A 72,089-nucleotide genomic window follows, 5' to 3' on the forward strand; every position below is an offset into this window, starting at 1 on the left:
TCATAATCATTACAACTGTTATCAATGCATACCAACGTAAAACGTCGTGTGAGTTACACTTCAAGAGCAAAACGCAGTCAGTGTAGATGTACGTCATAGCGGGAAATTGCAGCAAGAAGTGTCAGCCGTGAGCGAAAACTTGATATTGACATTCGCCAATAGGCTGATATAGTACGGGATATTGGCTCCTCCCCGGTAAATAAACATGCTGTGACGATGGGAATTCAATCTCTAACAGCTGATTTAGAGGTGTAAGTCACACGCCCATTGAACTCTTTTGAGCAATGTAGAATGCCATATAAATAGACTCATCTTTGATGTGCTCTATACGTGGGGCGTCCTCATGACCATGACAAGATCGTTGGATTCCGCTGCTGCAATCCGTAGTCGTTGGCGGCGCCCTAACAGATGGGTGTACGTCTTGCATCCGCTCTTCACAAATTTACACCCAGTGACTTCATGTGTATAATTTCCTATTTTTTTTTTTTACTCACATGTACCTCATTGTGTAAGCTGCTAAACCGTTATGTCCTTTGAGTGCTAATTGACACAGTCAACCTCATTGCTTTTATACACACTGTCCAAAGTCATCGGCACAATGAGGTTTTAATGCTAATGTATTATATAGTCGTCCACAATGGTTGATTCCTTTGTCGGTTCTACCCCCCCCCACCCCCCCCCCCCCCATCTCTTCGTTTCATTTTTCTCAGATAATTATAATAATCATCAATTGTTAAACATATCTTAAGGCATAATTTACCATTTGCAGATGAAACAAAAACCCAGCATAAGTGCTTTAAAATAGCGCTTAAATGTGAGTTAGGGATAGAAGCAACCACTGTGGAAATTTGAACCAGTATAATCGATGTTACAATGTATAAGTATTGTTGAATATAATACAAAATGTGAACAATAGTTATGATAAAGATGTTTCCAGACTAAACGATCTACAGGTACGGTTTTTTGAGAAAATACAGATATTTCCTTATATTTTAGGATTCATCGTGAAAACTGTATATGATCATGTGGTACAACAGACCTACACATATGCATTAAATGTTATATCTTGATTTTTTTTAATCACTGTTCCCAAAGGTAACAGGACCTTTAATACTTATTATGACTACTAAGACGAATCATTTTCTCCGAGGGGTCTTGAATTTTGAATAAGCACTGCTTTTCACAAGGCTCATTTGGTCCAATTTCCCTCTCAATATCATTATTTCCTGTTCGCCAAATATTTTGAATCAACATGACATTTATGCATCTTAAGTTTTATTGTTTTCTTTCTTTGTTCTTGGTGCACACATCATCATTAATTGTGATATTATGCTCTAGTGTTCATGTTATGTACATTAGAGGGGCTGTACAATTCTGGTTGAGGTGAGGATTTAGCTTTTAACGTTTTGCGAGATATTCAGAAACCACTGTATGAGATGTAAAAGAGCATGCAATTTTAAAGGGTACGAACAGCTTATTTGATGAAAATCGGTTTTGAAATGGCTGAGATATCCAAAAATAAGGTGAAACAAAGAGATCCTAATAAAAAGGCGTGGCTTGTCGCCTTTTATTATTATCACATTTTGGGATATCTCAGCCATTTGAAAACCAATTTTCATCAAATAAACGTTGAATCCTTCTTAAAATTACATGCTCTATCATATTTCTTAGGAGGTTTCTCATTATCTCAGTTAGGAATGTTAAAAACCTGAATTCTCACCTCAACCAGAACTGTACAGCCCCTTTAACATTGCATAAATGAAATGAACATTGAAAATATCAATGAAACGAAAACGGAACATTGTCTGTATATAGATTCCCCGACATGAATATTATTGGACAGTCTGATCACAGAACGGATGGAGCGCCATTTTTGAACATTTTAATGTATTCAAAGTCAATCATCAGATATAGCAAAATAAAACCTTTTCAATGATTCCTTCAATTTTTGTATGCTAACTGTGTTGCATAGCAAGGAATATTTCTCAAGTTGCAATAAAGACATCATATATTTTTTTTTCATTTTCTTTGCTTTTTCTTTTCGCAGGTTTAACCTTACAAATCTTTAATATAACTATCTTTAAGTGATAGAAATGGAGTTACTGCAGTAACTCGCTTTGTGGTAAAATTCTTCATTCCTATGAGTATCTAAAGTGGTCACTGCATGGGTACCTCGTGCTAGATCTGAGATTCCATTTTTCACCGCCTTTACCGAAGCTCTCCACGCATCTGGCCACTGGAAACCAAGTATGGACAAAAGACCAAGAGGACATGCTTCATGAACCATCATCGTTCAATGTGTTTTAAACCAAACGATTAACTTTGTGTGTCATTACTATATCATGTTATACCTATATAGCTAAATACACTGTTGTACAAGTGGTTAGAATGACACGCACCCATTTGACATTGTATTCTTATACGGAAAAGGGGTTGTGTTCGGGTCCTGATCCCCTACCCCCCCCCCCCAACACATTAGAGTAAGAGAAAATAAATATCAAAGAGCCGAAAAGATTCGAGAGGTGATAGTCAGATTGGAGTGCATCTGTCCTGCTCTCGGCAAGGCGTATCTCTGCATTGATACTCGACTTATTTGACGCAAGCAAAACCGCCACGTTCACTAACGAATAAGTGAGAAGTTCGAAACACATGGATTGACCATGATAACCTTTTTACGTAATTCGATGACATCTGGTTTTTGATGTGCGTAAGAAGAAAGTGGGTGGAGCCTCCTATCATTTTCAGCTGTTGCATTCCGCGGAGTCAATACGTTGTCAGATTTTTTTTTTTGCTTTCTCTTGTTTGTTTTTGTTTACCCTGACACTCTCTGCTCCTCTTCGATTACATGGAATATAATATTATTTCATTCTGCCAACAGAGAAACACATTAGAAATTCGTCTCTCTCTTTTCTTACATACCATCCGGTCGATTATATAAAATATATTCATTCTGCCAACAAAGAAACATTAGAAATTCGTCTCTCTCTTTGCTTGCATTCCATCCGGTCGATTATACAAAATATATTTCACTATGCGAGGAGAGAAACACATATAGAATTATATCTCTTTCTCGACTTGTATTATATCCATCCGGTTAACTTTTGAGCGAGTCTTGGCGACAGGTGATAAATCTAGCTGGTAGAAGACAAAGACGTCAGATTCTATACAGATAGAAAAACGAAATATTGGTTTTTCGTTGCCCTACACAATTTATTCTGCTATAGCATATCTAGCAGAAATTCTGCAATCCCTATCTTCCAAGTTCAACTTGGAAAACGCGCTCTGCCACGGATACCTATATACGGTACTCCAGCCACCGCGTGTAAAAATTATAGCTGTTCAGCGTAGTTTCTCATTTTATGGACCATCAGCATGGAATACCTTGCCAAAGGAAGTACTCCCAATATCCTCAGTGTATATATATTTAAAAAGAATCTAAAAAGAAAATCCTTATATTCTTTTTGACCTCGCGTCATTGAGACGATTTTGACCATGCAAAGCGCATCGTTCAGTCTGATTGGAAATATAATGAACTGTACAAAAGACTGTTCCTTCTTCTTCTTCTTCTTCTTGTCCTTATTACTATAATTGTTATCATTATTTTCATTTTCATTATAATTATTATATAAGTGTAGGTATTAGCCTATCATTGTTATCATTCTTCTTCTTCTTCTTTTTTTTATATCATTATTATTATTATTATTATTATTATTATTATTATTGTTATTATAATCATAATTATTATTATCATTATTATAATTATAATCATAATTATTATTATTATTATTATTATTATCATTATTATTATTATTATTACTATCATTATTATTATCATCATCATCACCATTATCATTACTCATTATTGTCAGGTTTCAGTCTCGTGAATCCATAAACCTTTCTTTTAGGCCATTTTTTTCTGCTTCAAATAAAGGAGAGATGGAGGGAAATTCTCTATCTAGTCAAATCCTCTTATCGGCGTTAAACCTCTGCGTGCCAAATCAATTACTGTATAGTACCTGTTCATAGTTTTGTGTGTATAATTTGAGCATATTAGACTCTTTGACACAGATGGGGTTAAGATATACCCAACTCTAGTGATTACCAGACTGAAATAAAATTTAATGTATAGGCCTCCAAGAAAAACACTCGATGACAATAGAGAGTTTATAATTGTAATTGTTATCGTAATTAACACCATTATTGTTATTACTCTAATTATCATTGTAGTCATTATTATTATGATATAGCTTTATTATCATGACCCTTTGATGATAATGACAATATCAATTTCAACATACATTTTTAATCAAGGTTACATCGGCAATGGCGATCACACACTCACATGCACAGAACGCAGATGGATAATAATCTTTTATCAATCACTATACTACAACAACTACTACTACTACTACTACTACTACTACTACTATATACTACTACTATAACTACTACTATTACTATCACTATTATCATCATTATTATTATTATCATCACTACTACTATACTACTACTATACTACTACTACTATCATTATCATTATCATTATTAATATTATTATTATTGTTATCATTATCATTAGTACTAGTAATATTACTACTACTATACTACTACCAATATATATACTACTACTATACTACTATTACTACTACTACTACTACTACTACTACTACTACTACTACACTACTACTACTACTACACTACTACTACTAATGCAACAGCAGCAGCAGCAGGTTATAGCGTTATAAAGTGTTACTGGCAGAAGATCGTTTACTGATAGTGATGGGTTATATCAACCTCCTTGGTTATATTGTATATGTATTGTATTATCATGGCAGTCCCTGTACTTCGACGAGCATACATTTTTAATCGAGGTTATCGGCAACAGCGATCACACACTCACATAGACAGAACCATGGATATTTATTTCATTGCATTAATGATGATCGTCAGGTAGTTATATTTCCCACTTTTCCAGAGGAGAGAATCACAACAACGATATCTTCACAACACTATAACAATAACGCTGACAGATATTATTATCAGTATTCATCACAACACAGTTGAATTCCTAGATTAGCATTATCTTTATTATTACTATCATTATCCAGATTCCTTAAGTATATCAGTAGTGATGACAAAAATTGTATGAATGGTATAACATAATGATGATATAATAATGATTATAAATGTAGTTAGTGGTGGACATATAACCATGAAAAAGAATTGTTTGTGGTACATAATTATGGTAGTAATCAAATTCAAATGTTGTTATATATTGTTACTAGACTTAAATTAACCAATTGCCTCCTTCGCTGTGACGCATGTGCTGCATTCAAACATACTACCATGGCTTTAGTATCATGCATCATGAAAGCCTTAACATTTCTCTCTCTTCCCATTCTGTTTCCTGTTTTTCTTCTGATGTATGTCGAATTCGATTGCGTCTAAATGTACTTGAATCCATGCAATTCTTTGCTCATAGAACTGAAGTATGATCTCGCGTATGTACATGATGCTGTTAGCCATACATAGCCTTTTACAATAGCCGTCATCATTAATAGCCAATCGACTGTGCAATGGGGGGAAAAGCCCCCCTCGATTCGAAGCGGGATCTAAACATGCATCATTTCCAGATAAAGTGGTCTATCATGATGTAACGGAAATAGTGTAGCCTCAAGAGCTGTCGCAGGCAAGCTGAATTCGAGATTGGAATTTGTAGTGTTCGTGTGCAGGCATTTCATTTGCAGCCGCTTGTGGCTTCATCAATAATATAGCAGCCCGTTTGGCCATGTCTACAGATGTTCATTGCGTAATGGGAAGCTGTCGCGATGCAGAAGAGCTTTTCAGCCTTGCAGGAATAACGCGCTGCTTCGCTCTCGTGCTATATTCCCCCGTTATTTTACTCATCATTATTACGTTGTCCGGGCACCGACTTGCGTCACACTTCGCACCGTTGCCATGGATACTAATAGGGCGCGCCACGCGAAGCTCCGCCTCTGCCAGGAAAAAGTGAGGAGCTACGAAGAATGACGTCACAAAATTTTGACGTACGCACAATATAGCGAAGCATTAGTTAGTCACACGAAATTGGCGCTGTAGCACGCGCGCGTACATCTATCTCGGGGGAGAATAAGTATGGCACGATATGAAATATACTCACTCCGGAATATATGGATGTATTTCGCTGGGCTGGCCCTAGCGAAGAGTGTTAACTACGTTTTTCTCGTAATTTTGGCATGATTTGGATTTTTTAGGAGCTTTGTAGCTCGAGAGTTGAACACCAAGGTCATTGGATGCTCTCTCCACACTTTACACGCTACGGTAGTTAGTTCGTTTGGACAGTGCATTGTTTTGTTCTCGTCACAGCGAGTTCAGCTGTTTGTAGTTGTGGACTCACGTATGTGTACACATGTGATCATTGACTGTACTGTGTGGTTGTAACGCCTATCTATGGGTTTATCGGTAAAATAAGTGAATTTACAGACTGAACTGGAGGTGCGTCTTTTACGGAAAGCTTGCATGGGACGTATCAACATCGCGGTAGAATGTGCGAAAAATCGAGGTAACAGGAGGGCTTTTTCGTTATTTGCATACGGGGAAATGCTGAGAGCAGCCGCACCACGTCAGCCCATGCAAGCTGAGGCCAGCAGCCAACGTAGCAGAACAGTGGGTGAGTGAGCACCAGTATTTGAAAGAGGAGACCCGCGACCCACCATTTCAGCCAAGCAGCCAGCACCGCTGCATCCTCTTTTTTTACGCTATTTTTTGTTTTATTTCAATCTCAGAAACCCACACGACCGCTTGGCGTGAATGATGAACATCTGCCTATTGAATGTGCCAGGGAATATAACTCGACATCAACTTGGAGCAGGTATTGCCCACCACTCGTCCCTCCCATTGCGAGTAGCCTTGTGTGAAGATGGTCGTAATGGAAACGGTGGAATCCCCGACACAGCATTCGCCGAAGCCTCGTCGAGGCCATATCCGCCGTGTCGGGTTCTACGACATCGATCGCACCATCGGCAAGGGAAACTTTGCCGTCGTGAAGCTGGCTCAGCACCGAATTACTAAATCGCAGGTTCGTATATCCGTGATTACATAATAACCAAAGAACATCAGTATTGATCGGCAATATGAATGCGCCTAAATACAGTCCGGTCTCCCCCTATTGACCCACCGACACACGCACACTTAGTTCACCGAAATTGACGTGCGAGCTAGCTAGAGGTTATTGATAATAATACTTCACCATTTGTATACATTCGGGTGCCAGCAATAGCGTCACGGAAGTGGTTATTCTATCCAGGAAAAGTGTGTATGACCTGTTCATGCATTTCTGATCTCTTCCTCTTCTTCTTCTTCTCCTTTTGAAGGTTTTGATCATCAATAACATTCAACTTTTCATCTTTATATCATGGTGATAAGTACTGATGATACCTTGTTGACTCAGGCAGCTGGGTTAGGGCTTAAGAAATTGTGATATCAAGCTCCAACTTTTATTGCCATGAATCACATTTCCATGTCATGTCTCTTCCTTTGTAGGCCCTACATGTAGATTTCCTACCAAATTAAATAGAAACCCCCCAAACAAACAATTAAGCATCTCAAACAACCAAAGCTCATCCATTGCATCAAATCACTTGTAGAGAGCTATACTTGTTTTGTTTGTTCATTCATAACAGTAGGTTGATAGACCTGCTGGTGTTGGCTTTGTGAATGAATGCCAAATAATTATGTATATTGACATGGCAAAGTCCACTACAATCTATGCTAGTATGATATCATTTCATTTAACACAGAAAATAACATGCACATGTACAACTGTACTTGTACTCGTGTGCTAAATGTCCTCACAAAGGTCAAGGTGCAAATTTGCGTGATGATGACAGGAAGGTTTTGAAATGCTGAGCAAACTTGGAAAGGTAATCAACTTTGATGTGTTCTATGCAGGAAACTATAAATCGTAATTCTCAGATTAATCAGCTACATATATGTAGTACATGAATGTACTTAGGTACACCATGCGTATGTCTGTTATCTTCTGTTTGCTGAATGGATGAATAGTAAACACAAGATGAAACAGTGCTCAAAAAGATTATAGCTTTTATTCTGGAGTATGTAATCAATATGAGCGTTTTCTGCCCTGATCCTGATGACAATATTTGGAATATACTTGTAGTATGAGCCACATGAACACAGTTTCTGTGTCATGTTTAGAGCAATGTCTAATCAGCTCTGTGTAGGGCTCCTTGAGTTTAATCTGCTCCTTACAGAGTAAAGATTGTAATTTTAAACTTCTTTGTGTAATGCTTTACCCCTCTAAAATGAAATGGGCCTCTGGAAGGGAAAGGAATACATGAAAACCATCAGTCATTGGTGTGAACACTGCTCTCTGCAATGAATCCAACAAATGATGGCAAAGTAGTTTTGTTTCTAGGCCTTTAAAAGCATGTACAACTGTATGGAAACCTAAAACATCAGATCCCACCCCTTTCTTCCTTTAGAAAGAATCCAAGTGATCTTTACAACATTGATAGAAATTGTAGAAAACAAGGAAACATTCTTCTCGCAGGTATCATGACTGAAGAGAAATTATGTGACTACAGCATTTTCAGAGTTAGTGATCTGGCATCTTCTCCAAAAGATGGATTAAATGTTATGGATTTTGTGTGTATGCTCCATGGCATTCACTGTACAAAGCAAACATCTCCAATGATTCTATAGCGCAGATCAAGATTGTGCTACACATGTATGTCCCTCCACAGATGACTTTTTGAACTACCTACTGAGGTAATTCACTTGTGAAGTTTTGTGGATTTTCCATGGATACATGTATGCATTTCATGGTGGCAGGTTTGGTTTACATTCAACTACTGGGCCACATATAGGGAAGTGTTGTAGTTTTTATAGAATTGCACTTGTTCTGCATTGACTTTTTTTTTTTTTTACTCCAATGAGCAGAAAGATGAGAGCTATTTGGTCTCACATGAAGTCACAGCATGTTTTAATACAATCTACTAATGGCCACTAATGGACAGTAATCACCATTTTGTGTGTGACAGTACCATAATATGGTCAGGGTCATATGTTTTCCACAAAGCTCTTTTTTTGTGTATCATAAGAGGAATGATATTACCAGGCCCTGGCTTTTAATGGCTACATGCCCAGAATATTTGTTTGTTTCTATATTTAGAGGGAAGATGTAGCATGCAACATATGTCTTTTATGACAGATAGAGATGCCAGCAGACAGTAGATTTGCCATGCATTTCTATTACAGTCAGATAAGACTTGCTCAATTGTGTACATACTAGTGTACATGTACAATGTAAGTGCATTATGTACAATTGTACTACAGTATGTGTACATCGCTATGGTAAAAAGTTGCAAATTACGACACTGTCACCACTCACTGAACAATTTGTATGCTGAGTTGTTGATACCACTATTGTATGCAAAATTGAAAGAAAACTTGTCAGAAATGTACAATAGACTGTTGAAAGGTTAAAAAGTACCTGCAGAAAATGAGATTACCGATACACAAGCTGGGGCCTTGCACGACAGAAATGTTGTCAGAATGCAAGGTTTACTCCTGGATGGACTGTCTCTGCATTAATCCTTTCTTTTGTGACATCATCTTTGTGATGTCTGAATTTGTGCGAAGTTAGAAACTCTGGAGCTTTTCTTGAACTGTACTCGGGGCTTGTCAGTGCAGCAAAGCGAAGCTTGAATGTATTATGACCAGTTTGAAGACGAATTCCAGAACCCCCAAGAGATGAGTCCAAGCAAGCATCAGTATGCTTTAACCCTATGTATGCTATGAGTATCAATTATAGCACAGAAAACCCCAAGACATTGTTCATTCTCTCTGGATAGTTCCTGACAGAAAAATAGTTAAAGGTATTGTTTACCATTGTGAGCAGTGATTTTAAAAATGTTCAAGTTTCTATTAATACCACATGTGCTGTAGGTCAGTTATATTCATCCTACCATATAAAAAAATTGCAACAAAGCCTAAAGTGTAAGGAGCTATCACTATTTTTCTCAATAAACCATACTGTAACTGTAGATGGTTTATTCTAGAAACAATTCTAGTATACACTATTGTTCACATTTTGTATATTAAACAATACTTAACAATGATTATACTGATTAACATTTTTTACATTGGTTGTTTTTATCCCTAGTAACTCACATTTTAGTACTATTTTCAAGCACTAAAGCGGGGTGTTTGTTTAATCTGCAAATGGTAATTATACCTTTAAAGTTCCTCCTCTTCTGTAAACCACCACCACTACCACCACCACCGCCCAGATCACCACCAGTGCCACCAGGACCCCAGACTCTTTTAGGGGCCTGGATCTGTGACCTTTGCCTTCTGAAGGATTCAAGGTCCTCCTGGTAGGAGGGAGGGGGGGGGGGGGGGGGGGGAGGCGGGAGGGGGAGGGCTGGTTGGCGCATGACGTCAAACGAATGAATGTGAGCACCTTCAGGATTGCATTTGGGCATTCATCCAGCATGCGTCCTCCCAATAAGGGTAATGGCTCTGTGTTTGTGTGTGTAATATGTGTGTGTGTACACCATGTTCACTGCCACCACTGATGTTATGGAGCTATGGTGCACTGGCTGACAGCCGCCCATCCTGGCCTAAAGATCAAAGTGTCTCTCACTCAGTCAGTGATTGCTGGATCTTGGAGTCCTGGTTTTGGCATATGTAAATTGTAGAGTATGTTTATTTGCATCTGCATTGTAGCTCCAGGCATTTTGTACCATATAGAATTATCTTATAAACCGAGTCATCATACTGGGATGTAATATGTAGGGACAAATTTTCTTGTCTTTTATGGAATGGACACCAATAGGTGTACAGGGAACAACGTGCTGGTAGTAAAGTTGTTGAACTACAGTTGTATATTAATAAGTGACTTCAGTGATCAGTGCTTTTGTTGTTGTTGTTGTGGCCAATACAACTTGTAGCATACTTTTCAAGAAATCTCTGCTGTATATGGTTGAAGTCAACTCTGTTTTCAGCCGCAACCACCTGTGTATGAAACAGTTTTGGACTGTTTTTATGTTATCAATGCTCACTTGGTTTGAGTTCACGTGATGGTTGGCATACATGTGTGTAGGCCTACATGATATCACATCTTTGCAGTGGGTGCATCCTCAGAATTCTTCCCGTCATTGTAGTAGTGGTAGAACAGAGCAGAGAGGTGGGCAGTATTCTACCTCCCTGCATGGTCACAGTACAGGTACAATATGGCTACATGTAGGTGTAAACACAGACAATATATTGCACTTATAACTTATGAAACTGTTTAGGAATATTAGTTAGCCCTCTAACTGTGCTCTGAACGGACTGCTTTCTACAGTGAAAAAAAGGTCCTTTCTTACAATAAACACAGCAGTGATCAGCTGAAAATGGAATGGCTTGGTCTTGGAGCTAATCCTTAAGATCTTTAATATCAAGCCAATACTTAGGATATATTGCATTGATGACTCTATGCAATATTCTTCTATGACATTCCCCTTGAATTATTTATACCGTATGTCTTTATGTAAAAGGCCTATTCTTCTGAGTAGTTTGTACAACACTAGCATTTACAGCTAAGAAGATGCATCCTGTGAGGAAAAAGTAATGTTTGTCTCGCCGCTAAAGAGGACCGTGGCGAATATAACTGCCCCTCGGTCATGCGATGAGTCATGGCCCCTTAGGCACCTTTTGTTATAGCCCTGGAATCTCCAATAAAGAAAGGATCCGCCTGGAGGTCCCACCCCAGGAGGTCCATACTTAAATGGCGATTAAGAAGTTTAGCGAAGCGGGTCGGTCACAAAAGTGAGGCTGGAGCTCATGGGGATGTCAGTGGGGGAGGCGGATTTAACTCTGCAAGAGTCAATTTCTTGTTCACTCAACAAAAAGAAAGATAAAGTAAAAGACCAACAAGCAAAGTATCCATATGCTTGAACTGTCCCAGTGTTCACCAACTGTTACCCCTGGATCAGGAGAACATTGAAGTGGTTGGTACCAGAGTATCCATAAAATTGTCAAATGTACGTTGTACATGCAGCTCCAACTGCCACTCTTAAAGGGAATGTACAGTTTTGGTTGAGACCTAATTTCAGGTTTCTAACATTTTTGGTGAGATAATGAGAAACCTCTTTAATATGAAATATGAAAGAGCATGTAATTCTATGAGGAATTCAACGTTTATTTGATGAAAATTGGTTTTGAAATGGCTGAGATATCTAAAAAAGAGCGATTCTAATAAAGTGTGGGACCCACACTTTATTACAATCGCTTTGTTTTACTTTGTTTTTGGATGTTTCATTCATTCCAAACCCGATTTTCATCAAATAAACTTTGAATTCCTCTTAAAATGGTATGCTCTGTACTTTATCATAAGTGTTTTCTTGGTATCTCACAAAAAGTTAAAAGCCCAATTCTCATCTCCACCAATACTGTACTATCCCTTTAAAGCTTTAATAGCACTTGAGAAAATGCTGTAGAACAGACCAGATATTTTCTTGATTAATTATAAGGCTCACATTCAAGGATGTTCAATGTACATGGTGTACATGCAAAATGTGCATTGTACATGGATTGAGCCCTACACTTTGTAGTTACATTTTGACATTCGACAAAATTGTGTTGATGTGGCAGTAAAAGAGTTCAGAAAACCTTAATGGTATTTGGGTGATTGGTTTATCATCTTAGGAGTGAGGATAAATCTTGACAAAGTGCAGGAATTTGCTAAACTCTTCTTCATTTGATAACATGTACGTACAATCTGATTGTGTATGTTTCCTGGAATCTCTGAAGGTTTGTTGACAGAAGAGCATATAGGCCTATAGATCTTGAGGGCATACTCCAACTGAGCAAGAAGAATGCAGTTTCTAAGACAGGGCTCTGCTGTGAAAAGGTCGGCTGCACAGTGTGTGTATTATGGGGGGCAACATACAAATGTACTGTAATTCCATTCTCTGTCGGTATAGTGGCTGTGTGTTGAAAGGTTTGGACAGAAACACATAACATCCTGTCTGAGTCTGATACTGGTTTCAGTATGTGTGCTTGTACAGGGTTTGATTAGTAACACCTCACTATCACTTTTAGCAATTACCCAACGAAAGCATACTCTCAATGTCTTGTGGAAAAGGGCTTTTGTCGATTTACAGCGGACAACAGTCTCCTTAAAACTAAAAGCTGTTATAGTTTGCCCAGGACTTTGCAGGAAGGTTTTTAGATGGCAAATACCATGCATCCGCAAATCTAAAATGAATTCTACGCAGAACAGGATTTCATGTGTTTACTGTTTGTATTTTTTCTCTCTTGAAACATCAATGATTAAAGAAAATTTTGTGGGATTTGATCTTGCCTTGTACATTATTGTGTAAGTGTCACCTGCATGATTAAAATGCTGTCTTTTCCTCCTGAATTTATGAGAAAACCATGCTTAAGATTGAAGCACCTGCAGTAGGTCTATATGTATGGTATATTGTCCATAACACAGAATACTCTAATAAGCTGCTACACTTGTACTTTCGCAATGTTTAATTTTCGCAATTTTTTTTTAAATGTTTGTGATCTCCTCTTTCATGAAAATATCTGTGTGCTAAAATAACGGCTTATACACTAGAGGTAATTTATCTTGCATAGGATAAGAGAAATGCACAGTAGATTGAGAGAGAGAGAAAGAGAAAGAGAGAAAGAGAGGGAGAGGGGAAGAATAGAAGGAGAGATTGTGTGTACGTGTGTTAGTGTGTGTGTTGATTGTATGTTTATGAGAGGTACTGATTAGTTAAACAGATAGATAGTAAGATAGGTGAATGGATAGGGGGAGAAAGGAAAACATTGAATGGAGGAAGGTCAGAAAGAGTACAGTGTGTAGGCCTATACTGCAGTTATGTGTTTGTATGTAGACATATACACTGTAGATACTATATTAATGATATAATGAGAAAAGAGAAATAAAGGTGAGTGGGGGAGGGGGTAGAGGGAGGCCGAAGGAGAGAGGAATGTGTGTGTGTGTGTGTGTGTGTGTGTGTGTATGTGTGTGTGTGTATGTGTGTGTGTGTATGTGTGTGATAATTCATATATGTAGTTTGAGAGAGAGAAGAGAGAGACTGACCTAAACATAATTGGGAGATGGTAGGAGGTACAATATGTAGTAGGAGGGGAAAAGAATGCACATACATTTGTAGTGTGTAGGCCTATATGTTGGTATAACAGATAGAAGGATGGATAGATAGATAGGCGAGAAAAGAGAAAGGAAGAAAGGGACAGAGAGGAACATGGTTTTGCCATCATCAGGTTGGAGAGGGGAATGTGTGACGTCAGTCAAACGGCCGATTTATGCCCGGCCAATTCTAGTGGCACCCACACCAGGCCACTGCCAGTGCCCGCGACCTCTAACCTCTGTGCAATGAAATCTGTTACGGGTCTGTGATGATGGTCAGGTAGAATTCTTCCCAGTGTGTGCGTCAGTTCGTTCATCTCCATTTTAGATTCAGGTCCATGGCTTCACGTTGGCATGTGTGTGTCTACAGACTGACCTTAGGACATTTAACCCGTTCAGGACGAGTCCCAAGTATTCTCGGGCAGGTACACCTGTATCTATGGGAAATGCGTGTTGTAGCAAAATCAGTCCGCCCTCAACGAGTTAATGTCAGCCATGTCCAGTTTTCTTGAACAGCTTTAAAAGTGCCGAATATTTGTCCACTGGTCATTGGTCATGGAATGTTAACATCTGTGCAACTACTCGTCCTTGCTGACCGGAATATGAAATATGGATGATGTTGAACTTTGAACCCAATTATTCTCACTCTTAGTGGTGTCCATTGTTGTCATGGAGATGAGGTAGATTAGACTAAAAATACTAATAAGCCTATGGTCTGCTTTTGCTGGTCAATGCACTTCAGTGCATGCTAAAGGTCGACTGATGACACAGAGGCAGCTCAGCTGACAGATAATCCCTTCCATTCCAAGGAGGATAATTTTGTTATTAAAGCTTTAAGAGCATTGTCGTGGAGGTAATGATGAGTCTAGAGGAGGGAGAATGGGGGAGAGATCCATGGTGTTTAACCCTAAAAAGACTGGGGGGGGGGGGGCCTAAAAGCCCCCCCTCGACATTTCGCACGATTACTCTGCAACACGCAATGCTCTCGCCGTGATGCTCTATGACTTTTTTCGTTCGAGTTTCCCGCACATTTTGACGCCAAATTTGTGATGCCCGGGGGTACGGTTCTGAAGTTACATAACTTTTTGTACATGCACGTGAGGCCGAAAATGGCTCAAAAATGTGATTTTGTGTACAAAGTCAATGCAAATTGAGTTTTTTCACATGGTTCATATATGCTTATTTTTACTCTCAATGGCTAAAATTAATTTGTTTTAGGAGTATTATGCTTCAAAAAGTGTCTGCCACAAATTTTGTAAAAAAAAACAATAAAAACAAAAGATCGAAAAAACAGAGAAATACATAAGAAATTCATAAAACAATAAAATAAATAAGAAATTAATTTTGATACCAAATTTTTTTTCAAGTACATTTGCTAAGAATGCCACAAAGAATAATTAGACCAAAAATGAGCACTTTTGGAGCTTTATTTACTGATTTAGGTCAAAGAGTCTGATTTCTCGCATAAATTAGCATAATTAATCAAAATGAAATAAAAAAAGACTATTTTGGAAAATTTAAATATACGATCTTGTAGATTTCATCACACACTACCATTGTGCAAATTTCCGCGGCGATCACGCGATCCACGGCCGAGATCTTAAGGGGGGCCCTTTAGGCCCCCCCCCCCCCCCCAGTCTCTCGAGCTACGAAAATAGCCCAGTCTATTTAGGGTTAAATCACTTGCTTTGATTTTTCATTTGATTTATTCATTCTCTCCATAGAATTGCTGTTCAATTCCTTATTTTCAATATCATGAAACATTATTATAATGTATGAAGTACTGCATAATGTAGCATGTTTATTTCCTTCAATTTCAACAATTGTCATTACACATAGGAATACACATAATACTGTGACATGTGCCACTGACATACAACGTATGTCCGTCTTTGGTATTTTTGTTGTGTTATCTTCAGCCAGGTTGGGATTCTGTTTGAATGTTTTACACAATAGAGTGACTAGTAATGATTATGCAGGTTGCGTGTGTGGAGATTAATTCCTCCCCTTTTTTCAACTCATACCCTCCTCCCCTCTTCCTCCTCCTCCTCTTCCCCCTCCTCCCCCCCAAAAACAACTAAAATCAACAAACTGAGAGGTTGATGGACCCTTAAACTGAACTGTGGTCAGATCTGACAAACATGTTTACAAGCAGACTGTGAGGACGGAGGAGTGAGCGTCATTCATATTTCTAAGGAACGAATGTCCCTGTGAGCTAATGCATTCTGAGCAGCCTTTGCATGATAGTCTTCTTTCCAGACTATTACAGATTTTTTGTTGTTGCCAGTTACTCCCCCCCTAAAAAAAAAAATCCCCATATGTACTGGACATCAGATAGCAAGAGAGAGAGAGAGGGTGAGAGAGCCGAGTGAAAATATAGAAGCTCTCTGTCGTGAGCCCTCTGCTTGGAAGTTATTTAAAAAGGAGGCAATTTGCGTCAGAGCGTGTCAAATTTTAGCTCTAGCTTCCTCCCTGTGTGGCAGTCAGTATCAGGCATTGGTTTGCTTTTATTCTCTGTGGATGCCTATGGCTTCTTCTATGCACCTATAAAAAGGTAGATTTTTTCCCCCATCAGGTAGATGCTATGTCTGCACCTAGAAAGTGGATGTTTTGATGTGACATTGATTGTTTTGAAACATGATCACAACATGGACTGTCATTTATTTATCTTCACTATTGAATCTTTTTCTTTCTTCACATACAGCCAGAGAGATGTCCTTAGTCTAGTGATGTCTTGCTAGAAGGGTTTCTTCTGTGTAAACCTTAGTCTTCATTCCAGGCTATCATCTTTTGGGAAAAGATTTAAATACTGCACCCTTCAGATGAAGAAACTAGTAATCAGACCGTGATATTAATTCATCTGGATCTTAACCCACTAAGGTCTAAGGACAGACTGATTTTGCTACAACACGCATTTCCCATAGACACTTGCCCGAGTATACTCGGGACTTGTCCTCAATGGGTTAATGGTGCATTCATACCCCAGATGTTGATAAACTACACTTTCATGAAAGATTAACCAATTATGCATCTAGGCAGAAAAAAAGGGTATGAAAGAAAATATGAAGGAAGCGACAAGGAATATATGAAATGGAAAAGAAGAAGTTGAGGTGAAAAACGAGAAATAATAGAGATGAAGAAATGAAGCACTGTTTGTAGAATTTATGGTGATGAGAAGAAGCACACACACACACACACAAAATAGTCCAAGCCTGAGACTGAGGCTAGAGCTGCGATGATTATGCCTGTCCATGTATGAACCTATCCAAGGTTTTCAAGACATTGTTCCAAGCGGTATTGTATGATGAGCAATGACGTCAGGCCTGCCACAGGCATGACCCTTCGTGAGGTCAACTTGCTTTGTCCTCCGCTTGCAGAACTTCCTGAGTCCGCAACCCTGCCTGGTTCTTGGCAGATGACGGCAATATATTGACTATGGTGTGTGTGTGTATCCTTTCTGTGATTGAAGATATACTGTACCTTGAATTGCAATGCATTGCAATTGGAAGCGGTTGTAATTTTAGTAGTAAATTTTTACTGCTTTATCTCTGGCTTGCCAAGAACATTTATAAAGTAGGCCTACAATATGCTCCACGCAGGATGTTGAGAATGAGTACTGATGATCTACTTTTCATAATATATAAGAGTAAATGCTTTCACAAGTTTTGAATGGATTGATATGACTTCAGTAGAGACATTTTTATGATGTAGGAATGCTTTCTGAATATTTGGATCTTAGTACAAGCTTCTGATCTTGATCAAAGCTCTGTTCTTGCGAGTCCAAAATATTCATGTGAATTTTTCAGAAATCAGAAGATTGATCTTAAAATTATTAACTTTCATCCTATCATATCAAAATTTTGTTTAAAGGGAAATGGAAGATGGCAAGATAAATGTGTGTGCATGTGTTAGTCTGTGTGTGCATGTGAATAAAATTATTTCTAAACTGGCAATGAAATGATTGACTTGTGAGAGAGAAATTCAGAAAAACAAAATGCATGTTAATCAGACAGGCTAAACATGGTATTGAATGTGAAAAGAAGAAAAAAAAATGGGGAACATAGTGAGGGTGAGGGACAGAGTATGGGAGAGAGAGGTGTTTTTTTTTTGGGGGGGGGGGGTTGAGAGGAAAGTCCAGAAATCAATACATGCTGTAGAGTATAGGCAGTGTTTGACGTACTTTCCTGTGCGAAAGTAAATACTCCAAAATAGATTTTTTCCCCCCTCAAATCTGATGAAAGCTGTGGCGATTGTGAAACATTGAACCAAGAGCAGTGCTTTGTTTTTGTGCATGCCTGCTTTAGAATTCAAGAAAGGGAAAGGGGGGGGGGGGCTAGAATCCAAGAGGATGAAGAAGATGTAGAAGAAAAAGAGAAGGGTCTAAAACAGCGTGGCAAGCTTCTGAGATTATGGTGCAAATCTCAGCAGTAGAGGGCTTGCGATTCAGGGAAGCGTCGCAATGATCGGCGTGATTGGTTGCCGTCCTCACGTCACGGGGGCATACTAATTGATGGTTTCACCGTCAGGACCGAAAGCCCCTAGCCTCCTGCTGCATACAAGGCAGACTTCCTATGACGTCAGCGTGGCGCCTTTCCAACCTGGCTGGAGAAATGCAAGCCCTCCCCCCATCATCCTTTCCTTCTCATCCCTCCTTCCCCACCCCACCCCCCCCCCCCCCCCCCACCCCGTCACTCTGCGTCGTCTCAAACCAAGGCATTCATGCGGGTTCGCCGAAGAGCTCTCCTTGCTTTAAGTGCCGAGTGCCGTTTGTTGCCACACATACATTCACTACTGTAGGCACATAAACGGCAGTAACAATATGAGGTGCCTACATTCTTCATTGTGTTACCACTCATCACACTTTGTATTGAATGCATTGTGTTTTTGTTTGCAGTATTGAAGGTCTATGGTTGTAATTCTATGTTTCATTTCCTAGAAGACCTTGACCTACAATATCAAAACTTTATTCAGTTCATACCATTCACCTTTACATTTCCGTATTAACACTGTTAAATTCCAATGTATTTGAATGATTCATGGTCAATTGCCTATAAAGAAAGACAGAAAGAAAAGACACATTTTGTGTACATTCAGAATGGTAGGCCCCTACATCATAAAAGTGCATCATTGTAAATTATTGTTCTCATGTGGGTGTTCGAGTGTTGGAAACAGATAAAAAGAAGAAGCTTAAGTTCGTTGTGATTTATTATGTGTCCATAGGGATACAGTCTCATATTCCATTTACATTGTTAAGTATCCATAAACCAAGATGCAAAAAATATACATATGAAATAGTAGATTGGGAATGATTAGTAGCCATTGAGGATGTATTCATATTGAACCCTTGGGCCCCTTAGCATAAAGTGTCATGATTTTATGTATGTTGCCATGGTTACTGCCACTTTATTGCCTGGTGTCCACCACGTGGTACAGGGGAGTTGTTTTATACCAACAAAGTTCATGAAACCAGCCAGGGGCTGTCATCCCCAAATATGGGTTGGACGTGTCACACCATGTGTCAAAACATCTGACCAATGTTTTGCTGGTATAGGAGATTTCTCCCTTGTGACATCACGGCAACGGAAGAGACTCGTGATGCATGCATAGATAGAAACATATTGTATATAAAATGGCTGAGATTCCAAATCAGGTAGATCGCAGCAAATATCGGGAGGTATTTTTAGCAGGCGGGCAGGCCACGAATAGACAGGCAGGAATAAAGAGTCTCATCTCTTGGTTGACTCGGGCTTATTTTTAGTGACCATGTACGCACAACACTTGCGCTGACGAGGGGGTAATGCATGGAGACATCTGGTAGCTGCAGTTGCTATGTAGCGAGGCGCTTGCACTCGGCTTACCATTGTATTCAGAGCTGCTTTGAAACTAATTTTGTCTGCCGTTGACGCAAGCCAATGCCACACCGGATAAAGAGAAGTTACTCAAATGTACCTACTTCACATGGATATTTTTGTCTGTTTGTTTGTTTGTTTGTTTGTTTTTTCTTCCTTTAAAATGCTTGTTGTAATCACGAATTGGTGTTTACTTCTTGTTTGTATCCATATTTGGATGGTTAATTGATAAATTAATGTATATTATTCATGTATTTTTATTTTCTTTCTATATATACCTCTATGTTTGTATCAGTATGTAATAACTTTTCAGTGATCCATTCATTGATGAACGTGTTTGTAATCTGCTGACATGCCATCGACTTTTATTGACTTTAATACTGCATTCAAAAGTATTTTAATTTCTCTCCGACAACCAAAATGTAGAGAAAGCCTTGTTTGTGAGTAAAGAGATAGATTAATGTCATCCATTGTGAATGGAGGGATCCTAGGAAGTTTCTAAAGAAATTAAAAACTTTTCAAGAACTCTTTGAAAAAGCAATCCAACAAACAGTTCAATTTTTGTACATTTTACCATCATAATGGTAAACTTTATGTGATTTCCATGATGATGTGGCAAGCCCCTAAAAGAGAGCTTGAGAACCAGAGTACCTATCCATCCAGTCACTTAAAATGCTTTAAAAACAGTGCATCTAAAAAGAATGCAGGAAGAAGCCAAGTCAAAGGTAAAACCACAAGACAATCTTCCACGCACAGTATGTACTCACCTGCTGTCTGGTGTCAATCACCCAAAGTTTGTTTGGCATGTTTTGTTTTGTCTCTAACTAACAGTGTACGTCATTCTCTCCCCTGAAGTACACCGCACATTGCACCTTAGATAATACCATGCAATCATCTCTTTCAGAGTGAACTCTAGACACACTTTTGTTTGATTCATACAACATATTGATGTCATTACTATATCCATGGAGCTACCTACTACTGTACACATGCAAGGGGAAGTAAAGAAGGAATCCTACAGCATTGCCTAGTTCTTTTAAGGAAGTTTTGATTATTACTGTATCTTCCATATATTTAGAATAGATGCATTACTATCAGAAGTGAGTGGGTTAAACTGCAATTGTAGGATTAGTTGCTTGTGAGGTTGCCCATGGAGTAGTTTGAGTTTGGAGCGTTAATCCTCAAACACTCCCAAGGCAAGACTACTATTTTAGAATGTCACCACCGTTTTTAAAAATTCACTCAGCTCACCAGTGGAACTGACTGAGTGAGTGTAGCGTGGGAAAAGGTCACTCTAAGGCCTCTAGTGGGCGATGTTTGTCCATTTCTCAGAAGAGGAACGACAGCAAATGATAATCGCTTTCTGCAGGAGAAAAGACGAGGTTTCGCAGAAAATGATCCAGTTTTGGACACTTGTGAATCTCTAGCCACCAGCTCTCCGTCATTCCCCTGACACACGCAGCCCTCCTCCTCCGCCTCTTCCTCTCTCACAGTTAGCATCAATACCCTGAATGCTGCTCACTATGCTTGCCATCTTTTTAGGTGATCCGAGTATCCTCTCGGATCACCTTCTGTATCTGTACTGATTCTTTGTTTTCCTTCTTCTTCTTCTTTATTTCTGGACAAAATTTGTGTATCGGTTAGCTCAGAAAGTCCTCTTCCTATCAATGCCAAAATTATACCATATATGTATCATGTCCCAAAGACGACGGGTCAAGTAAAATCGTAGTGATCAGTCGACCGTGACGTCACTATGACGTCATTATATGAAAACACATTTTCAATCATATCTCATTAATGGAATGGAATATTTCAATGAAATTTACGTCACATATATTTCAAGTCAAGCGCATTCTACTCATATTCTCAAAATTCATATTTATCTCAAAACGCGCGCGTACGCGCGCGTTGAAATATTTGTATGCTCAAATCCAGCTCAAATTTTTTTTGCACACGTTTCAGACCATTTGGAGCATTTTTTGAAAAATTGAAAAAATTGGACGGACGCGTACGCGCGCGCACATATACGCACGCACAGCTAATATGAAATAGAAATTTTCAATTTTTTCACACGGATCGGATGTCCGAAATTTCAAGGAATATTTCTACCAAGTTTCAAGTCGATCCGACTCAATATGACGTCATACGGGCCCGTCAAATTCAAAATTCCGCGCGTGCGTCAATGGGGATACACAGTGCAACTATGCCAAAAAACCGCCAATTTTAAATCGGATTTCACTCGTCAGGATGGACGGTGACCCCCCATTTTCTTTACATATTCTGAAAGGTGATGAGTTGTACATGTCATTTCATGGGCTGGCTATGCTGATAAAATGATTAAAAGATATCAAATTTCTTAATAAAGTAAAAAAAGTAAATTTTCAAAATGACGTCATCAAATTTCAAGTTTACTCGAGCGTATCTCACTAATCCTTTGCCAATTTTCACCCAAATTTCAATATATTGTAGCTTATGAAATGTTCTTTCATAAATGTAATTAAACAATTTTGATTTGATGACGACATCACCTCAAAAAAATGGATTGAAGGTAACCTTGTCAAATTTGACCAGTTTACGTGTAATCTCTATGGGAGTGCAATTTTTATGGAAATGAAAATTGACATGACTATTTTTATCGAGCACTAGCTCACTTATGCTTCGGTGAATTTCTCTAAGATTTTAATATGTTGTAGCTGAGATGTAGGGCTATCGTAAGTGTGCCCTTCGTTTTTTCATACGTTGTCGGGATCACGTAAAAAAACTTGGTTGAAATTAAAGTTTATCTTCGATGTATTGAAATATTTCTTTCTTTTTGCAACTTTCTTTGCAATAACTCAAGAAAAACAGCCCCTATCACCTTCATATTTTGCACATGTTTAGTTCATGTCACGAAAATTATTTCATAAAATCACAACTACTTGATCAGACGCCATCTTGGGTATGTAAATTAGGGTCAAAGGTCATAGATGTTTCATCCTGTATCTTGGTGAATACATGTCCTATCTTTCCCATATTTTGCACACGTAAAGACCATGTTACAGGGATCATTTCATAAAATAACCACTTTTTGCTCAGATGCCATCTTGTCTGTGCAAAGTGGGGTCAAAGGTCATATGTACTTCTTTTTCTATCTTTGCTATGACGTGTTATCTCTATGGGAGGGAATTTTTTAGATGTGAAAATTGACATGACTCTCTTTATCGAGCACTATCTTACTTATGCTTCGGTGAATTTCTCTCAGATTTTGATATGTTGTAGCTGAGACTTTGCAGTATCAGGACTCGAATCATTGATTAAAAAAAAAGATCGGATCACCTTAATTTGTCAGTGATGACAAATTACAATCTCTAGTTAACATTATTATCATTTCAAAGAGGTTTACAAAGGCAGATCACAGCCTTGTGCACAAGGAACACATGAATGTACAACTGTATTTCAGGAGTGGTCACTGAATTTTGAACTTGAGACATGTTCAAGATTCAAGATTTAAGATTCTCTATGGTCTGATTAAGTAAATACAGAAATTTGCTCTCCACTGGCACGAAAAAAAAAAGACATACAATGGACAGCAAAGTGACAAAATCATTGTCAAATGAACAAAAAATGATGTTCACATGTATACATACATTGGTGTATTTTATATAAAAGTTTAACATGCGGTAAGAAAAATCCTAATTAAAATCCTCATTACATTTGAATGTGATGTATCTTTCACTTCCAGAATTTTAATTTGTCAAATTATCAGCTTACCTTGCTACACGCCCTCCCCCTATATGTATGTTTTCTCCTCTATAGGGTAAGAAGAGATGAAAATGAAAGGGAGAATATAATGAGTGAAAGTTTATAAACAAGAGTAAGGAAAAGAAGAAAAGACTGAAAGTAGTGACTGGTGGGGGGGATCACAAACAGCGAATATGACCGACTGTTAAAAATATACTTGCGATGTACTAGCATTTAGGCCTACATTGTTAAATCCTTCTTGATTTTGACTATCAAATATGAGTTAAACTGAAGTTTTCCACTGTATAAAGTCTCATTTACAAAATTGTAGCATTCGAAGTAAAAAAAAGTACATACGAGGTATATTTTTGGACTTGGTAAATTATTCTCATGGTAGATCAAGAGGAGATTATGGGATCGTGTTACTATCGCACTTCACACAAGCCATTATACTTATCCAAGTGGATGACCGATCAATTTTTCTTCTTACGTCACTAGCAAAGCGACAGATATGCCTTTCCGTGATTTATTTTTTCCATTTGCATCAATGGAGCCTCACCATTGCTCTCTCTCTCCCTCTCTCTCCATGCCAAGTGTCCAGATGCTGAAGGTGTGTAATGATAACATTACATATTTTTAATGCCCCTGTGTAAATATCATATTTAATCAATGGCGAAACTCAATCGCTCCTGTCAACATTTGACGTCATAAAGTTCAGAACTTGTATATTTCCATATCTCCCTCTCTCTCTTTTTCCTTTCTCTTCTGACTTGTTCAGAGAAAGATGGGAAGATATAGATAAGGAGAGAGAGAAAGAGAGAGAGAGAGACATATAGCGGTATTGCCAAACCTTGAAATTCCACGTTCGAAACAAGAGAATCAGGCATGCGTGTTATGATGGCCCTTAGTTCCAGGCCCCGGGAATGACGTAAAAGCTGGGCGCTAGTCAAACACGAGGGTTGGCCGATGTGTGCACAGCAGTGCACATCATTTTTTCCCTTTTTCCTCTCTCCCCTTCTTTCTCTTTCTCCCTCTCTCTATCTCTCCCTCTGTCTCTCTCTGTGTCCATCTTCGCTTCAACAGCTCGTTTTCACCTCCCATGAAAGAAACATTCTTGTGCAATTTCCCCTTTCTTCGCCTGATCTCACACAGCGTTCACCCCTGTAGTGCCAAAGCACTGTATTCTAATCTACTCCTTTGACGTTGTACGTTTTATCATTATGTGTATCTTCAAGGTATAGGTTCTGTGGTTTCAGCTTATCACGTCCACATCCCTAATGAAAGGTCAGGTTGCAACGTACTGGACATTGCCAGAAATGTTCTCAGTATGAAAGTAATTTGATTCTGAAGAATATGTAGGTCCTACACAGATCATCAACTTCTGTCTGTTTTTTATTTCTCATTTTACATATCCCTACTCTCCCGTAAAATGCAGATTCTCCCTTTAAATTCATTGTGACCCTTGTACAATGTATGGGGAGAGGATGATGTGGTTCTATTTCTAACATATTCCTACTCTCCCGTAACTAAGCTTTGCATGTTTGACGCACAAAGTATTTATAGCCTATCCAAGTAAGACATTGACCCAGTGGCAAAATGATGGACACATGATATCAGCACTTGTGTGATAATCAGATCTGACCAATATTTCTTTGATTTGCATATCTATGCTTTTTATGAAGGATTCTTGGTAGGGTTTTTTGTTTGTTTGTATGTGAATGATTTTTTTTCAGTTATCATTATTGTTGTCATATTATCATTCTTGTTATTACTATTTTAATTAATTAATTAATTGATTGATTTATGTATGTAGTTATTAATTTTGCCTTATGATTGCCATGTACATTTTGTAACACAGTATTCGTACTGCACATGCTTGATGTATTCAAGGGAGTGACGCATGGTCATTATTTTACAACATCTTGAGAAAAAAGGCAAAACAACAACAACAACAACAACAACAACCCCACAACCAAGCAAAGAGGCAATTGACATGCCAGTAGTGAATAATGACTCCGTTTTTTTTTTTTACTGTGATATAATTGGAATGGTCAAGGAGTATTCTTAATTGTCTGCAGTCGTTGATTGCAGAAGACATACAAGTTCTGTATTAACTTGAATGTCATGTTCTGATCACTTGATGTAATGAAGTGACGTAAGACCGTGCCTTGGTAGTGAATAATTTGAGATGATACATTAAATTATTTTTCATTATTCCCTTTTCCTTAAAGCTTCGGGACCACACCCACGTCCACTGCTTCCAGTATTGACGTTGTTATGACGTTTGTAACCTTCAAAGTTTTAAACTTTGATGATCAGTTTGCAGTTTTCAACTAGTTTACAGTGCGCATCCACACAACAGCTAAAACTTTAAAGACTGAACTCTCTTGAAGTAAGAGTTGCACTCGATGATTAAACCACAGAAGCAGAAGAAACGCATACAAGTGTACATCTGTACACACAGTGCTAGCAACAATTTGTGCAACAATACAGTAGTGTACAACACACAGTTTAGGTTGACCTGGAAACTGAAGGAAATGGGGTTCATGGAGAGGTCATGCTAATTTTCAAGTTCATTACTTGTCATGTCCACTATGATTGGGGACCCCCAATGGCTCGTCGTATAGAGCATAGACCTTAGGATGTCTTGCGATTTTAATCATTGACCAATCTTTAAGATTGCTAAATTTCGGGTGCATCTACAACTGTATGTGGGGCTATGCCGCAGGCTATAATCGTGAAGATCAAAACTCCCAGGTAATATTTGAATTTTGAAAGGAATGCCATGTGAACATACTGTAACTTATGATTCTATAGCAGTGAGGCCCTGCTGAAAGTACAGGTGTACTTCCTCGAATCCATTACAAGCATACTTTCGCAATGTGGATATTTTCTATACATGTACATGGTGGCGGATCCAGAGGGGGGCGTAACCGGCACATGCCCCCCTTTATTTTTCATTAAAAACAGAAGAAATAAAAAGAAAAAAATGAAATGAAACCCGGAATTGGCAACCGAAATATTAGTTGCGCCCCCCCCCCCCCCCCCCCCCCCCCCCTATCCGTCCCTGGTACATGTATGTTTGCTACAATACATGGCACATATCGTTGTGGTAGACATTGAGTTATGGTACATTACATCTGATCCCACAGATGGATCCTACTGGTATTTCAATATTTTCAAAATTCTTGATCATGCTTTAGTAGTTCTAACCATGAAGGGGATCTTACAGCCCCCTCATGCCCCTGCCTAAGATAACTGTTCTACATTTTTCTCTGATTTTCCCTGGAACGTTTTTAGGTTGCCATCAAGATCATTGACAAGTCACGCCTGGACGACTCCAACTTGGAGAAAGTCTACCGGGAAGTGCAGATCATGAAGATGCTATCACATCCAAACGTCATCAAACTCTACCAGGTAAAAAAAGTAAAATATAAAGAAAGAGAAAGCTGCCCTTCCATCAGCTTTTCAGCGGATTCACAGACTTTATTATTTCACTAGAAAATGCCAGCTGAATCCTAATCTTTAGGGTTCTTAAGCTTGACATTCAATCAACTGAGCACCATGCAAAATATAAAAGACATTGGAGGTGAGTTTTTGAGGCCAACAGAAACCAATTACGGTGTTCTATGGTTTCAAACCGACTGTCTTAAGATTTCAACGTCATCAGAGAACGCTGGTGGAAGCCTCACAAGTGACTCAATAATTATAAATTTTGAAAGTTTAACAAACTTTAATATCAAGTTTCATTCAAATATAGTGAATAAGAATATAATCACTCATAAGTGGAGATCTCTGGGCTTTTGTCCACTACTGAATTATATCTATCATTGATGTATGAAAATTATGCATATAATATCCATGTTTTGCATGACATCTGGAAATAACAGATCATAAGATAACTTACAGATAGGTGTACTCTCTCCTTCCAAGGCACTGGCCAGAGTGTCGGAAGTGATCATTGGGTATAAGCTTTTGGTTTTATAACGTTCACAGTTTGCCTTCTATCCTGTGTTCAGCATTAGAATTAGCTCTTTCAAACGCACAAAAAAAGATTGTATGTTGAACAATTTGTTAGGGTTAGAGTTACGTGCCCTATTTCACACGCACAAAAAAAGATTGCAAGTTGAACGATTTGTTAAGTTATGGAGTTATGTGCCCCCGCAGTACCAGAAGGGAAGAAGGACAGATTAGATTACGCTCTATTAAAAAGATAGTACAGTTGAGGCTGGTTCTGCTCCAAGTTGTGATTGCAGCGGAAGAAGCGTGATGTATGCATGAACAGTATACATCTTCACCAGACCAGCATACACTCTACTGTACTTCACATGCTATTAGGTGCCTGGGATGAGTGGGAGTATGTGGCTGTTTTGATTGCCTACTGTACCGGCCGGCAGCAAAGCAAGTGACACTTTTGTTATTGGAACCAGGAAATCTTTGAGCTTCTGCAAACTCCTGCATGGAGTATCAAATGTACTCCATGACTTTCAGTTAACCCTCCGTATGCCAGATGTATTTTCTGTCCATAAAGTAAGTGTGTGAAATTTGAACACATTGACTCGTTGGTACATAGAGGGTTAAGGATAGTGTGTTGGTTCTTGTGTGTTTTTTGTTATTGTTGGTGTTGTTGCTTTCCTTGTATTAAAAGGAGACATGCATCCATATAAATGTAAACTGTTAAGGAGCTCGTGTAGTTTCACTTTTGGAAAAGAAGGGAAGTAGAGTACCAGTGTGGTAGAGGCTAGTTTACTACATGTACATTTGGGCATTTTGACCCCATGGCTACTAAAGGCTGTAAGGAATTGTTCAGGGATAGGGGTATCTGTAGGTTTTGTTGTAGCCTCTTTCTGTCTTTTGCTAATTAGTCAAAATCTGTTGATCTTTTGGCATGATGAACACATCATCCACATGCATTTTATTTTTTTTTTGGCCAGTGCACATTAAAGTTGCACTCTCTGTAATGTGTGAAAGGTGCTCAACCTGAACTTGCTCTGTGCCAACGAGTTATCACCGTGGCAACTCTTTGCTCTGCATATCCCTGTACGTCCCGACCCCCAGATCAGTCGAGAGATATACAGGTCATCTTTTGAGGAAGATACTTAATGCTGTAATTCCATGATGATTCACAGATAGATGATAGTTGCGTAGGTTAGTAATCCCAAGATCCTGTTTAGCACAGTCTGGCTGTATCTGCCTGAAACTACAGAGAGGAAATCAGTTTTGTATAGATTCCCTGTAGGCACACCAGGATTGTTATAGAAGTCAGTGTGAAGTTCAAATGTTATCCTTGCTATGCCAGCATCTGGAAGGGTGCATTTCATCTGTTTATTTTCGATGATATTGTACACATACATATAGGCCTAATAGGATTGGGGTGAGTCATGACATGTATTAAATATGTGCCATCCAGGGCTGTATAATTTTGTACATTGTCAATGGCATTCCTATCAATGTGATATACATATCATGCAGTAAGCCTACTCCATTCAGACCACAGTGTGAGATGATGCTGACACTGAGTAAGATGGTGCTATGGCATTTCTTGATGCAAGCACAATATTATAATGTGATCATGCAATATAGGCCCTACTGTGATATTGTGTCTGCACACTGATGAATAATCTACTGTACCAGCTGTATGAGACATACATTTACACAAGAGTATAAAAACCTCTTGTGGTTTTCTCTTTGCTATAAGCCTCTCCATGAAACATTCAACCCTCTTTCTCCTTCTTCTTCCATTTTTTCTTCTCTTTTTCCTCCTCTCTGTCATTCCCCATACATCCTTTTAATATTTGTCAGAGACCTCGGAAAGCAGTGTTTATCTTTGGGATAAATTGCATTCTTTCTACCCTGGTCCTTTATAGTCCTTCCTGGTTATTGACGTCATTGGCAGCAGCCCGTTGTCAGCCAGTTGGGCCCTAGTCTCCATCCCCAGACCTCCTCTTTAATGGTGTCACAGAAATGTCCCATGGGACTCCCAACTTCAAATGTGTACTACATAATATTATTGTATGGCTTTGACTGTATGTCTTTCAGCCCTCCTTTTATACTGCTTTACTGAAATATTTTTAGACAGTAAGACTGAGCACTTAGGTCCTACATGTACTGTATTTCTGGCAAATGAGTACTTCATAAGATTTACGTAAACGATGTTTCACGTCAGCAGACTTTTAATAATAGTTTGTGTTTCACCTTCAAAATATTTTAAACTTTTATGCAATCCATTGTCATGATATTTATATATATATGTATCTCTCTCTCTGTCTCCTTGAAAGTTTGCTTTGAAATACTGAGTAGCTATTTTTTTTGTCACTTTGCTGTACCATGTTCAACAATGCAAGTGATAAAATGTCATGCATTAATATATATGCAACTTGTATTTTGTGTAGATTGTGATAGATTGAGTACATATATGACTTAATGTGGGGTGCTAGTGGGAAGAAGCTAATATTTGTTGAGCTATGAGTAAGGTCTCTTGTTATTGTGCTGTAAATGGAGGATGGAAAATTGTCTGGAACCAACAATGTGTACACTTCCTTTTGTTTGGAGAAAAGTGGAGATAATAAGGCACGCACACATTGTACCCTAAAGAAGAATAAGAAAAAGAAGTAGAAAAAAAATCAAGACTTGTGTGCAATAACAATGGAGTCAAGATGAAGAGACTACACATGTGATAACTCATTCATACACTCATATGATTGTACAACTGTACATTGTACACTGCACACACACACAGATACACACACACACAGCATCGTCACTAATGAACTGTGTGAAGTCCAATAGGAGACCCATACATACTTCCTGTGTGTCTAGATAGAAGAACATGCTGCTGCGGCAATTAACACATTATCAAAGGACACTGATGTCCACAAACCTTGGCACAGTGTTGATTTCCCTGTGGTTCCACGAACTCACTCTATTAAAATAGTTCTTCCGTGGAACCACAAATCTCAAACTCTTGTCAGCCAGTTGTCATGGCTGGTCTGCATTTATTGCATTGCATTACTATTGTTCCACAGACATTTGATTGTTTCCGCCCCCTCCCTTTTTAATTTTATTTCCTAAAGCAAATACACTGTATGTTTGTAACAATCCAATTTTCCTCATTTCATTATTTCATCTAACTGTTTCTTCTCATTTGATGTCTGTAACTTTCTGTTCCTCTGTGTTAAAGGACAAGTTCACCTTCATAAACATAAGGATTGAGAAAATGCAACAATATTAGTAGAACACATCAGTGAAAGTTTGAGGAAAATTGGACAATCGATGCAAAAGTTATGAATTTTTAAAATTTTTGTGTTGGAACCGCTGGATGAGGAGACTACTACAGCTTGTGAGTCATATGCGTACAACAGGATAAAGAAAATGTAAAGAAAATTCAACATATTTTCACTTTTTTCGCATAATAAAAGAGCACTTGACTTGTCTCTTTCTAAAAGCAGGGGGAATGATATTACCCCTAACATATGTCGGGAACGAGTCAAGGGAATATGTACTTTTTTCAAAAGATGGAATTTTGTGAAATTCTCTTTATATTTTCCTTATATTGTTGTACGCATGTGACATCTAAGTTATTCATACACTGCAGTAGTCTTCTCATCCAGCGGTTACTACACAAAAACTTCAAAAATTCATAACTTTTGAACGGGTTGTCCGATTTTCCTCAAACTTTCAATGATGTGTTCTACTAATATTGCTACATTCTCTCAATCCTGATGTTTATGAGGGTGAACTTGTCCTTTAAGCTGGTTTTATAACAGATATTAACTACAGGAACACTATCTCTGCAGCTCTATTATCAAGTCCTTAATACATGTCTTTTCTATTTCAAGGTAAAAAATATTTTTGTTCTAAAATGTTCCTGAATATATCTCCCCCCTGCAAATATATTCGAATTCCAGCATATTAAAGAGAAGAGATACACACGAGATTGCTGTCATGTGCATATTGATTGTTGTCAAAAGAGATTACCCCAAATGTAGGGTGACACCGTAAATGCTCGCAGACAAAAAGTGGTATATCAACTGTCAGTCCTATGAGCCTCTTGGTCATGAGTTTTTTCTCTCATCAAATCGTTTCTTCCACATATTTCGTGGGAGTCTGCATTTATGCGATTATGAACTCAAAGTGAGTTTGAAAGATGAAAGCAGCATGGTTTTCTTAGTAAAGTTCTCATGTGTCTGTTTTTATTCAGTAATGAATTCAGCTGGACGCTTATCAAATACTCCAAGAAGAAGAAGAAGAAAACAACAAAGTGTGGTTTCTCCGTACCACTCACAGATTTTTGCGAAATGTAATTTTTTGTTGTTGTTATCGTCAAAAGTCCTACATTAATACTTTCATGTGCGTTCCTAGGTGTTTCTGAGATTTGAGTATTGATACGGATTAGTGTTGACACCAGAGGTCATGTTCTCTTGTGTTTTCTTTTCCCACCATAGGTCATGGAGACAAAGAGCATGCTGTACCTCGTCACGGAGTACGCCAACAACGGGGAGATGTTTGGTAAGGCGATATTTGTGTCGGTGTCCCCCTCGGTGGCCGACGTGGGGATGGTTGCGATATCTCCGCGCCAGATCATGTTATTCTGGTGCCCTGGATTTCGATGCTGAGACCCTGAAATGTTGCCCTGAAATGTTGCTAGGAGGGGAGATGGGGAGGTTAAGGCATCAAATTGGTCAGAGAGAGGGGGTTGAAAAAGAAATTAAAGGTGGTGGTGGGGTTGTAAATATTGAGGAAATGGATTTTATAGTTCAAGTTCAAGTTCTTTATTCAACACTTTCATAAATTATGTTGATGGGTTGTCTGGTCATATTGAAATTTTGCAGTGTTACAAAATTTCATTATCCCTTTGTGATATCAAGTAGGAAGGAAGGTTTGCAAAACTTTTGATTAACGAGGACATTGAATTCTGTTATCTGCTGAATCTGTGGCTTTGTAGTTAGATTGATTGTAAGTTGAAAATTTTTCATCAACTCATGACTATGTGTATTTGTGTTCAGTATTTGACATGTCCACAAGATTAGTGTTTTTGTTGTGATTGTTTGACCTTTACAGTATGAAAATCTGTCATATCTTGAGATATGAAAATGTTTCACAAATGCAGATGTTGCTAAGAAATGTAAAAGCCCTTTCACTCACAGACCATGAAGTCGTTATCTTGTGCGACATTGCGTGTTATTGAGTACTTGCTGTATACGCACTCTGATTGAAACCAACCTGCCTCTCAGGTTCTACACAAGTGCGGGCAAATGTTGGATTGAAATATTTTTGTCTGGACAAACGTCATAGAGACAAGCTTGTCATTCTGAAGCCGCCAGCCAGGCACACCAAAGCCTTTGGAAAAACAAAAACAAAAACAAGAGATTCACTGTCGCGTCCACACATCGCTGGCTGTGTGCAGCCTTCTGCCATCCAGGCTATGCTTGGAATTCGACCGGAAACATCAGCTGAGACCGATGCCCTATTCTCATTCCTACCTCCTTCTCCTCCCTACCCCTCTCCCCCCTAGCTAACCCCCCCCCCCCCTTAACGTCATACCCATCTCACCATTGGAGAGATTTGAGCCGAACTGTGTTTCTATGACCCAATTCCGTCTTCTTGGTTCACCCTCTGACGCAGGCTTCTTCTTATCATAAACCCTGCTTCCCTGGCCCCGCCTTCCTTCTCACCCTGGCCCCACCTTCATTCTCACCGTGGCCCCTCCCCCTTCCTCCCCCTATCTCCTTAATCTGCAATGAAAAGGGTGTTTGATCTCTTTTTATAGCTCTTCCTATTGCTCTGCCAATTCAAGCTGTCTCATAGTTGGCACTCAAATTCCCATCTCTCCTGAGATTTTCATTTCCTTCCAGATATGTTTTCTGTCTAAATCTTGTTTGTTCCTCCATCCAATAGTTTATCAAGTCATCTCCCCATCTCTCTCTCTCTCTCTCTCCTTTTGTTTCTCTTTCTCCATTTCTTACCTATACACTCTCCCTCCCATCCCATTATTCTATCACATTCCTGAGTTCAAATTTCTACCTTTTTGTTCTCTTTTCTGTCCTTCAGTTAAAACTTACATAAATGCACCTCAGAATTGCATACTGCCAATTTGAGTGCATTTCTTTGTGACACTTTTAGTTGCTACCCCATTGGCCCGAATTCACGAAGGTGGTACGAATGAAACTATGGTTTAAACCATGGACAAAAACCATGGAGCGCCAAGTGTCGCATGGAATATTTCGTTATGAAATCAGTCATTTCGTCAATGAAATGATTATTTTGTAACGAAATGACAACATTTTGTAACTAAATGAACACTTCGTCCACGACATGATAATTTTGTAACGAAACGGTCATTTTGTCGTCGAAATGACCAACTTTGTAACGAAATATTCCGTGTGACACTTGGCGCTCCATGGTTTTTGTCCATGGTTTAAACCATGGTTTCATTTGTACCACCTTTGTGAATTCGGGCCATTGTGTTTATGAATGGTGGTTTTAAAGTCTACAGAAAACAGCAAAACCTGCCTCAGTTCATCATATCTTCCAATACTGCATCCCATCATAACCATGGCAGTGGGTATAGTGGTGATATCCTGCAGAATGCAAAAAAAAAGGGTGTTTGTTTGTTTGTTCAGGAAAAGCCATCAATATTTGCCTCGGGTTCCTAAGACTTGGTATACACTGCAATCAAGTTTTAATCAAGAAAATGAATCAAGTCATACGTATGTCAATGAGGATTTTCTTCCTTTCGGCAGTACGATCCCCTTTCATTGTTTTTCTTTGGTAACATGGTTGTCATGACTTCCTGTTGTCGTGAATAGTTGCTGTTCTCGTTAAGGAGAGTTAGGACAGGAGGATAGGCTGTGAAAATGTCATTTAATGTCGAACGAAACATGAATGCATCGCTATTGTAACGACACCATTATGAGGCATATACACATATGGATGTATGTGTGTATTATGTCTGTATGTATGTCAGTATGTATATTAATAGGTACATTAATATTAATTTTTTGTTCCTTGTTTGCTTGTTTTTATGGTTCCCGTCTAGATTACTTGGATACCCATGGGCGGATGACGGAAAAGGAAGCGAAGAAGAAATTTCGGCAGATCCTCTCGGCGGTGGAGTACTGTCATAAACGGCACGTCGTCCATCGCGATCTCAAGGTACATTTTTCTTCCTGGAAGAAAATCCTCCAATCAGTCAGAAAAGTTACGGTCAGACTGCCAAAAGATATTGAAGTTTTGCCAGTGTGACCACAAACTTCCTGTGAAACATCCCGCGAAACTTCTCGTGCGACTTCCAACTCCAACTAGGGATGTTTCCCCCAACCCCTGATCTTTTGCCATTGTGACCACTAGAAACTAAAACTTTGCAGTTTTTGTCACGTGACCAGTCCACCACCTGTTTGTGGATGGTGCCTCGGAAGCGCACAGCTATTGTGTTTTACAGGTGTTCATTGTTACATCACAACCACTGGCCATCAAACGGCACTCTCTTTCCTCTTCTTTGAGCACGTGCACTGATGACCAAAAATTCTTGATGGAAGATCAAGAAGTTTGACTGCCAGTGTGACCGGACTGTGACTGAAAACTTAATGATCTTAAACTTTTGAATCCTTCGCCAGTCTGACCGTGCACATACAATGTAGTAGATGTGACGTCTCTCTCCCTCCTCCTATCCCTCCCCCTCCCCCTACCCCAGTTGTCCTTGATCTTGTAAAGTCTAAACCTGTCACTGCTTCACCATGTTTTTTTTTTTCATGCTTTCTTCAAGTTGCCTTGTTTGAATTAAGCATCAAATAGCCCATCAATGGAGAATGGATTACATCTGTTGATATGTTCCTTAAGAAAATATTAATGCGATATATGGTAATTGAAGGGGAATCTGTGCTATTGGTTTAAATACTTGCTGTAGTGGCTATGCATTTCACTTTATTTGTGTAGAGGGAGATGCGTACATACAATGTATCTCAAGTGCTGCATACATTTTTTTTAAATTTCTCTGTTTTGATGCTCAGATATGACGTATGTTGTGTATATCTTTTTTCAGTAAGTGTGATATTTTGTTTTGTGAGAACGTGGGACCATTTTTATCATCGCCATGCTGTTCAACAAGAAAGTATACAGGAAACGTTAATGAAGAAAGAAAATTGTTACGAAATAGGGCCTACACTGTACTGTTGTCTCCTGCAGAGAGCAACGACTTTTAATAGCGTGTGATGCTGCTGGCTGGATATAATGCAAATAGTGCGGTGTGTAAGATTTACGCAAGATTTCTGAGGATTTCAGTGATGTGTGTATTTTGTGTGTGTGTGCTGAAGCAAGTTTTGTTCGACAAAGCATCATAATTTTTTTCCTTTTACTTGAAACAAAGTGTGATGGAGATTAGAAGTTGATTGTGTTTTTTTTATTTTGTAAAGCTTTGACAAGGAATGTAGCATCTTTGAGGTGAAGGTTGAAGTAGAGAAAAAAAAATAGGGAGATGCGCATATATTCATTGACAGACAGAGACAGATAGGAAATGGTTATAAAATGAAAGAGAGAGAGAGAGAGAGAGAAGGAGCGAAAATATATGTGAAGAAAGATATAAGAGGAGAGAGAGAGAGAGGGGGAGAGAGACAAGGATTTGGTTATTGAGGAAGAGGCATAGAGTGCTGTAGATTGTGGCTAGCAACGCGGGGACCACTCCTTGCACGTGCCAATTGGCCCTCGCTGCCGAGCATTGACGTCAGGACGGCAGGTACGCTAGCAACCAGGCTCTGTCTTTTGTCCTGGCGTGAAAATGGTGGCCTAATTATTGGGCAGACACTCTCTTCCCCCTCTCTCCCTCCCTCTCTCTGCCTCCCTGGTGTTGTACTGCAACAGAAATAAGGCATGGGAGACCTAGGGGTGGGGAGTGCCGGGAAGGGGGGGGGGGGGGAGTTCATAGAGGAAGGGGAAAATATAAAGGAGAGAAGAATAAGTGTTGGGAGTACTGTTACATGTCTCTCAGAATGAGATACAAATTGTTGCGGTATCCGTTGAATACTCTGCATGCTTGTAGCGATCAATCGCAAAAGAAGAACCTCCTTATGTGCTTGTATTTCACCCCCTGATACATCAACCTCAACATTTCCCAGCAAGCTGCATGAAAAACATGTTATGCATGCAAAGGAAGGAAGGCAATTTTCCCAATTGTAAAATGCATGTGAGATACAATGTACGTACCGGTGATGTTTTTATTTATTTGTTTTTTTGTGGCGATGTATGATTTGGGTGTCTGTAGAGCAGTCCATATAATCAGAAGGATGTTAATGTTCATCCTCTACCAGTGGTATTAAACACTTCATGCAGGTATCGCTGGTAATAGCTGTGCTGTTGTCATAGGTGGCCTGCTTGCATATGAATTTACAGTACATACATATGCAGCATTGTTGAAAGGGTTGATGCCAGTGAGAAAAACGGAAAAAAAAAAATGCTCATTGATATTTTGGTTTTAAACATCATATATATAAAGAATGGGCTAGCATTGGCTGCAATTGCCTAAACGGCACCCCCCCCCCTCCCCCCTGCCATCTTGGCTGCAGAGTGAGCCTTCTGAGCTGATGGTGTGGCCAGAGCCCTTGTGACAATGAGAAAAAACAAAACAAAAACACAGAATCAAATCAAAACAGAATCAAAACAAAAGCTAAACACAGCAAAACACTTAAATAGACAGCTAATGAGACCTGGGGATTGTAGACTGAGGTGAGCATGCACAACACTCCATACGCAGTCACAAACGAGTTCAGTGCTCTGTGGGCGATGCCTTTTTATATTCTGCGCACAACAAGAAGTGAGACTGATTGATTTGTTCCTACAGATGATGTTCATAAACATGTTGACAATTTTAGAGTAGGTTGGTGTGGCAAGTCTTCAGTTGTACGTATTATTGTGAGTATTTGTGTCGTTTTTGGCATTTGTGGACAATGCGTTCAGAGCTGGCAAGGTGTATTTCTTCTGAGAAAAATGGCAGATGTACAATGTATATAGAAACTGCAAACTGCCAAAGTTGCATGCCCCCCTATCACCATTGTCTTTTGTAGCTACATCCTCTGAGTCAAACCAAACCATGGATGGCTGATTACCTCGTTGAAAAGTCACAAGGAAAATGCACTGGAATGTGTTTTCTTTCATTCACTGTTATGCCTTTTGAATAGAGACATCATTTACCGATACAACATACTAGTTTGGATGGCTTTGCCCGCGGTAGGAAGTGTGAAGGCATTGTCAAACTTTGTGTGCTCCATTTCAATCATCCCAAAAAATAACAACAACAAACAAACAAATGTGGTATGCTGAGAGGGGAATTCCCTACGTAGGCCCATCTAATATAGTTTCCCGGCTTGTCAGAGGAGTACCCCAGGGATGATTTAGTGAAGAAATAAAAAAGGAGTTATGGGAATAAATATTCATAAGGAAAGTAAAAAACAGCAAGGAATTCTGATTTAATAGTACACCCCCTTCTACAAAATACACATACCAGATTAAGAGATAGAGAGCTGTTTCAGACAAGCCTTTTGAAACTTTTTCATCTTAATCCTTAATTTGCATTCATGAATTAATTCATTTACATTTTCTTCAGATTGCAAAACAACGTGACTGGTTCCATCTTTTCTGTGTTGGCATCTTGTATATTACATGTGTATATTGTGCATGATTATTGGTGAATTGATACACCCTGCTCCATAGGGTTCCTGGAGGCAAGATTTCTGCAGTGTTTAAACTGAGACAGTTAACATGATGAAATACATTGTGGCAAGAGGGCATCTATCAAAGCAAAGTGAATAAAATGCCTATTTTTCAAGAAATTGATTTCTGTGATCACAATGACATTGCAGCTTTGAAGAAACAGTAGTCCCATCCAAATCGAATTGTGTGGACATTTTTAAAAAGCTGCACCCCTGAAAGGAAATTGGTGCGACTATACTGACAGCGGCATTGTACTGAGCACCGGAGACGAGTCAAAACTTTCTAATTCGGAGTAATCTGCCTATTAAATGGCATCAGGAAGTTGTTTTACTGCATGTTGATCAATACACTGTGCAATAAACAGGACTATGTGTGCATCAAGAAAGAGACTACAATCTGTCAAGTTAAATGAGTATTTTAACCCTAAAAAGACTGGGGGGGGGGGGGGGGGGGCCCTAAAAGGCCCCCCCCCTCGACATTTCGCGCGATTACTCTGCAACGCGCAATTAATTTGTTTTAGGAGTATTACGCTTCAAAAAGTGTCTGCCACAAATTTTGTTTAAAAAAACAAGAAAAACAAAAGGTTGAAAAAACAAAGAAATACATAAGAAATTCATAAAACAATAAAATAAATAAGAAATTAATTTTGATACCAAATTTTTTTTCAAGTGCATTTGCTAAGAATGCCACAAAGAATAATTAGACCAAAAATGAGCACTTTTCGAGCTTTATTTACTGATTTAGATCAAAGAGTCTGATTTCTTGCATAAATTAGCATAATTAATCAAAATAAAATAAAAGAAGACAATTTTGTAAAATTTAAATATACGATCTTGTAGATTACATCGCACAATACCATTGTGCAAATTTCCGCTGCAATCGCGCGATCCACGGCTGAGATCTTAAGGGGGGCCCCTTTAGGCCCCCCCCCCCCCCCCCCAGTCTTTTGAGCTACCAAAATAGCCCAGTCTTTTTAGGGTTAAGAGTTTGGTTTCAAAATGGGGTAAACACCATTTTTAAAACTGTTTTACAGAAAGTTCATCATCAGATAGGGCAAAGTCAAACTCTCCAAATGATACCTTACTTGTAGCATAGCAAGGCATATTGTTGAAGTTACGATTAAGAATGTATACCATGTTTTCATATTATTTGTCTCATGTTTTAGCAGCTTTAATCCAAAATATCTCAACTTAACAGAATGGAGTTAACTCATTTTGCTATCATACTTATCATATCTTTCTCATGTTGTTTAATGTGTCACAGAATGCGACACATTTTTATTTTTTTTTTATAAGGAGAGCCATAAAAATATTTGTATGCCCTTAGACAGAAACTGCAGAATTGCTGCAAAACAGTGATCAGAATCTCTACAAAAGCAATGTCATGCTCATTTGCTGAAGGCAGCCAAAAAGTTTCATTATAACATAGTGATACATGACTCCGATTGACTGTTACTATTTTTGTTAACAGCTTATAAGTTTTCCTAGGGTTTCAATCATTTGCTTCTCTACCCCTCCCCCCCCCCCCCCGCGAAGCTTGTGCTTTCATTTAAGACTGCTTTTTCTCACCTTGAGAGTTATGGAACATCATTAAGGTGAAGCCGTATATGTGATGGCCATATTATGATGCAGTATCTAACACGTCATGATGTTGCTTTGACGTGCAGTGACATTTTCAGTTTGAAAACTGCACATTGTTCTTTTGGGGTCCCAGTGTTCGTGGAAGATATGCTGCGTTGAAACAAACATGTCCTACCTATTCTTGCCTGGTAGTGTCAATTTGATACCCATTGGATCAGGCTTACATTTAACCCATTGAGGACAGTTTGATTTCGCTAGAACACACATTTTCCATAGACACCTGCCCGAGTACACTCAAGACTTGTCCTCAACGGGTTAAAGGAAGATTTACCACAGGCACGAAATCATGCATCTGTATAGTACCGGTTTTCAAGATGTATAATAGTTAATCTTATGCATATCATTTTTTTTTTGTAGCAACAGCTGGCCTGGGGCTTGCCCTACATAGCAAGAACTAATGAATGCAAACTGGATTTCACCTGTAGGTTGTTATTGAATAGAAAGACGTGAATTGGACAGATTGTAACTGGGTTCTCCCGAAGAGAAATGCTTAAATCTGAATTCATTAGTAAGTCGAGATATTAAATTTCGGTCAGATAGCCCGAGAGAAGCATGCTCATGGTACATGTAGTTTGCCTGAACACCGCAGTTTCATCTCATGAGATGGAATATCAAGAGACTGAGACTATTTCCATGCTCGAGAAAGCTGAGGTAAAACTAGAAGCTTTCACACTGTGACACTTGGAGCAGATGGCCTTTTTTTTCGTAGCATTAAATTTTCTCGAATTGCCACTGGCATATATGTATTAGAGCATTGTGTAGGCAAATCCTTTGCATTTATTTTACTTTCACAAATCTGTGCCCCTCATGAAATTCTCGAAAGTTTCATGCAGGCGAAAATGTCTGGTTTTGCAGTAATCTCCAGCATGTGCATTAAGTTTCTTTCTCCGAAGAGCAGAACAACAACAGCATTGATTGCACCTCAAACATGAACTATTGAGACCGCACACAGTTCTCTCGTCTCCCTCTCTCTCTTTACACTGTATTACTGTATATCATACGTATCTGTCTTGATATTGAAATAATGTGGCTTGATTCAGTTTGATATGAACAGACTAGATTTCAAGATATCTGTTGCTTAATAGGCCTCTCTGAACATAACTCAACCAAGCCACGAAGGTGTGTGCAATGTTTTTCTAAGTGTGATGGGGGGTATTCTTCAAAAGTGTGACTGCACTGCAAACATCTCATCCGCGATGTACGGCCATCTGCAGAATTTTGGTATGTGAATGTCTGGAGACGTGAGACTAATACTGGCAAAAAAAAAAAAAGAGAGAACCTCAGCCACTGACTGGCATATGGCAGCTATGATCAAGCTAGCAAGCATCTCCAATTCTTGTCTGTGATGAGTGTGTGGTGTTGAAGTGCACTAAAGAACACCAGCATTATAGATAAATATATGTATATGTGTGTATATACAGAAACCATATATCTACTATATTTCTTCTCTTTTTTTTGGTGGGGGGGGGGGGGAAGAAGAGGAAACATATTAGCGTGGGAATTCAGTATACCAACAAAAATCAGGACAAGGGTTGGGTGTTACATGGTGGCAGGGAAATGATAGATAATAGTGTGTGTTACAAAACTCCAGCGTGTAATGATGACTGTACAATGTAATTTGGTGTATATAGTTATGCATGGGGGTAATGGATTTGTTTCTGTGTATGGTAAAATACACAGAGCGGGAGCAGAATGAAAGAAAGAGAGAGAGAGAGAGAGAGGGAGAGAGATACAGATTTGAGGGAAGATGTGAGGTTAACCCGTTGAAGACTAGTCCTTGAGTCATGCTTGTGCAGGTGTCTAAGGGAAATGCATGTTATAACAAAATCAGCCCATCCTTGACTGGTTGAAAAAGATCTTGCATTGCCTACAGAATTGTGTGTGTAATCATGGATGGATCGATGCTTGAATTGTGTTTGCCACCAAAGTTTCTCTGAAACACAATGGCTTACAAATAGTTTTAAGTATTTCACCTAACAAAGGACAGAATTGTCTGGAAGAATGATCAACTAGATAACATCTTTTGGTGGCATATTTCCAATTTCCTCACTGCCCCCATAATTGCTGTATTACATCATTACAGGTTTCAGTCTCTGCATCTTATAGAAGACCTGTTGTTGATTTTGCTTTGTTATGTCTTGTATTGTTTTATCCGAAGTGAGGAGAGATGAACAAGATAGCTTTTATGATTAGTATCAGTTTGGACAATAACATTATATTATCTTAGGACCTATGCAGGCAGTACTGTAAATATACAGACATATTAAACGCTTGTCATGACAGTAGTGTGTGCACAACTTGCATGGATCAGTGGACTCTTGCACATTGCATTTATGTCAGAATCAGTGTTGATATATATTCCGGTATATTTTTTTTTTGCATATGTGTATGTTGTTCAATTTACGAATAGCATCCGTTCTGCAAAATTTGCAAAATTAAAACCTGGCTAAATACATATGCCATATAACAGTAGAAGTTTTCACAACAATGCATTATTCTTTTTTTTTCTGTGTCTTCTTTTTTTTTTCAGGCAGAGAACCTCCTCCTAGACAGCAGTATGAACATCAAGATTGCCGATTTTGGCTTCAGCAATTTCTTCACCCCGGGCCGGCAGCTGGCGACGTGGTGCGGCAGCCCCCCTTACGCCGCCCCTGAGGTGTTTGAGGGCCAAGAATATGATGGTCCACAGCTGGACATCTGGGTGAGTGGTTGTATCTCCCTTTAAATGCGTTTTCTTTTAAATCTTTCCTATTACGTCATTAAAGGACTCTTGTTCTGTCGTTATTGGCTGTATTGGTCAGATGACCATCAATCAGTTGTTGGTCTGTACTCTTGAGGTCACAGTGATTCACTTGCCATCTGCCTTTAATAGCATCTATGTAAATCTCACTGTAGGGTGTTTGACAGTGAAATGAATAAACTTGTGCTCTGTGAAGCTCTTGCCTAAATACCTTATTTGGAAAGTAGGAGAAATATGTACATATACATTATTTTGCGTTGTAGATACATTACATATATATTTTGTTTATTTGTTTGTTTTTTGTTATGTACTGGCATCTTTGTAACTTGTTCTAATGCAAACATGTAAGAGGTGTATGCTGTGTGCCTTTCTTTTCTTGTCAATGATGGCAGTTATCCTTCATGCTTGATAAATGATAATTAGTACCAATATTAAAGTCCTCACAGCATTGATTACATTTTGCTCACAGTACATACATCCAATGATGCTACGCTTTGTCACATCAAGTTGTTGAATCTTTGCAGAAAAGATAACTGTAATCTTCGCAGGGAAATATACCCTGGGAACAAAATGCAATCCATAATGATCATTAGATCTGATTTTGTCACTGATCTTTGAAAACCAAGATATTTCTCAGGCAGCCTGGTGCATTCTTGATTTTGTAGTCGCATAGATTTTCTTTTTCTTTTTTCTTTTTGTAAGTGATCACAAAAGGGAAGGGAAAACATCACTAAGTTTGATGTGGTAAAGGAAAACACTGTTTAAAATTGTGGAAGAACATATTTTCAATAATGGTGAAGCATTTGATGAAGATGCTTGCAAGTGATGAAAAAGAATGAAAACCAGAAATTTTCCAAATATCTCTTACCAGAATAACCACATATAAATGTAACCTTTCACATCTTTTCCTGTGAGAAAGATGAAGCATGGAAGATCAAGTCATTTTGTACAGATTCTTATATTATTTTTAAAAGCAGTTAGCATTCATTTCCTACTCCATTTTTTTAATGTTTGTTTAAGATATTCTCTTTACACACTGCCAGAGTTGCTAGTTGCACGTGCCACTGAGCTGAGATTTCCCAAAATGGAAACATTTGATAAAACAGTTCCTCTTCGACTATTCACAGGGTGGTGATTTCAACCTTGTTGATTTATTGGCCGTCCCAGGGAGTAAGCTCATTCACCAAAAATAGACAGAATTCTGAGAATTCATACATGTAGTGATTACTGAGATGATGTCCAGTTGAAAAAAAGAAAAAGAAAGGACGAATGCCCTTGCATTGCTTTTTCCCCTAAAAAAGAGATGATGGGGCTCTCAGGAATTGATGTGTTATAAGACCTTTTAGAATTAGTACAGTTTGCAGAGGTTTTAGTTTTGTCTGTTTACATGTGTGTTCCTGTCTTTTTTTGTGTGTGTGTATGTAGGGTGGGGGGGGGGGGAATTAAAAACTAAATTGTGTGGTTTTTTTTTTGTCTCCTTAACTCATTGAGGGTGAGTCCTGAGTATACTCGTGCAGGTGTCTATGGAAAATGTGTGTTGTGGGAAATGTGTGTTGTAGCAAAATTAGCCTGTATTCAAAGGGTTGAAAGTATATGATGTAATGCCACTTGTAAGTTGTTTCTTTTGTGAAACACTCAGATCTGTAGTATATTGTTTTTGTTCGAGGCCTTGTAGGAGGTGTATGATTGGTATCGTATTCAGGTGTGCACAGTGTCATGCTTATTATTCAGTGCCATTGGCTGTGTACAGAAACTCAGTTTCCACACTGAGTAATGATAAGCTAAGTGTAGTATATTCCTGTTATGTTTGCAATGTTTTCAGGCATGTTGTGGCATCCATGTGCAATGTGATGTCATATTATGCCTTGTCAAAAATTAGTGTAAAGTTCAACCTCAGTGTACTGAGATTAATGCTATGATAATCGGTGTCGTGTTTGGTAACAGTGTACGTGTATAAAGAGCTCATCATCATTCATGCTCAGTGTATTGTTGATAATACCCTATGCACTGTTATTACTGTGCATGAAATTTAGCATTGACAGGAATGCCTAGTGTTAAGGCAAAGGTCCTGAACCACACGTGTTGGAATGGAATATATATACAACAGCAGTACCTTCCTCTTCTTCTTTACCCTCCGAGTAGGGTTCTGCCTGAGCCCTGCCGTGACCATTACCGGCAGATATGCGCCCGCGCCATGATTGAGGCCCCTGGATGAAATGACGCAAACTTCGACAGCTATGACATCATCGCTCCTAATCACATATCGGAACGGCCTGTCAAAATTTGGCAGGGAGGGTGGGGTGGGACAAGGCTGCAGGGGTTTGTTCAGCTAGGCGAGTGCGGAGAAAGCAAGCAACACAGAGTTCATACTTTAACATGTGTGTCTGCCACCTCAATTCCCATACGAGTTAGTATCAGCCTCTCAGATCTGCTCACTAGATTTGTGAAACTTGAATGCACAATCTCTTCATTACCATACACATATCCTGCCTGAAAATTTAAAAATGAAACTCAAAAGTATAAAGTAGTACTTCTTGTACAATGTAGGTATGCTGCCAATTTCCCATGAATTTTAGTTATGATTGTTCAATAGCAAACCCTTTCCTCTTTTTTTCATACTTGTTGACAATATTTATATGTAATTTAATTTCCTGGCATTACGGGCTCATTACTTTCTGTAAATGGCTGAAAAAAGCCTACTGCTCATTTATTTTCTAGAAATGTTGCAAGAGCATATACCAGCAATGTCAAAAGTTGATCCCATTAACATGTGGTTGCTGAGCCATGAAAGTGACAGGTGTAATTAATTGTGTTTTAAAGGACAAGGTGTCCAGTGGTGTTCATCTTCCATGAATTTATTGACAAATAATGCCAGGCTTAATTCTGTTATGTGTGTGTATGACCTGTGGGACAGATATATGATTACAAATATTTAAATAAAAATTCTGACACAGCCTACCCCCTCCTCCCTGCCATCATTGCATTATAATGAAAGCTTACAATTTAGCAGTGCTAGCCTGCCATCCAGAAATCTATTTGGTATCAAGATTAGTCACTCCCTGCCTGGTATGGTATTAACCTAGTTTTTCCGAGGCTGCTTGCAAATGAAATTGGCAGAGAGCAGTCGACGGAGGGAGTGTGGCCTTCGTCTTTTCACACGTGTGCGCTTCAAATATTGGATCATCGGTGGGCTGCGTTTTCCAGCCGATGGCTACATGCACAGAGCATTGGCACATCGCAAGAGGAGAAGATGAAGGGGGAAAAAATCAATGAGGGAATGGTTGTCACGACCCCATGACATTTACAAGTCGCTTGGAAATCTAGAACTAGGTATTGATATTGGCTTTCCATGAGCATGCGATGTGGCGGATCCTTCCAATGGGTTAGTGGTCTGAATGGGTAGACTAGTCGTCTGCAGAAGAAATCATCACGGGAGGATCGAGTGATGTCATCGGGCCATTCGTAATGAAGGAGAAATTCAGTTGGCACGTTTGGTGGCGGGTTACCACATCACCCCGGTTTGTTTTATCGTTAGCACGCTGATGATGCCTCTCGACATCTGTTCTGTCTAAATAGTACGCTAGAAGGGGACTACAGACACACAGACAGACAGACAGACAGACAACACACTCACACACACACACACACACACAGCCAAGCAACATTCATCAAGAGTATGTGTATAAGGAGAAGGCACTTCCATTCTGAACCCGCTCTGAATTTCTCCCCTTACCCCCCTCCCCTTTCTCTCCACTCCCTCTCTCTCTTATTTTCATTTAAATTTTCTACTTCTGTCTCTCTTTTCCAGCTTTCCCTCCTTAACTTAATTTCTCTCTTTACCCCTCCTCTCCATCCCTTTCTCCCCCATACCCACCCCCCACTCTCTCTCTCTCTTTCTGAGGAGGAACAGGAGAAGAGAGAATGTGGAAGGGGTCAGGGAATGACCTTTGATATTTACCGTCTGCGAGCGAAAAGGAGGGAAACGTGCACCGCAGACTAGGAAGCATTTCATTCTCGCTCAGTTTTGTCATGGTTACCGCCTTGCGCCTGTGTGCGCGGTTTTTGCACCCAGCGTTCCGAGCAGGCGTTTGCAGTGGAGGATGTCAGTGAGGTACCGGTTTGAATAAGGCTAGCACCATAGCTCCTCAGACGCTGATTGTTGAATGCAGGCACGAAGGCTTTTTCTCTCTCTTTCTCTCTGTCTTGTCCTTTCATGCTTTGCACGCCATAATGTATTCTGTATCGATTGGCCGTGAGTCAGGGTTGTTAACACCAGAAGTGAATGTGCCGGTAGGTAGCAGTGATAATAGAACAAAAGTGATGTCAGATCTAGGAAAATTCAAGTACTCCAAGGATGAATGGTGGAGGGAAATATGAAGAATAGGCAGAGTACATTGAGTATACAACTCAGAATTTAAGAGGATGGCAAAGGAGAATTTAAAAAAAAAAGATAAAAGAGAGAATTGCGAGCAGAAGGAAGGAGTGATATAGATGGGGAGATGAACAGAATAGACAGATAGACAGATGAACAGATAGACAAACAGATCAATGATTGGATGAAAAAATGACAGACAGATGGTTCAGTAGCTGTATAGTGCCATAATGGGATGATATCATTACTTGCATCAATATCATTTTCTTATCACTCATTTTCTCTTCATGGAACCAAACATTTCCTGCATCAACCTGATGAGATTAATATCATATACCGGTAGGCAATATGTACAGATGAATGTGTCAAGGCTGAATTTGATTTTGATGAATCCTGCCTGATGATCCCTGACCTTAATCATCTGCAATAGGTTGATCTCTTTACACTGTCCATACTGATCAAAGCTTCTTTACCAAGAACTGGTCCTTGATTGGTATGAGGACATACACTGCTGGAAATGATGATAATTTATGGTCTCATTTATCTCAGAGCAGTGGCCTTGTGTGTTAACCCGTTCCATCCGGGAACCTGGTGGCCTGCATATTAAGTCTATATGGGGATTTCGGAAATTTGTGTGGAAGGGGTTAAGACTGCTCTTCCCAAGTTGTCCTTCCATAATGGCATTAACCCTATTACTCCTAAGTATCCATCAATCTACACAAGTGGATTAGGATGAACTTCCCAACAAGTACAAACACCTAGTCCAAGGGTGTGTACACATAACATGGGATTTGAACTTGCAGTCTCCTGTTTAAGGCTCCCAAGCCATATACACCACACCAGAGTGCCCCCATGCGAGGGTCTAGATGGAGACTGTTGGCCATGATTTTGTCTTGGATGAGTTTTCAAAAGTTCTGAGCCACCTCTCCCACAGATGCACCAAAATCAAATTTTGTTTATTTTGTAAATATTGTTAAAATTGTTGGATAAGTGTTTTTTTTTGTTTCCTCCTTTTTTACATTGTTATACACTTTGGACATTTAATGAGGCCATTCTCCTGTAAAATTGGAGGGTGTTTCATAAAGCTGTTCGTAACTTACGAGTGACTCGTGATCAGTTCTTGTGCTGACATTATGGAAATTCTGATGTGTATAGCACATCAGAACTGATCACCAGTCGCTCGTAAGTTGTTCGTAACTTTACGTACAGCTTTATGAAACAGGGCCCAGATCTGCAATATTAAACAAAGTCTGTAAGATATCTGTGCCACCATGCAAGATCTAAGATTTAAGTCTGTCTCTGCCAATGGGACTTATGTGTATACTCCATGTATTGTCAAGAATATTTCATGATTGTGGTCCTGCGAGTGTTGAGTCCATAAATTGAGCTGAGAATTTATTGTTTTTTTTTTCCTCTCTCCCACTTGTTCTCCCTGCAGAGTCTGGGAGTGGTGCTGTACGTCCTGGTCTGTGGAGCACTTCCCTTTGATGCTAACACCCTACCTCAGCTCAAGGAGAGAGTTCTGGCTGGCAAGTTTAGGATACCCTACTTCATGTCTCAAGGTAAGTGCCAGTTTTTACAACTGAGTACTACATACCACCATCTCGCTTTCAATAATAGCCTAAAATTTGCCAGCAGGGTAGACATGTGAAAGCAAGTTTATGAAGGGCACATGTCTAGTGTAGAGAGTGATGGTGTAAAATAAAGGATTATTGTATAGATGGGTATAAGTGTCTATATGGGCAGCAGGCCTTCTTGGTCAAGGAAAGAGGCGGGGCTACCAAGCATGATAGAAAGTTTCTGGTTAGTACAACTTCTTGATATCATAGGGTCTTGATAGACTGAGTACCAACATGTATATTCTCTCACAAACTGACCTTCTCATTGTAAGTCTTTTTCTCTGAGCCTAATTCATGGCATCTTTCTCAAATACGTAGCTCCAATTTTTTTTTTTCAAATTTCTGCAAAGACGCATTGATGAATCCATTCCATGTGCATGCCTATAGTGTTAAAGAGTAATTTGTGGAATTAATGTTGATCTTTTCTCATGACTCCCTCCCAGAATGTGAACATCTCATCAGACACATGCTGGTCATCAATCCGGCCAAGAGGCTGACCATCGAGCAGATCAAGTCGCACCAATGGCTGGCGGACTGCGTGGTGGCCAACACCATGCCGGTCAGCCCAGTGACGGACATCCCGAAGCCCATCGGAGAGTTCAACGAGCAGGCGCTGCGTCTCATGCAGAGTTTGGGCATTGATCAGCAGAAGACCATTGATGTAAGCATCTGAGGGAGTGTCCCATGTGTTCCCTTTAATAGTTTGTGGATCAGCTTATAATTTTGGTGTGAAAAGGTTTGTGTAGTAGGTAATTGAGTAAATGGTGGTGTGAACGCAATGGCGACATCCCAGTAACTCATAAAAGTAATTCAGTTTTCAGAATGCTGAAAGCCAAAGGCCATTCATAATGTATTGTGAACATAACATCTTCTGATTGTCTTTGTGAAGTAGCCTACATAGAGACAGGGATTACCGTACGTTTGAGGTACACGTTATACTACCATAATCATGGTGCTTTTGTTTCCTATAGGACTTCTCTGATGTAATTCTGCTTGATTGTAATGCTGACCATTCATCCAAGATTTAAAGGTGTCTCAACTTGTTTGTAAATTGCCTATGTTTATGATAGCTTTTGATATTTTCTTGGTCCTGCAGTCACTTCGAAGGGATGCCTATGACCACTACACAGCCATCTACTATTTACTGGTGGAGAGGTTAAGGCTACACCGATGCAGCTTTCCCGTGGAGGGACGAGTAGATGTGCGAAGCCGTAGACCAAGCTCAGTGGCCGACCACGCTATCATGAAGACTCAGGCAGGCACCATTGCCAACATCACACCCCACCAGAGGAACTCCAATGTTCGCAACGCCATCCAGGTGCAGCAGCAGCCATGCGTGAACACCACCACCCAGGTGCTTGGATTCCGACCCATCCAACCGCTGACCCCGACCACACAGCCAGTGGTTTCCGAGTCTGCTCAGTGTGCCCTGCAGCGCAAGAGGAAGGAGCCCCCGCTGCAGCAGACTGCTTGTATCTTCAGCGAGGGCGATCTGGTACCGGTGCCTCCAGCAGTCAGTGGCACCCTCCTGGAACCGCTGCCCAGGATGAACGTTCGAAAGGTCAGGTCCATGTCGCCCAACCACATGGTGGTCACGTCTATCGATGAGGGTGTGGAGGCGGACTTGCCAGAGAGCGAGAACGAGATGGAGAAAGCTGGATCCATAGAGCACTTCAAAAATCAGCGGACGCACTCCTTGGCAGAGTCCTATGATATCCAGTCCAGTATGGCTCCGAGCCTCAGTGACTTTGGCATTGAGCCGCAGGAACTCTCAGCGTCCTTTGACTCTCAGGAGGAGATGGAGGTGGCACAGAATTTTGCCCACGTGCAGGCTCTGTCTGACCGTCTTTTCCACTCTAACTGCAATTCTCCCGACCTGACGCAGCAACAGTCAGAGCCCATGGTCCCACCGCCTGCACCAACGCAAGCCATGTTCCACCATTCGGCATCCTTGGACCGGTCAGGAAGCCATTCTCCTGTGAGTTTCCGGGAAGGCCGCCGAGCCTCGGACGGACTCCTCGCGCAAACAGGGCGTGCCTTCCGCCAAGTACCCAAGCCCACGCCCCTCATCAAGGGCATCACTGACATAAACAGTGAGAGAAATCCGCACACACCACTGAATATGAACACATGCAGTCTAGCAGCTGAGCATGGCAGCCAACTCCACAGCAGCGGGTTCAGTGTGCAGAATCCAACGGAAGTAAGCAAGGATGTGTCCGACCTGAGCTATCTGCCCTGCCAGGTAGGGGAGAAGACCATCACTTGGAGGAGGTTCCCTGCCCAGGTCCAGTCCATGGAGCGGCGCCAGAATCGCATGCATGCTATGAAGAAGGGCATCCACACGGAGCCCGCAGGTCACCTGACCCACAGCTCTTCCCTGGCTGGCCAGTCCAGTCTCGAAGACATGCCCAGGGAGTTCCCAACCCAGGTGGTGCCCTCTCCTCGGCCCCTGCAGCAGCGGTTAATGCAGCAGCGGTTGATGCATAAGCGCCAGCACCTCCAGAAGCAGTCGCAGCTCAGTCAGCAGTTCCAGCGCATGCAGCTGGAGCGGCAGCCGAGTTTCGAAGGGCGCCCTCCGGCGCCAAACCGAACAGACTCCTATAAGCAGGCGCAGCAGCACCCCGTTCTTCCACAGTTCGCGCTCAACGACGACGCGGCATTGAACGAGACTCTAATCCAGTGCCACAACGAGTTCAACCAGGCTGCCCCTGCCACCGGCAATGCCCCCGTCTTGTACAATACGCAGCTGCATCAGACACCTGCCAATTTTAGTGAGCCCTCGTTTGACGTCAGCATGGACACTTCTGACATCAACGTGCCACTCTCAGAAGCAGGGAACTTTTCATTCACTCCCTGCTAGCATTTACTCACCAACCAGGCGCAACTTTTGGCGTCCATTGTCTTGTATTTTCTTTTTTTCTGGTGAAATCTAGATAGAAGAGCTGGCTGGTACAGCATCAAAATTTATTTCAACTGAAAATGTTTGATTGTGATATATTTGATTGGTATCAGTTCTCCCTCATGGAGGAAGTGGATATTTTATCCACTGATTGAACTTATTGAAGAGAAGAAGGGTCACTGGCTAACAACACTCTTTTGTGCCATTTGAGCCACCACCCGCAAGGTTACAAGGAAGTTTTATTTTTTTGAAGTAGATAGTATTTTTGAGATTTCAGTTGAATGTTGGTGTAGAAGTGTACGTGGCATCCAGATTCAAACCAAAGTCTCTGTGTAATATCAATTGTGTGAGAGTGGGCGAGAGAGTGAGAGCGAAGATCAGAGTGTGCGGGACAACTAGGAAGGTAAAAGATAGTGGTAGAGTGCGAGAAAGAATGAGAGAGATGTGCTGATTGCAAGTGATTTGAGAATTATTCTGTCTTGCCAGGGAAATTTGTGAACTGCAAACAGACAACATCTTAATGAGATACAAAGCTTGAAATCCATTGTCCAGTGAAGATTGTTATTTTTTTTTTTCGTTTAGCAGTGTATAGAGGCAAATACATATTTTGTATTGGTTTTTTGTAGTCGAATGTGTGTTGAAATACTGTGACGAAACTCTGGTCCAGGTATGCAAAGTAGCTCCATTCACATATCTTGCCTAAAGGAGTGGTTTCTCATACCATCGCTGGTCACTTCCGAGCTCGGTGACGGTCATTGCTGCAGGACGGTGTTGTATTTACCTTGTGTATCAGGGATGCTTGTAAGCAATCGCGCTCAGACCATTCAAACTACGACGATGGCGACCATATTGATTGGCACACACATTTTCTAGTTGGTCACAGTATAATATGAATCATCTCTGACAATTGTTGGTTAATACCTCATTAAATGCTAGCATCTGCGTAATTAGGCTTTGCACATGTGACTTAGCTGTGACTCCTCATTGGGCTGGCTGTGGACTTAATGGCAGTTCTAGTTTCAAGGAAGAATCCAGTGCGACTTGTTAGAGTGTTGCATTGTTGCTCACTCTTTTTACTAATCTTACGTAGCACCAAAAAATTATTCCTCTGCTTTTGCAGTGTTTGACAAAGAGGAGAACATTTGGTCCACCCAGACAGTATATTTTATTCTATTTTTATGAGAGTATTTATCTATATCAAGGATTCACATTTAGGCCAAGGATGGTAATGGGCTAAATTCTGTACTTATGCTGTAATGCATTAATTGCCAGCATTAGAGGTTTTGTTAACTGTTTTGACTGTCTCTAAACAAAGAGAAAAAAAAGAATATTTTCATCAACAGAGGATTGCAAGATTTATGTGCACGATGTCATCAAAATTATATTTTATTTTTGATTTTTGATGTTGCATTTGTATGTATGCCAAGAGTTTCTGTTTGGTGTAGTTGGAAAAAAAAATCATATTGTGATAGTAAGTAGGATTTGGGTAACCAACATGAGTAGAGTGCTGTTGCAAGTGAGTCATGCAGCTATCATCAAAACAGCATATCAAGCAATTCTTTGTGTATTGCCATGGAAACTTCGTGCATGTGCACTCACATTCTAGTCATCAAATTTTTTGCTGAACATCATTCGTTTCATTTATTACTTTTTGCATGGCGAAAAGAGTCAACTCTTAATTGTTCTCAGAGTCTGCAGATTTGAATTTGATAATATATCAATGTGGACTAATCTGTATTCTGAGATTTTGCTAAAGGTGTCTGAGACTCCTCGGAATTGCTTTGAGGTAGATGATAGAGGTCACAAGGTCATTAGATTTGAAGATGGATGATTTGGTAGCATACAGGCTGCTGTCAGTCGAGTTGGAGGTGGCGACCAAGGTCTGCGAAGGCCGTAGCTCTCCTTCATGACCCTCAGTCACTGGCATCCGAGAGCGGTTCAGTTTCTCCCGCAGTGAACCACAAATCCATGGTTTTACCCATCGCGCCATTCACTCTAGAGGTTCTCTGATGTCTAACTTACTCTCGCATGCCGTTAGGTCTATACAACTGACATACAAAATGCCCTCTTCGCTTGTCTTCAGTTAAGATGGAATACAGATGATGCAAAGAAAAGCTACAACCCTCTATGAAAAGGGGAAGAAGCAGGAGAGGAGTTGAAAAATGTTGCGCTGAGAACAAGGGTGCAATGTCTCCCTCATTTCACAGTTGCTGTCAGTAGAACTAGAAAGTCTCAGGGTGTGGTACAAAGAGCTGCGGCCTTGGTTAGATTGAAGGGGATGGTGGAGTCTCTTGGTCTAATACAAGCAATGCCCTGACGTGGCATTATATAGTGGAGGTAGTTCAAGCATTTGTTACTAGCTGACACTTCCTTTTCCTTCCATGTGCGTTTGCTGTGATCTGCTGGCGTTCCGTTTTCTGTGTTACTGTGTCCTTACCACTTGTTTGCTTTTGTGTGTGTTTTTGACATCTCCCTTAGCAATACCTCAGATGAACAGAGTGTTTTGTGTTTTATTTTTTTTTTCTGTTCTCACGTGTGAGATTTCTGGTGGTAACGAATCCTTGCTTGTGTATGTGCCTCAATATGTAGCCAGTCACCCAACATCCCATTGCCTAGCAACCAGTGTCAGCTGGTGATGCTTGAACTGCGACTTGTGTCGTCCCAGGGCTGTGTGCAGGCATGCGTGAAGGGCGCAAGTGATGGCGATGGCGCGGAGTGGATGAATGAATGAATGAAGGCGTGACTTTTGATACCTCTCGACTTATTCCAATTTGATATGCGCTGCTGGCCTGCCAAAGAGTGTAGACAGCTCACCCGCCATCTTGTGCCGTCCAGTCACTCTTGAACCTTTTTAGACCTTTCATTATGATGTATGATGTGAAGGGGAATGTGATTGTACTTTACTTGGTGTGACCGGCGAGCCACCGAGCCAGCTTACTGCTGGTAGTGGCATCCAAAGTCAGTCATTCAAATGCTTTCAAACTTGGCCTCTTGTGGGAAGTGAGCCATCTCAGTTGTAGATGTAAGTTTTTCGAATGTTTCTTTGACTCATGTAATCCTGGATGTGGTTGTTAATTTTGTTGGTTCTTCGAAACCACAAAAACAGATTACCTAAAGCCTCTTTTCATAATGCTGGGTAGGAGCTAACACATTAACTACTGCACAAAGGTTCAAATGAGGAAACCCTTTCCCAAATACCAGTTGCAATATACCAGTATGGCAATGTTTTCAAACTAATACTGCCAGATTTGTAATTGTTTCCAGTAATTGTATGCATTCTCTTTTGGGAAGCAGGTTTGTTGTGGTATTTTCACTAAGTATAAGTAATTTTGATGTGCGCAAATTCATGATGTCACGGCCATTGTTCAGTACCATACCCTGTATGGCTTGGCCGTCACAATTCAACATGCTCTTTGCGATATATGAGCGTAATATCTTGCAATTGAAGTCAATAATTGAATACAAGTTGGCAACTCATTTTTATTCAATTGGAGTGTAGGATGTTTTACAGAGGATTTAGTAATTTATGATAATGGATATTGTTGAACAAAAAAGAAACAATTTTGTTCGTGTCAACTCACACTTTTTGTTGTGAAAAATCTCGAGGTATATGGCATAATGTTTCATTTTAACCTACATGTAATGTGTGAAACACATTATTTGGTGCTGTGAAGTTCAAGCAAAGTGTAAGAAATTCTAACAATACCATGGCATTGTCAGAATTCAGCCAATGGCAGAAGAATAGTATTGTTTTAAATGATGTGTATGTGATATATGAATAGGAAGAATTGTTTTTAAGCAAATGGTGAATCAGAAATATGATTATTCTTGACAGTTTGCATTTTATGACTGTTCACAGCACATTAAAGTGTATAATGTGAAGGTTTGCTGCATAGTCTGTTGTTCATGCAGTATATGTCATACTTTGTGTAGAAATATCAAACGACTTCCAGGTATTAACCCCCCTAGACCAGTACTTGTCCAGGAAAAAACCAAGAAAATCTCTGGGCGTAGATGCTCATAGTTGGTATGTGTTACAAGTTAGCGTAATTGACGGAATGTGTTCAACTCAATTTCTGTTCAGTGCAGATTGTGTGTCATTATGGGAAGTAATTGGGGAGTGCGTGTGTCCTGTGACTTTTAATTTGCTCAGATAGGCTACACTCTTTGCTTTGTAATGATTGTGGAACTACTGTATGTCAGCCTTTCGTTGGTGTTTCAATGTGTTTTCGAGGTGTAATACTCACTGCCATGAGACTCACAAATTGGTGTTATATCCTTCACTTGGTACTTGCTACACCGTGTTCAGGATGTGTTGGATCTGCACCCTTTCAAAACCTGATTTCACACCGTTTGTGCAGGGCAGTGGCATTAATCATGTCTGTTTTCATTGGGTGTACTGCCTGTAGATTTGGGAATAAGCATTGCCATTTCTTTCTGGGAAATTGCAACTATTAACCCATTGAAGATGGGCTGAGTTCTGTAAGACACACTTACATTTACCAGTTTCCCCAGCCTGAGAATACCTGGGACTACTCTTCTACAGATTAATGCATCTTCTGGTAACTGCCATCATATCCATGCCTTGCACTATGGGGCAAATATTTTCAGGCTACCTTGTATGGTAATGTGTTATTTTCTTGCAGTCTGGAAATGTGGAACATTGTAAGTATCTAGCACAACTGTAAAATTGATATTCATCTCAAAGGCTTTGGTGCAAGAGTGCAAAATTTTCCTGCCACATTATGTGTAATCCCTGCCATTTCTATGTGACACTCCCATTTCAGTGCCATTCATGTTTCTTGACCCCTCCCACTCTACAAGCCACTCCCATTCATGTGCTCCTCCCACTCCTCCTTGGCCCCATCCCCCCCCCCCCCCTTTGGTGGTCTTGTTCCTTGATATTAAACACACACAGGAGTCCGCTCTCTCTCATAATTATAATACTAGCCCAACTACATTACTGACTCTCCTCTATGCCAGGTACCAGTGTCGTACACTCCCAAAGCTCAGACAGTGCCCTTTGACCTATGTGGTCACAAAATTTGTGAAGTGTGTACCTCTAGTTATTTTGGCCAGCGTCCCCTACAGCTGGTTGTAGCAAGTCTTATAAATCTGTGTTAACGAGTGGTAAACATTGACACTGTGTCGTTGACTGTTTGAAAGTGTTGTATTTTACAATGAGGTCATATTTTATTGACTGTAGGGAAAATATCCCCCAGGCCATTGCCAGTCATGTACATGTATTTCATCTTGACAGGTTTTTCGTATGTCTGAAATTTCTTTATCTACCACTGTGGGAAGTAAGTCTGTCCCCCCTCCCCAAACAAAAAAGAAGAAGAATGGGAGAAAAACACACAAACACACACACCACTACCACCACCACCACCAACAACAACAGCAACACCTACACCACCAACACCACCAACAGCAACAACAACAGCAACAACAACAACAACAACAACAGCAACAACAACAACAACAACAACAACACCCCACCAAGACCTCCCCTCTAGTTATCCTGTTTATACTATCCGGTGTTCCATGTGAATTGAAATTCATTGCTATAAATATTTTTTGTTTCCAGAAGAGGGCGTCCTCTATGATAAGGAATGGATGGTCACAACTCGGTCATGCACCTGAACTCTGAAAAACTATGTAGAAACATACTTTGCCATACAAATCATTATGCACGGGTCGAATAACTAATCATATGAACTGCGTTTATGAGGTAATCAGGGATTAGATAGTTTATTGCATAAGCTATACCAGAGTACGTCCATGCCAGCTATTTTATTGATGATATAATGGTTCATGCAGTACAACCTCGCACTGTGCGACTGCGTGCGATTCAATAGAGCAATAGTACCCAAGCCGATGGTAACTTTCCACCGCATCATTTCTTAAAAGCTATACTTGAAAGGAAAGAGGAACAAATATCGACTTGTTGTGGATGTGAAGGCATGTAAGCTTTTCATTCAATTTCTTGGTACATTGTACACTGACAGTCACACTTTGATGGTTTTACAGAGTTGATCACAATTGTAATCGGTCATGCTGACCGTCGAAATCAGTGGAAAAAAAGAAAGTTGCATAGATCGTTTAGATGATGACGTAATAAGTCATGTAGAGCTATGTATCATCGGCATTTATAATTTTTACTTTATTCATGTCTATTATTACTTTTCAAATCATTGTCTGATGAGCTCTCTGCATGTAAAGCAATACAGCTACTGCAACTCATTGCTTTGTCTTTTTGTTTTCTGTTCTGTTTGGATGGTGCACAATTGTACCTTTTGACAAGCATGGACTTGATTTGCCAATATCTTTTGAGCTGTTTATTTGTCAGGTGATACAACCATTACACAGTAAACTGTTGGTGGTAATGCTGTTCTTTGACAAGTACTAGTCACTACTGAAGACGAGAAAACGTGTTGCGCGCTTTTAAACGTGCAGAGCTCGAGATAATATACGCCGATCAGTGCATGTGCTCTACTCTGTACAACAAACGGGGCGCATATACACGTTTTGAGGATGTATTTTGTTTTCCGAACTAACTACGCGTATGAATGGGAATAGTCTTATATTCCATCCATATCAGTTGGAGCAACGTGGAAAGCCGACTTGTTTGTCTTGCCGACAAAATAATTTATTGATGGTTTGAAATAAAGCTCTAAATGTTAGTTTGTAAAAGTGTTGTCGAATATATTTATCGTTCAGATGCATAGCGATTAGGTTAAACCTATGTTCGTTTTTTTGAAATAGCATTGCAGCTAAAGTAATTGTCAACAGGTGCGCACGTAATATTTTCTTTTTTTGATATGTGAGATTGTGTTCTTTGGATGGAATGCAGCAAGTTGCATTTTGAGAAGAAAGACAAATGCGAGATTGATGTGTAGACGGCTACTGTACTTGATTATGGACAGTGCCAAGAAATAACACAAGTTTTTGTGGGATAGAAACCTATTATTGTTGATTAAAAAAAAAGAGTTTATATGCGCAGAGTGAGAAAACAAAAGGCTAATGAGTATTTATGTGTCATTGTAAGTACTTAGGGCTGTGCATTATTTTATTAAAAATATGGTGACATTCAGTGATAAAGAAGCTGATAACCGAAAGATGTTGTGCTTGTAGTTTTCTATGCTCTTGCTTTTGGTGTCTGTTTGATTTTATACCTAAATACTGTATATGCATCTATAGTTCATACAAACGCATATAACATGTATATATATATATATATATATAGTGAAAACTTTGAGCAAAGAAAACAGGTTTTCATCGTTTCAATATATATATATATATATATATATATATACATACTATATATATAGATATATATTACGTTGCAGCGTAGATGAATTATATTGTATATACATATATATATAGATATATAGATATATATTACGTTGCAGCGTAGATGAATTATATTGTATATACATATATATATATAGATATATAGATATAAAATTACGTTGCAGCGTAGATGAATTATATTGTATATACATATATATATATATATATATATATATACATTTGTAGATATATAGATATATATTACGTTGCCGTGTGGATGAATTATATTGTATATACATATATATTGTCTGTATGTGTGTGTGTGTGTGTGTGTGTGTGTGTGTGTGTTTGTCTGTCTGTGATATCAGTCATGTTTCCAAAGACCAATAAACCGTGGCAATGAAGGAGAATGATCATTATGAACATGATGACAAAAAGTAAAGAGAAAAAGAAAATGGAATAAAGTTATGATTGGCGAATGAGTGACAAAATGTACACGCACGCACACACACACAAACACACACACAAATAAAGAAGAAAATTAGTAAAACGATAATTAACAAATTGGTGAGTAGTAATTTACTCATCTGTAAACCATGGAACAATCATTATAGTTCAGTTCAGTTCGATGGTACTAGTTCGGTACAGTTCAGTTCAGTTCAATTTATTTTTGCACTCCGTTTCCAATGGTACTAGTTTATTTTATTTATGCATTCCGTTTTCAATACAATGTGCAATATATTAAAAAAATGACAAAATGATGTAATAAATTATGATTGAACTGCACAGTTTGCAGTGAAAAAACCCACCATTCTTAGGAAGGGGATTACAAATGTATGTGTATTTTTGCACGAAGATTGCAGTCTGAAAAAAAAAGTATATCTTTAAATTTCATTTTCAATTGATAAAATAAAGGATCAGATGGGGTTAAATAAGGAGAATTCAGTGATAAATCACAGAATACTTTTCTGAAGAATAAAAATCGAAGTTATTCTACTTAAGCCCAAATTTCCCTAAGCAATATTGCAGTACGTTATGTATGGTGAAATCAGAGCATTATATAAATCAATAAGAGAATTTTGAGGTTATAAGGATTTTAAATCGGTATAGATTTCCCAGTACTTTGGAAATGAACGTGCGAATATTATGAACATGATCATTCAAAGTTAAATTTGAGTAAATTGTAATTCCTTAAAAGATTTTTCTAGTGATATTCAAGTCAAAGATAATCCCCATCCATATATCAGACATTACAGTCAATATTTTTATCAATTTATGGAAAAGTCGGCCTACGGAAGAAACGTGTAAAATGTATTTCGGAAATAAATAATCTATTACATATCATAAGCCATTGGGAAACCTCATTTATGTCTATTAACGTATAAATCAGCATTTCAAATCCTGAAGAGAGTAAAAAATGTTAGTATCATAGTATCATCAAATGATATAAAATCAAGACCGCTGGAAGACTTTATGATATCACCAATTTAAGATACAGAATGGGGCCCAGAATTAATCCGTGAGGAACACCACAAATGAAATTTTGGAGCCCACATCCTACAAGCTTTGCTTTTTAGTGGGTTCCTCATATTACACGTCAATTATAAATGTCCTTATACATTTGTGCATTATTGGTTCAAACTGACAATTGTGTGAAAAACATTTCTGCTTCAAATCAAATGGAATATAAAACTTGTATGAAATGTGGAATATGGAACATGAATAAAAAAAGATAGATTTCCGATCTTCGGAGGATTTAAATGACACGTGTTGCTTTCTACAAGACAAATAATCAATAATCTAGGAAAGTGTTAAACCGCGATCAACACAATATCTTTGTAACTTAATTTGTCATGATCTACCGTCTCAAATGCTTTAGAAAGGTCCATAAATATTTCTATAAACTTTTTTTTTAAATTCTTTTATTTTTCATTATTTTATTTCATTTCATTCTATCTTATTTTTTTTGTGCAAAATAATGGTTTAGTGTTTTTATCTGATAATTGAATAATTGCCAGGTCGGTGGAATATCCTCCTCTGAAACCGAACTGATTTAGTATAAGGATATCATTCATGTCCAAACTTATAAATCATTAAAGATATTCATCTGTTCCTTTTTTTTTTTTTTTTGGTATAGATTCATGCGTAATCAAACGGATAAAATAGAATTGAAAGCAATGTATCCATTCAATCCCTAGAATTAAAGTTAACTGATATTTTAGGCGATAGAAAACAATATTATGGATATGAAGATAAAATAATCATTGTTGCATTGCAATACATTTTATATTTTTGTTTGAAATAGTCAAGTCGTATCTACAACACATACTTATTATGCAGGGATTGTGCATAACAAACTTTGATCCATTTTCTGCTGTTTTAAGGTGTGTTTACTTTATTAGCGCGAGAATAAGCCGTAAAGCTTAGGTCATAAAAATCAACAACAAAAATAACGCTAAACACATTTTGTTGCCGTCTTTGTTCCTGTCCGTTGGCGCTCAAAAGTCCCGATTTCCCCATAAAGAAAACAACAGAGGGCGTCATGCACTACGAATAAACTTGCGGCATTGCTCAATCCCAGCTGCAGCTGATGAATGTGTAGAATGATGCAACGCGAAGTTTATTGCAAAGAAGTAGGACCTGTAAAATCAATTGGACCGGCCTTCCAAAAGCCCACTTATCACACTGTCCTACTAAAGAGAATGTACTAAAACAAATGTGGAAAAAAAGGAAAACATAGTAATAATCATACCATAATAAAACCACCAAGCTATTTTCAATGTATTCACATCTTTTAACACCTTATGTACCATGGTGGAAACCCCCTGTGTGCCACATTATTCTGAGACACCAACGCAGTCACACTTTTATTTTTTATTTTTTAAGAATCCGTGTAACTTCTCAAGATTTCTGTTGAGCTGGACATTATTAATTAATTGCATATTGCATATTTGCATAATTGCATATTTTATCGCCTAAACACTCTAAAGGCCCATGATATACATTTATACCTAACTGCCATATTTATGTATAAACACACTCAAAATTTATTACCATTTTTTCACAATGCCCTGGTAACCAATGACCATATTTCATTCATACCCTCTCCGTCGTTCCCATGATTTTCATTTAAGTAATCCAAAGCTTTTACTTGCTCAAAAGTCGATCAGACATCACGGTCCGGATACATGGAACACTCTTCCTGAGGAGTTGAAACAGTGTGCCTCCTTGTTCTCATTCAAAGCAAACTTAAAGAAGCACATTTTATTACAGTATACTTCAAATACGAACTAAAAACAAATAATCTATATCAAATTATATGACTAATGTTGGTCTCCCGATAGCAACATCGCATATCGTTCCCTCTTCCAGCAAACCAATTCTATTATTCTGAATTCCAGCCTATCTGCCCTTGTGCACTTTCAAGCACTTGCACGTACATTCACCAAAATCACACATCAGAGTTTATTTTCCCCTGCTATCTTCGCAGCAGAATTTGTATTGTTATGAATCCATAGTACGTCCCTACCTTTTCCTCGGGCGGGCCATCTTTTCAAGCAATGCTTACAATGGCGGCCCTCTGCATAATCGCTTCTTAACTACAATTGTTATTGCAATCCCTGCTGCACAGACATGCATACTGTATATTTTATCATTAATTTCCTTCTATATCGTTGTTTATGCAAGTCAAACGACTCTGTTTTGAATTTACTTTGTATATTTCTCACATGTTCATGATTATGTAACTTATGTATATTGATTTGCAGAAAATAACGTATCAATCAATCAATCAATCAATCAATCAATCATGTAAAATCTATGACTAATTTTCTTTCAAATGACCAGGAGCTACATTACTGTAAAGGCCTGACTTTTGCACACCAAGCAGTGGCAGAAACTGTAAAACGCAAATCCATTAGATTAGGGAACACCAATAGCAAGTCTATCAGAAAATAAAATGCAAGCTATTCATAACCAGGGTGGCCCAGAAAGAATGGAACATTGTTGCAAATATGTCATTATTTTTCATACTATTGGAAAGGCCATTCTTTTTCCAATACAATGACATCAAGTTCTTTAATTTGGTTTGTGCGTTATGATTTTAGGACCATTTTTGTCAACCCTTGCAATTTTCATAATGCGATCATTTTGCACTCTCAGAGATTCCGAAAGCAGCAAGAATTCGGCCTGCCATAGAACCAGTAGCGTTTACAATGTGTGGAATGTGAGGCGCAAGGTGTGATTGTCATTGTCCGTTACCATTGTGAACGAAACGACCGGTTGCGCTCATTGAGATGCTAGATTTAGCTGGAAAATATCGAGGTTTATTCAAAGGCGTGATTGGCAGTGACGTGAGTTATTTTCTTATAAAATATTTGTTACCATGACAACCTTCATTGCTATGAGGTAACCATGACATTTTGATAATTGGAATTTTTAATTTGATTAAAGAGATATGTTTATATTGACTTATCTTTGGTGTTTACCGCATGATTTTATGATTTTTGATAAATAGAGTCATATTCTTTAAAAAAAACAATTTGTTAATAATTTGTTGCCATGGCAACGGCTAATGATGTCATTTAGAAATATGGCAACAGGTGGATTCGTATTCAGCACTCCCAAAATAGGGGAAAAAGCACAAAAATCTAACTGTACAGAAATTTATCACCTACTGATTTTGTTTTTAATTCTTCCTTTTCTTTCAGTTGCAATATTTATTTTTCTTTAAAAGGCGGCTTTGGTCATGTTGTTGCTATAGCATCGAAAATTATGTGAAATGAACATAGTGGCAAAATAAGCTGATAACCATAATAGTAATTTGTAATAAATATTCCACTCAATCTTGCCATTTTCTTTTTGCTTTTTCTTGAAAATATTATTTCTTCTTTATAAAAGACTATATTACTATGTTATTATGTGAATTATTCAGATATCCATTATCTTTCCTCGTTTTATGTTCTTCTTAAATGTGGTTTATGATCTTACGAACCGATTGTTCCTTAGCTGTACCATATTTATGTTAAATTTGTCCTTGTTTTTTTATTGTGTAAACATGTAATGTAATTTAATGTATATCAACACAGGGCTCCCCTGTAAAGCAGGCCTCTGTGGATGGCACTGAATGGGACTATCCTGCTTTTAAAGAAGAGTTAATGAATAAATAAATAAATGAAAAAATTGCAAATCAAGAAGTAACCGTATACCCATCAAAATGGCATAATTCTTTAACGAAAGATTTGTTAGGAAAATAATTTGGCATGGGTATTTCTACACTTATTTCTATTAATGTGAGAAAACGAAGATTTTCTTTCAGTTAGGAATGAATAGTAAAACATGTAAACAAAATAGAATGTAGTAGCTTTTCAAACATTAAAAGAGTAACAAATTGGTGTTTGTGACACGTTGTATTGCTGCTGTGAATGTAAGCACTGTTGTGTTATCATTGATCGTTGGACCTCATCACACATATCTTTCATTTTTTAATTTCTTTTTGTTTTCGATTGGGGAGCCCAATTTTCAACTTTCAACCTTCGTCAAACTTCAAAATCTATTAAATTAATAGATAAAATTGACATAAAATGTTGTTACAAACGTGGAAAAGCACATGTTGTTTGAGCATAAGAGGGATTTGTTGTGTCATGGCCGAGTTAACAAACTTAACAGATGGGGCAAGAAATGCTAAAATGTACTGTTTATGTGCAGTAATGGGGGGGGGGGAGCGCTCTGGGGTCAAAAATAGGTAATGAAACAGTGAAAGTGCTTAGATATGCAGCAGAAACCAAATGTTCTCCATATCCCCAAAATTATTATGACCTTTGTGACATTTGAAAAATGACCAAATTGATGGATTATAATCAAAGATCAAGAATATTCAATCGCCAAAACAGACAGGATCTGGTTAGCTGTAAAACATCACTTATTCCCCCCCCCCCCAAAAAGTGTATTATTGTTATTATTATCATTATTACTTTTTTACAACCATAAGTTTATTTTGTAACACAAGAAATGTTAATGGACTTACTCTCTCGACTGTATACATCCAATGAAACAGCTATGAAGATATCAAATTATGCGCGGTCACACGCAACCACTATTTAGAATAATGGATATAGTACTTTTAAACGGTATAGGCGGTCTAGTGAATCGTGTGTACAATAAATTCTGAAACACAATACATTGTGCAGATTTAGTATGTGCCAAAGTCCATACCTTATATGAGCTCGAGAAATACAAGTAGTAATGACCAAAGTTGTTCCTGTTTCTCACAAATATTGCGTGAGTAGGGTTTTCGATTCTACAAGTGATGAAATAAATTTTTGGTTACACTATTAATTTGAAAAGTGTGACCGAATGGGAGCCGGTAGAGAATTGGGTGGTGTTGTGTGTGTGTGTGTGTGTGTGTGTGTGTGTGTGTGTGTGTGTGTGTGTGTTTGGTTGATGTTGACGCACCTCTATACCCAGAATCAATACGTCGGATTTAAATGTCTGTATAAAGCCAATGCATCAAATATTAACAGTGAGACAATATTTTCTCAATCGGCAATACATCTCACATTTCCTACTGCATGTACTGGTTGAGCAAAAATAAAAAAGACCACATTGACTGCACAATACAGCTTACAATTAGTGAAGTATTTGTATCAAACATCAAACAATACCTGCGAATCCTTGTGATTTGTTTTTAAAATCAGCATTCAGCATTGAAAAATGTAGACAGATCCATGAAACATAAGTCATATCTAATTCAACCCTGGATAGCTTCCAATGTGTGTACACATAAAAGAAAATTGAGTTCTTTTGAGGAAAAAAAACAAAAAACCCTCATCTTTGAACATGGCTAAAAATCTAATTATGATATAGTGTCACAGCCTCATCTTGAAAACATCGACCTCTCATTGCCTTGATCTCCAACTAACATACATCTCATAATAGCTATATAGCTTCAATTTTTTCCCCCAGCTTCAGTGGCACATTCATCGTAGACATTCACCCGAAGTCATAATACTTATCACCCTTTCCGTTCAGACCCTTATACTACCTAAACAATCCTTATTATGACTGCGATAGCCTAAACAAAATCTATCTGTAACATCTGTAAGAAAAAGGGATTGGGGTTCTGTCCTAAAATCACAGCTGATTCACAATACAATCTAAATGTACTTACACTGTATATACATCTCTTTGGTTCAAATGTAAGTATTCCTGAGTACTGCAATAAAACCTACATTATTTTCCAACAACACTAACATCTACAAGTCTCTTAAACCTTTCCATATCTTATGATTGACATCATGTAATCGCGAAAGAAAATAGAAATCCATGAATACTGAATGGGATACATATGACACACATGCACACACACACACACATTTATGTTTTTGTCAATCTTTTATTTTTCTTTCTTTTTCATATGAACAATGATATACAAATATTAGTTAATTGCAAAATAATACAAATTTCATTATGACAACATCGGCCAATAGCACTCGATGCGAACTATTGACTCATCCTATTTTACTACAGACACTATATCCTTCACTCTCTCACAGATAATCTGCTTCTATGCAAATATACCCTCATTTCCACAGCCACTTACTATATAAATAACAAAATTCAAGCATCCCATGAAAGATGTCTTATGGGTAGAAATAGTGCATTCAACATGTTATCATTGAAAAAAATATATGCAAAATTTGCTTTTATATCTATTCAAGTAAACATGAATGTGGGTACAATGCTTGTTTGTATGTTATTATTTATTTTATTTTTGAAATGATTCCTAACTTATCAAACACTGTATTTTGCACTGCAAAGTTCCTACCCGGGATATACTCCTTGGGTCAAGAGGCAATGCAATGAGTCACCTAAAGAGAGAAACTGGTTCCAGCAAATAACATATAACATGCCATATAATTTAAGTTAACCCAATTAGGGGGAAAACACAAATAAATGCCTAACTACTATTGCATAACCGTTTTGCTCCACCCCCCCAAAAAAAACACTGTAATTAGTATTCTACGTGTTCGAGCGACGAACTAGAATTTGCAGTTGTGCATGCCCTCTATAGTGATATCAAAATACCCCACATACCAATCCTCGCACTGAGATGATCGAAGGTTGAATTCTACGTTTTACCTTTCACTGTATCTATGGAATTTATATTTAATTTTCTGCTGGGTATGACGGCATACCATGTGCGTCTTTGAAGATGATTATGCAATTATGACACATTTCCAACGCTTGCATGGGCACTTGATAGCGAATATCTTTATAAAATTGTGTTCAAGGACATTGGAAATTCAGGTAAAAGAGGTATCCGACAACAAATCTTTCACAAATAAGACATGCTGTGCTCATTAAAATTATTTTGGAATAAAACCTGTGAACAGCGAAAAACGTGTTTCGGGGCTGACTGAAATGTTTTATTATAAACCATTTAACATTGTCATACTAGAAAAGAATGCCACTTGTATATATAAGCTGGTAACAGTAAAAGAATGATGTTGAAACACAAATGCAATATAAATACACGTTGACTTTTGTTGCACCGTCTATCATTGCTCACATCTGTTACTTGAAAACACATAAGTCACGCTCATTTTTAGGAAGATGTATTCTTGTGACTTTTGTTAATCCTATTAGTACTTTAGCAGTGAACATGGCGAATAGCAGATGATGTCATCGACAGGATCTTAGTTTCGAAGGTTTTTTTGTTGTTGTGGGAGTACCCATGTAATCTGAAGAAAATTGAATAATTATACATACTCTACACCTATATATACATCCATTCGCATGACCACGTAAGTGACGTTAGGGAATTATAGATCAACATACAAGTCTCAGGCCTGCATACTGCGTAGGCCCTTTACTGTCACTGATTCCGTATCAAGTGACTGTACAAGTAGTGTGTGGAATTATCAGGTATTTAAAAGTGTTGCTGTTAGGTGGATAACAAGCGCACTTGTCGTAGATATCGGTTCTTTAAAATGTATAATACAACCCTTACTTGATAATTTATCATAAGTACTTTTCCAGTATTTACAGTGCATGTTATTCCTTATTAGCTTCTGTGTGGTCTTGCCTTCTTTGTTCTAATTATTAGCCCCTGGCGGTTTCATTTTAGCCCAAACTGTCATTCATCAAATAAACTAAAACTGAACAGCCTTATACCCAGCTGCACCAGACTTGGTGAGTTAGCTCAGTCGGTAGCGCGTCTGCCTCACGATCCCAAGGACACGGGTTCGAACCCGAGTCTGGACTGAGCAATGTTGTGTGTAAACATACCGTCCCCTCCAGCAAGAGGCAAAACACTCTGTCCCTCGGATAGGACATAAAATGGAGGTCCCGTGTATGAGAGAGTCACAACTCATCCAAGTAAAAGATTCCGCTTCATTCATTCATCGCAAAGAGCAGGGTATTTAGCCCGGTGAAGTGGCCCCGTCTCACATCCAACTGGACCCGATGGAAGACCAGCTTAGTGTACCTAAATATGGGCTATCCAGCCATCTTCTCTTTTTTTTCCAAATTTTTTAGCCCTCCATGGAATATTTTATTATCTCCATATATCAACATAGTACAAAACTCAAAACATGCAGCTATAATCTCCTTTTTAAAAAACATTTCTCTCATAAACATGGACACAAACAAATGGTGGAGTGACTGCCACTTTAAGCTGAACTTGTTGAGAGTACCCGATACAAATAAATATATCTCTCATATTCTGTATAATATTCAATAGGTTTTTTCTTCATAGAGTTAAACCTAGGGACTTTGTTTTTCAACTTCACCGCGATTAGTTGTTGCTTAATCAAAATCACAACACAATTTAGAGCATCGTTTCTCTTTTCTTTAAAACCAAAAATAATATTTTCCATGCTAAATTTTATCTGTGCTCTAGAACCTTCATTTATCCATTTTTCAGTTTCATTCCAGATTGACTTACTAGTTTCACATTCATAAAAGAAATGTACAATATCCTCCAACTCTTCTTTACAAAACGAACATTTGTCACTACTAACGTTTTTCATCTTATACAGTTGCTTATCTAAAAACAAAATCCTATTTACCTTTATACTGAAAATATCTCAATCCAATGTCCACAGTAAAACGAAATATCATAAAAAATTATGATACTTTTCTATTTTGACAGTTTCAGGGGGACTATCCAAATGTCGTTTCCATTTAGAACATATCAAGGTAAACATTTTGTTTTTCCAAGAAGAGCTTTATAAGTACACCTACTTCCTTTTAATTCTTGCAGTAGTATTTTGATATGTAATGTCAATAATGGACCTATAATATTTTGTTCACATCTTTGAAAATAACCACCAAACCGACACTTAATTACTTGACTTACCGAATAATATGACAGGTAATTAAGTTTCAAACACAATTTTTGTTCACAACCTTCTCGGGTCAACAAATTTTCCTTGTTATCAACCATATCATTGATATACCTGATATACCTTTTTCGTGCCAATATTTGAAAAAATACAGTTTTATGTCCAATTTGATTGGAACTATTTCTCCACAATGGATAAGTTAAAAAACTCAGATCCCTCTGAACGACATAATAGGGACATGACATAAAATACATCTATCCAAAATGGATTTGCAACTTCGTGGGATAAAGTTAAAAAAAAATATTTATCGCCAAACCCTACTTGAAATGGCTTTGTTATAAATGACTGCGTTAAATGACTGACATCATTACATGTTTCTAAAACTATTCTTCGAATCCATGTCAGTTTTAATGTTATACCAAAATGCTCAACATCTGCCATTCTAATACCCCCCCCCCCTTCATATGTACCAACCACTTGTTTCCTACTAATTTTATCTGGCTTATTCTCCCATATAAACTGAAAAAAAAACTCAGTTTTTTTATTTTCATTAATTTAGCTGAGGGAGCTGGTATTGATATAAAAAGATGATTGAACTGGGGTGGCAACAGTAATGATTTAACAACTATTACTCTTCCCCTAAACGTAATATCTCGTTTAATCCAAAAATCGTCTGACGTTTTACCCTATCGAAAATCCTATCATAATTATAATCCGGTATTTTATCAATTACAAGATGAAAATGTGTACTAAGATAACGGGAAAAAAAATAATCCCACATAAAATGCACTTGTCTTTCAGTTTCTAAGTCATCATTTCCTTTTGATGCACCAATCCAAACTACATTTGTTTGTTTGTTTTTTTTTTGCATATTGATCTTTAGCCCACTACATTTTCCAAATGAATCCAAAATATGCAGAGTACTGCGAAAACTATTTGGTACCATCTAAAAATAGTACTTTGTCATCTGCATAATGAAGGATCTTAAATTCTTTCGCGCCGACAAAGATTTCTTTCACCATGTGCGAATCCCAAGAATTTCTACGCATAAGAAAAACAAGTAGGGGAATAGTGGGTCCCCTTGCCTACATCCCCTTTCTATGCGAAATCTGCGTGTTACATGTCCATTAACAAGAACACTAGAATAGACATCATTGTACAGTAAATTTATCCACCAAATGAAGGAATTACCAAACTTAAAGAAAGAAAGGGTTTTAAACAGAAATGTTGAGAGACACTGTCAAAAGCCTTTTCGATATCAATTAATAAAAACATCCCGGGGACTTTTTCCCTTTCAGTAAAGGCAAGTATATCATACAAAATTCTGATGTTTTCACCAATAAATCGTTCCCTAAAAAAACCTGTTTGGTTAACATGAATAATACGATTTAATACAGTTTTGAGTGTACTAGTAATACAACTTGAGAGTATCTTACAAACAACATTTAACAACGAAATTGGTCTCCAGTTTTTGATAAAATGTCTCACTTTATCACCCTTATAGGAAGTAGTGTTATCAAGCCAGTCTTTTGCGAAAGAGAAAAATTTCCTGAAATGTAAGCAAATTTCATACTACGAACCATATATATACTTAACTTTTCAAAAAATACTTTTAAAAATTCTACTGTAAATCCATCTTGACATGGAGCTTTATTATTTTTCAAATTCTTTAATGTATGCTCAATTTCACTATAAAAAATTTCTCCCTGTAATGACTCACGTTCTTCATCTGTGAGATATTGAAAATGATATTCACTTACATCAGAAAAAGAGTTCTTCTGCATCACAGTTTGCATGAAATCTATACAAATGTTCGTAGTATGAAACAATTTCTTTCATAATGTCTTCTTGATTCTGCAACACTGTATCATTATCATTGATCAATTTCTCAAATGTTTTTTTTTTTTGTACTATCCTTTGTTCTGCCCTACTTTGGCAAAAGGAAGCAAGTGACATTTTCATGGATATTGATTTTTCTATTGATTTGGCATATTTGAGGCATGCTCTATTTAACTGAAAAATCCAAAAGTTACAATTCTGGCCCATTTCTGAGATATTCGGGTAGTAAAAGGAAGCAAGTGCACAAAATTGCAGGAAAGCAATTGGCAAAAGGAAGCAAGTTACAACCTCATAAATATGATTGTTCCCTGCTTCCCTTTGCCAAATTATTTATATTTTCACACAATCTGAAATACTTTGGCAAAAGGGAGCAAGTAACATCCTTATGATATGATTGTCACTTGCTTCCTTTTGCCAGATTTTTCATGTTTGCTAAAAATCTGAAAACTTTGGCAAAAGGAAGCAAGTTACCACGTCATATGATTGTCACTGGTTCCCTTTTACCAAATCATTTATATTTGCACACAATCTAAAATGCCTCGGCAAAAGGAAGCAAGTGACATCCTTATGATATGATTGCCACTTGCTTCCTTTTGCCAATTTTTTTATGTTTGCTACAAATCTATAATACTTTGGCAAAAGGAAGCAAGTAACATACTCATGATATGATTGTCACATGCTTTCTTTTGCCAGATTTTTCATGTTTGCTTCAAATCTATAATACTTCGGGAAAAGGAAGCAAGTTACATAATAATGAGTTTCTATGGGAATATCAAAATTCTTCGAATTATCATAAATGCATGACCATATGACTTGCACGAATACTGACGTATTTTCTCATCACAAATTTTCATGTTGAAGGGTCTACCCAAAAACACATTTTCTTCATTTGTAGCATT

General features: G+C 38.6%; 1 protein-coding gene across 1 annotated transcript; it reads left to right on the forward strand.

The window, feature by feature from the left end:
- Positions 1–5,897: 5,897 nt before the first annotated feature.
- Positions 5,898–55,916, forward strand: LOC139716773 (serine/threonine-protein kinase SIK1-like). Its single transcript, XM_071628308.1, has 9 exons — positions 5,898–6,670; positions 6,786–7,078; positions 27,043–27,159; positions 32,187–32,250; positions 34,781–34,896; positions 42,613–42,783; positions 48,633–48,756; positions 49,257–49,474; positions 49,910–55,916. The coding sequence occupies exons 2-9, from the start codon at positions 6,920–6,922 to the stop codon at positions 51,671–51,673; spliced, it is 2,733 nt and encodes a 910-aa protein (XP_071484409.1). The 5' UTR covers positions 5,898–6,670; positions 6,786–6,919; the 3' UTR covers positions 51,674–55,916.
- The last annotated feature ends 16,173 nt before the right edge of the window (positions 55,917–72,089 follow it).

This window comes from Diadema antillarum, unplaced genomic scaffold (assembly GCF_040938485.1).
Source record: "Diadema antillarum isolate AM-2024a unplaced genomic scaffold, OU_Dant_1.0 scf00000069, whole genome shotgun sequence".
Classification (NCBI taxonomy): Eukaryota; Metazoa; Echinodermata; class Echinoidea; order Diadematoida; family Diadematidae; genus Diadema; species Diadema antillarum.

Coding starts and splice junctions, on each gene's coding strand:
- LOC139716773 (XM_071628308.1), top strand. CDS start 6,920: ATGGTCGTAATGGAAACGGTGGAATCCCCGACACAGCATTCGCCGAAG. Junction 7,079..27,042: donor ACCGAATTACTAAATCGCAG/GTTCGTATATCC, acceptor GAACGTTTTTAG/GTTGCCATCAAGATCATTGA. Junction 27,160..32,186: donor ACGTCATCAAACTCTACCAG/GTAAAAAAAGTA, acceptor TTCCCACCATAG/GTCATGGAGACAAAGAGCAT.